This window comes from Cupressus sempervirens, chromosome 11, assembly GCF_028749045.1.
Source record: "Cupressus sempervirens isolate cs-2001-9-10 chromosome 11, ASM2874904v1, whole genome shotgun sequence".
Taxonomy (NCBI): domain Eukaryota; kingdom Viridiplantae; phylum Streptophyta; class Pinopsida; order Cupressales; family Cupressaceae; genus Cupressus; species Cupressus sempervirens.
The window spans coordinates 516,581,666-516,653,754 of NC_143128.1; the positions used below are offsets into that span (position 1 = coordinate 516,581,666).

The 72,089-nt window shown below is 34.0% G+C and overlaps 1 protein-coding gene across 1 annotated transcript; it reads right to left on the minus strand.

Moving 5' to 3' along the window:
- Positions 1 to 43,654: 43,654 nt before the first annotated feature.
- On the minus strand, positions 43,655 to 46,410 carry LOC149530623 (protein DETOXIFICATION 54-like). Its single transcript, XM_089810673.1, has 2 exons — positions 45,939 to 46,410; positions 43,655 to 45,564 (listed from the first exon to the last, which is right to left on the minus strand). Exons 1-2 carry the CDS (start codon positions 45,999 to 46,001, stop codon positions 44,158 to 44,160), a joined length of 1,470 nt encoding a protein of 489 aa, XP_089666799.1. The 5' UTR covers positions 46,002 to 46,410; the 3' UTR covers positions 43,655 to 44,157.
- Between the last annotated feature and the right edge of the window lie 25,679 nt (positions 46,411 to 72,089).

The following is a 72,089-nucleotide window of genomic DNA, read 5'->3' on the forward strand; positions in this document are numbered from 1 at the left end:
AAATAGATTACATCATCTCGTAAGATCCATGAAATCAAAAACAATAAAGTACAACCATCCATCAAAGTACATAAGAACATAATGAAATAAGATACATAATAGGGAACTCCAGGCACAACGTCGAATTGTCAGATCTCAATGGTAAAATTAAGAAGTTCTATAACCCAACCTTGTGGAACCCAAAAAGGTCCACTCCCACCACACTAAGGAGATAGCCTCAAGTCCCAAACAAGATATCAAACTCCAAAGTAAAAACCAACATCTAGGTCAAGGAAAACCTAAAAGAAATATAACTTAAAGGTACCAAGATATAAATGACATTTAAACCTAGAGGCAAACAAAGACACGTAGGAAATCTACTATGTAAGTGGGAAAGTGTCATTGCATGAGCTAACTCTAAGGTTACTATTGCACAAAATTTTGCAGCCTCATCCAAAGTTTTTACCTAAGGACAACCTTGTGAAACATGGAAACAACCTCCAAGCCATGGGACTTGAACTGTGAGGTTGAGTCTCCAGAGAAGGCCAAACTCCTTTACTATCAGGGTGTACCTAACTACACTTGGAGAGGAAAAGGGAGAAGGAATGCATGAAATAAAATCTACCTACTCTAACCTAAGGGGCAATCCACCAAAATAGAGTGTTTAAACCAATCTCTGTCGATACATGCACACTTGAACTAAGATGACATCAAAGATATATAGATCCAAACATTGTTTTCATCTAACAATCACATGCAAATCAAAAAACCCAAATAAATGACACAAGGAAGAAGAGAATTCACTTACATATCATTCGTAGGCCAAAAGGAGATACATTCAAGCAAGATTGCAGATATCCATAATACACTAATGAGAGAAAATAGGTCTTGCACAATACATCAATGGCTAAAGGAGATAAGGTAGAATGCCACATAGTTCAAGGCAAAGGGGATTTACAGTAGCATGCGAGAGCAATGCCAGAGAAACATAGAGGATTTGACCTTTACAAAAATTACAAAAAGTTTCTTTATATCTCAGGCATAACTGAGGTACTTCCAACTGAAGTTACTCCACATCTACTACCATTAAGAGTGCAGAGAAAAATAAAAGCGATCCAAAAAAAAGATCTGATTTGATACACTTGTAAAGGCATTAAAATCATGAAATCTTGACTGGAGAAAAACATGAAGTGATGGAAATGACACCAATTAATGATAAAACTCCTCAAAATGGACAATCAGGTGGTGGAAAGAGTGCCCCTGCAACATTTCTAGCACATTGATAACTCTAGAGTGATTGAGATAGATCATGGAGGTCGAATCATGCAAGAAAACCTTATCTTTCCTCATTTCTGGCTTGTGAATTAGCAAGGTCAATAGGTCAACCTAGTCATGTAACCAAAAACCTCTACGTGGACCGACCATATTATTTTTTTGCCAACTAACAGAGTCTTCACGTGTTTGATCATATCATATTTAACTAATTGCACCACCTTCAAACTTAATCATGATAGTTATAATATTGTTATCCTTAATTGTGATGTCAACTTAATTATGTCTACCAAAATGGGCCCACCAAGACGCATGGAAAATCCTCACTATGTCACTATAGCTAAAGTTCAAGCAACTTCCTATAGTGACAAAGCAAGAGATGTCAATCCTCCACCATTTGAAGGTCCTAAAAAATCATCAATCCTGCCAGTGCACCAACCAATAGAAACATGGTCCTTTGCAAACTTGTCTGACACTGATCCACCACATCATGGCCCACAAAAGGAAAGGACCCACCTACCACACATCAAGTCATTTCTTTGTCACTATGAATAAAGAACGTGCAACTCGTCAAAGTGATCACCCTTGATCTATTTGCATTAGACGGAAAAAAAACATAAACTAGCCCACCTCCTTACAGAGTTAACATCTTGGCCAATGAGAAATCAACAAAATTCCAACTCATTTTGAACGGAAGGGGGGGTCCACTGAGATCAAAGTCAAAATGTCACTATGTCACATTAAATAACTCCCTCACATCTCTGCATAGTGACATAACGACAACTGTAGATCATCTTCGATCGAAGAGGATTTGACGATGGATGAAACATGCAGTCCACCTTTTAAAACTATCAGTACTTTGACCAACCAAAATCCTTCTATATGCCAACTGAGCTGACATGTTAGCATAGTCAAAAGACAACCCACCAAAGAAACTTGGACCTACACATACATGTGGTGTGATGTCACTTTTTTTTGCATGAAATAAAGAATGAGTACTTCTACAAAGTGACAAAGTGATGGTCATAGATCACGAAAAGATCCGACAGTAGGTGAAAGTTGCTGGGTTGGGAAATAAACTTAGGAATATATGGAAATATAAAAAGGTTTTTATTTCATATATTTTCATATTTATATTGGTATTATTTAATAAATAGTGGGATGTGACCATTGGGTGGACCTATCATTTGAATTCAAATATTTGACAGGGAGCCAAATATGGTTAACAGTTACCTTGGCAGTCTTTTAATACTTCAGACCCCCTAGTGTCTCTATGTAGCATCAGTATCCTTTTGTACAGACAAGGCATACTAATGAAGCAAGGTCACAACCAAACATCCTCTCTACTCCCATCCTAGCCTGTACTAGCACTTGAGGCATGGACGAGGAAAAACAATGAATCTTATTAATTCATTTTACTCTCATTTAATGAAATGTTATCACTTATTAAAATAACCTAAACCTCTTTAGGGCCTTAGCCTCCATTGTAAGCCACTCCCCAACATAACATACATATTACCTACCCTAGGCTCAACAAAAGAAGGTGGTCTCATACAACCATAAATACTCATCAGTCCTTAAGAAAGCAATTGGAAAGTACTAAAATATCATTGATCAAAACCACAAGTTTCATCAATACATTCTTCTTAATAGGACTGATCCAAAACTCAAGTACACATAAACCAAATACATGACATCACACGACATGACCAAAACAATAACTCTTGGCCTCTGGTAGACATCCTAAAATTGGTCAACACTCTAGGTCAACCCCAACCCAACACACAAGAAACCATACAATTGACAGTGTAGTTTCATACTTTTGTTTGGTTTAGAAAAATACAGTTTTGAGTCAGTAGTAAGGTTTCAAAATCACATTTCATACTAAGTTTTTTCTGATTTAACAAAGTTATAAAATATCCATTTCACTTTTAGAATCGAATGCCTATCTACTTATAGCTCACCAAACCGATGTCTCTATAAGGATCATAAATTTAATTAATAATTAATAAATAATTAACTAGTAATTATTTAAAAATATTAAATAATTAAATTAATTTTATTAATTAACTTCCTTCTAACGTCCTATTAATAAATAAATAAATTTGATCGCTACTAACATTTTTTTTTTTTGATCAGTAAGAGGCCGACGCCAAGGTTAATTATTATTATTTATCATAGTTAATTATTTATTTATTTTTTATTATTAGTTAAGCTTGAGTAGATTTGAACCCAAGACCTCCCAATTTACCATTATGTTGTAGGATCTTGCCTAGCCATCATATTGATCACTACTAACATATCCTTTTAAAGAAAATGCTTAATAAATTATAATACTTTAATAATTAAAAGAAAAGTATTAATAAAATGTTAATAATTTTAAATGAATTAAAAATTTAAATAAATTTAAATAATTTAAATTTTTAAAAAAACATTAACAAACTTCAGTGTGTTTTAAGGCTCGTGGACCTGTCATAAATGGTGGTTGCCACAACAGTAGTACTTCATACTACTGCTTGTTGCAGCAACACATGATGCGTGCAATAGTGGCTAGCACTGCCACCATAAAATATAATGGAAGGGAGGTGGGGTGTGGGACTCACCTCCCTCCTTAATAATTTTTTTATTTTAAAAAAAATTTGTTTATTAACAATATTTAAACAAACTTCTACAAACCAAATTCCCCTTTCAATTATTTTCTAAAAATATATATTTTTAATAAAAACAACAAAAAATAAATTGATAGGGAAACCCCAATTAAACAATCAAATTTTATATTCTATAATTTGATTTCTTCCCAAATCCCTACATGATTAAAATACCCTACTATTAAATTCATAGAGTGAGGGTTCCAAAACTAAATTACTCAAATACGAATATTATCAATATGGAGATCAATAATAATTTGCAACGAAGGTTTCATCCTAAATAAAACTTTGAGAATAGATTTATCAGACACAAAGAAGACAAGAATTTGAAGAACATAAACTAATATTCCACAAGATTATACCTGAATATGATGCTAATACACATATGCACGAAGCATGCGAGAAATCCCCTTTCTTTTGAAACCCTTCTTCTCAAAAAATTGCTCCTTCAAAACCTAGTAATTGAAAAATGAACCTTCTATCTCTAATAAAGACTTTTCCCCCTTAATTTAGGGCTTCAATTGTGCAATCTCGTGAATATAACTCCTTGTCCCTTTTATTACTTTATTATACTTCCATCTCCATGCACACCCTTTTTTTCCATTAAAAAATATATTTATGAAATTAATTCATTTCTTGCTTTAATTAATTCTTGAGACATTTTTGATAAAATATTTATTAAGTAATAATTATATTTAGCATTTATTTAAAAGTGAACTCCTAAATATATTATTATTAAACTAAATAAATGTTTAAACGTCCAAAATTAGACTTTAACTAAAAATTTAAATTTAATTCTTTTATTTAATTAATTTCCCAATTAATTAAATATAATTAAATACTGACTTCACCTTTTGAAATTCTCATTAATTAAATCATTAGATATTCTTTTAATTTGATTTAGTTATAATAGAAAATACACCAAAGACCCACAAGACTAATAATGAAAACCCATAATAAAGTAGAGACAACTAGATCAAACTCAAGGGTTATAATCATGAATTTACATCACTTGACGAATTTGGAGAGGTAAACAACTCAGATACTTGTCCTACTTTTTAGGACAATTGGCTTAGGGATAGGATTCAAACTCGAGAGTTATCTCCCCTCTCTTACCATTGAGATATTATGATAGGGTATGCTCATCCTAGCAATTTAGGGAAGTCAATACCTATTACCTGCAATCTGCATAAATTCCACACATGTACATACACAAATATTCTAAACTAAATAGGCAATGACAAAAAGTGGTGCATCATGTAGATCTCGACTAACAGGTGACTACGACTCCCTCCCTCAACCATATCAGAAACATCATACATAAAGTAAAACATACATGAACATCATACACATGTAGGTACGAGGTAAGTATCCATAGAAAACTCATATATATAATCCATCTAATTACCATCATGAAATAATTGAAATCATTGTGTACTATCATCATCGAAGAATAATCATGCATACATGAAATATGTAGTACCAAAGTATCTCATCATAAAATCTTTTGAGATTGAAATAATATCCAACAATCTAGAAATACATGTTGTTAATCATCAAACATGAACATAAAGCTGGCCATAAGAGTTCGACAATAATAACTGAAAAATAAACTAGGGGTAGGCACTACATAAGGTAAAAGTTATTGCTGATGCACTGAGAACATTAATAGAAATTTTTTGGCATGACAACTCAAGGGCTTCACCAAACCAAAAAGATGTTGTCAAAAGATGAATTGAAAAAACAAACCGTGAGCCACATGCAAAACATTTTTTGGATATGAATCAGACACAATTTTATGAAATGTTTCTTCAAAGATTTCCTCAAATTAAAATCAGCCAAAGTTTTTTTGAGATAACAAAACCATTTTATGTTAAGATAAATCATACATGCACTACATGTTGTTGTGGGGTTCATATTAATTTTTCTATGCATTATGATGCTTATCGTTATATATGTTGTACTTTGCATACTAACAAAATATTGTAGGAATGTAGTCTACAATTATCTCCTAAGTCACTGAGCTAATTTATTGCAAGTGTACTTTGTAAATGAGATGATGGGTGCATTTATTATGAAACCATGTGTTTGAAAGCTTTTTGTCTTCAATGTGGTGGTTTGTAAAAGTTGCATAGATGCCTACATATAGATAGCACACATGAAATTGGTAAGACACTAGTTTCTCTTGGAAAGTACAAGTCAGTTATATATGGTGTTAAAGATGGAAAAGAATTAAAGATGTGTGAATTAGTGAAAGTGATGTATGTGTAGCTATTTTATGAAATTGTTCGAAGAGAAAATAGTTTATGACTACATAAGTCATACACATAGAGCTAGATGGTTAGATGAGCAATTCAAGTTGTGTAAGGACACTTTTCCCCTGGGTACGATTCTGTCATTTTTTTACTTCGCTGAAAACTATACACTAAAACTCAAAATGAAGTGTAGCCAATGTATTACAACTCTATATAAGTGTCAATTTTTTTACACATAACATTTATTCATGCACATGATAACATAGAGAGTATCACTTCTATATCAATGATGATCAAAATCATTCATTAGAGTTTGTGCAAGGATGTTTTAGAGTTTTCTTTGACAATTTGAGAGAAAGAGATGAAAGATATAATCAACACATTATATGTTTAGACAATTACACCGCACAATTCAAGAATGCAAGGATGTTCTATTGGTTGAGTAGGATGCATGTGACAAGTGGAGTGCAACATTTTTGGAAATTCATTGAGGTAGGAAATGGAAAGGGAGAGAATGATGGTGTTGGATTATGTGTGAAAAGAGCCCTTAGTTGAGAGGAATTAAAGTATGAAGGTGGCACAATATTACAAAATGCTGAAATAATTGTCCAATGGTGCAATTCTACGATGGAACTTGGTAATACATGTAATTATATGGTTGCTAGATATTTTTGGTTGATACGTGAACCTAATATTGAAAATTTTCAAGATTGTTGTACACTTACAAGATCAAGTGAGATGCATTCATTTCAAAGTTCAAATGCAGCATCACTAGCTATTCATACTAGAAAGCTTGCATGTTTTTTCTATTCGTGTATGTATCATTTATGGGATGAATGTGAATAAAAAGAGTGGGTTGACCAATGGTCTTGTAGACCTTTGCATCCAATTGATTCATATCAACTTCCTACAACACTACAACTCAACCAGGTTGAAGCATCAACAAATTTTTAGCATGTATCTTACCTAGTTGAACTAGGTACCAAGTTATCAATTTAATGCTTGGTTAAAATAGATTACTTTCAATTTTTCCATTAACATATCCCTCTATATAATGCAAGTCATGTATATGCAGTTATCACATATGAGAATAATGATGAAGGAACATATTACTTTCTATGTCAGTGCATATAGCCCAAAAAGAAACTGATAGCTACAATCATTGATGGTGATGATATTGAGTACCTAATAGGACCTGTTGTTGTGATAGGCACATGGCTTAGAAGGTAGTATATTTTTGTCCCCTACCATGAAGATCTCTTTCAGTCAATTTGTCATGTATAATGTATCAATTTTGACTTAAAATTATCTTTACAATTAAATGTAGGTACCCTAGCAAGAATTCTACCACGTGGTTATTTGAGGATTTTGAGACACACAAACATATTCTTCATTACTCTAACCTTATTGTTGCAACAAATATTCAATTGATATCATATCGTGGTAGGCCTCTTAACAAGAAGTTGTAGAAAGTATGTGAATTTGATCTCAAGGCAATACTTGATACAATAAGTGTTAGAGTTGATCCAAAAGGTTCCCTTGATTGATTGTGTGCTATATAGTTGAACCATTCTACAAATGGTAGAATAATTTTGACAATTTTGTATATATGTTATGCAAAATGTTGCAACTTCACAATGATGTGCATATGTAGATACCAAATTTTGTATATAAATCTGATAAGAGATGTTACATGTGCATATTTAGATGCCAAATTTTGTATATAAAACTGATAAGACATGTAACATATGCACATTTATATGCCATATTTTGTATAAAAATCTGATAAGAGATGTCACATGTGCATATTTAGATGTCAAATTTTATATATAAAAAAGAGAAGACATGTAACATGTGCATATTTAGATGCCATATTTTGTATTAAAAAATCTATAAGAGATGTCAAACATGTGCATATTTAGATGCAAGATTTTGTATATAAAACCGATAAGAGATGTAACCATTGTGCATTATTGTTATAAATTTTTTACAATTTTTTCTTTTGAACTCTTTTTTGTGGGTTTGATGATATCCTTAAACAAAATTAAATTATCTTCAACTTATATGGATTTAGATGGCTTCCCTCTTGCATTTTTCTTCCAAATTTACCAAAACATTGAGAAATAAATTAGATATTTGGATACCCATTTGGCTTCTCTAGAACATATGCAAAGCTTGGATCAGGTTGTTTTGGATCGTATCCTTGCTGGCACACTATGTCACCCCTTTTATGCTTAAAAATAACCCTTTTATTAGCACAAGGCATGATGATGATGTCATCATGAGGTCAATAGGGTCTACGAAGAGTTAGGGTTAGGTTTTTACCATAGGTAAGGTTTGTGGTTAAGTTTGAGATGATAGGAAGGTCATTTGACCAAATTGGTGAAAAGTTGCAAAAAAATGTAAAAGTTGCATTATGCATCTTTGCAACTTTCAAAAGTTGCTTGAGCAACTTTTGGAAAGAATGTTGCAAAGCACTAAAGAGGAGCCCTAAAGGGTGACTAACCACCCAACCACCCTATACAAATCATGAGAAGAGCAAAATTGCATTACAGTGAAAAAAGTTGTTAAAAAGTTGCAAAGTGCATTTTTTGCAATTTCTTGCAAAAGTTGTCAAGAATGCACAAGCAAGTGCAAAATTTGGTTGCACAATGACAAAATGACCTGGAGGAGTTTATATATGTTGGAGATCATGATGCAAATTCTAATGGAGGATTTTCAAAATCTTCTTAGGAGAATGCTAATGTTTTCTTTTGTTTTGTAACAACACTTTATTGTTCCTTCCAAAAGAATAAACTCTAGGCCCTCAACCCACACTATAGACCTATAAATGGTCAATTTCATCATTTCATACCACAAATAGACTCCACAACCTTAATCCTCTTCCTCATCTCCATATCCATGCATTCAACCATTCCCCATGCTCTATGGTTGCCTTTAGACCAACCAACCCAACACCGCTCAATCTCTCTAGTAGGTGTGGAATTTGACTGGAAACCTTCTAACCTTTCAAAATATGTTCCCCATGCTCATAACCTGAGCATGGGTAGTTACAACTTCCCAAACCTCCTTTTGCAACTTTTTGTAAAAATTACAAAAGTTGCTCAAGCAACTTTGCAACTGTTGAGCAATTTTTGCTCTTGACATCTTTTGGTCAAATGGGTCCATCTAGGACTATTCTAGGACCCTGTTTAAGATTCTTAGGACCTATTAAGTAACCTAATACCTTAGTTACTCATCCCTAACAACTTTTAACTTGTTGAGAAACTTTTGGCTCATTGAGCAACTTTTGACCAACATAGGACCTAATGAACAATTTTGACTTTTCCTAACAATTCACGGCTGCTTCGTTAGGCCGGGTTGGTCAAATTTAGGCTAGGAACAACCTCATTTCAGCCACAACATCCCTTTGATGATATCAAACACACTAAATAGAAGCATCTCTAAGCGTCTCTAAGCACCATTGGGTTGTGATGTTTGATCGAGGATTTCTCTGGGTGCGTGCGAGCTATTGATGAAGTATCTGTAAGGAAACTTGCAAGAAAGAATATAACCATTTCAACATAAGCCATAATAGATCTAAAATAAATATGCAATTGAAATCCACATGCAAGAGAATAAACAACATACCCACAAAAATGTGACACAAGATATATCGTGGGAAACCCTCATTGAGGAAAAAAAACCCAACCTCCAAAAACATCCATCACCATGTATTATTAAAAAAAAACACCATTGCAATAAAACCGTGGAAGCCTTCAAATCCATAACCACTGCCAAGCAATCCATGTGAACAAGCATGAATCCACACATCCCATGCCATGCTTCCAACCTTCAGATAAAATGCTCCCTTGATTAACTTGTCAAGCCTTGTCCTGCTCAACTCTTTCCCTTTTTGTCTTATTCTCTCTCATACAACAACTACCCTTGTGGTTTCTTATATAGTAGCAAGTCCCATAAAACCACCAAGTGGTATTACATAAACCATGTGCTACCTAACCCATTAACCCCATATTTAATATTAGAAATTTAATTCTTTTTCCCAATATTAAACAATTACATGAAATATTATCATAATGTTACATTACAACTCATCAAGTATATCCCATGGGAATCTTTATATGTTGCACATCCATCTAGGTGCAACATTACATAATAAAATAAAATAATACAATATAAAAATACTATGCAATGTGTGCAATACCCATTATCTCAACACTATCATGTGCTATAGGATCGTGTTATCTAAGCCTACAATAACCTATCTCAGGTTTTAGAGATTCAACTTTGTCTGGTATTACATAAACCATGTGCCATCTAAACCATTGACCCCACATTTAATATTAGAAATTTAATTCTTTTCCCCAATATTAAATAATTACATGAAATATTATCACAATGTTATAATGCAACTCATCAAGTATATCCCATGGGAATCTTTATATATTGCACATCTATCTAGGTGCAACATTACATAATAAAATAAAATAAAATAATATAAAAATACTATGCAATGTGTGTAATAATCATTATCTCAACACTACCATGTGCTATAGAATCATGTTATCTAGGCCTACAACAACCTATCTCAGGTTTTAGAGATTCAACTTTCTTTGGATTGGGCATCTGTATCTTACCTATTGTCAAAAGTTGCAATGTTGCTTAGTTAAAATGAGAAAGGTCGTGTATATTTCAAATCATTGGTCCTAAGATTGACTCTTCTACTCTTTTAGTTCTAGCTGGTTGGGTTTAGGCTAGGACCAACCTTATTTTAGCCACAACATCCCTTTGACAGTATCAAACACATTGAACAGAAGCGTCCCTAAGAGTCTCTAAGTAGCATCAGGTTGTGATCTTTGATCAGACATTTCTCTGAGCTCATGCGATGTATTAATGAATTGTTAGGTGCTATAGGATCATGTTATCTAGGCCTACAACAACCTATCTCAGGTTTTTAGAGATTCAAATTTGTTTGGATTTGGCATCTGTATCTCACCCATTGCCAAAAGTTGCAATGTTGCTTAGTTAAAATGAGCAAGGTTGTGTATATTTCAAACCATTGGTCCTAGGATCGAATTGTCTGCTTTTTTAGCTCTAGTTGGTCAGGTTTAGGCTAGGACCAACCTCATTTTAGACACAACTCCCCCCCAACAGTATCAACCACATTGAATGGAAGCATCCCTAAGGGTCTCTAAGCACCATCAGGCTACGATCTTTGATTGAACATTTCTCTGAGCTCGTACGAGGTATTGACAGATTGTTAGGTGCTATAGGATCACATAATCTAGGCCTATAACAAGTTATCTCAATTTTTAGAGATTCAACTTTTTTTGAATTTGGCATCCGTATCTTGCTTATTACTAGAAGTTGCAATCTTGCTTAGTTAAAATGAGCAAGGTTGTATATATTTCAAACTGTTGGTCCTAGGATTGAATTGTTTGCTCCATTAGCTCTAATTGGTTAGGTTTAGCCTAGGACCAACCTCATTTCAACCAAAACCTCCCTCCAACGGTATTGACCACACTAAATGGAAGTGTCACTAAGGGTCTCTAAGCACTATTGGGCTGCGATCTTTGACACAAATACAAAATCATGACATATTTTTACTTTCCATGTCTTATTACATCAAAATAAGTGACATATGATTACATGTTGTAATGAATTTGATAAACATGTTATATTTTCTATATAAAATAATGAATGTTCATGTGTTTGATTAATTGCAAGAAAGTAAGCTACAATACAAGTTTGTATGCACACATTGAATAAGTTGGATGGAAATCCAAGTTCAATCTATATCAAAATGAACAATATATTATGTCATATCAATCATATAGTTACAAAAAGATGTTATGTCTCATCGGTACAGTACAAAAGTTGAATACCCGACAAATGTTGAATGTGTACAATAGAAATGTCAAATGTGCACAATACAAATCTTGAATATATACAATACAAAAATTGAATACTCGACAAATGTTGAATGTGTACAATAGAAATGTCAAATGTGCACAATAAAAATCTCAAATATATACAATACAAAAGTCAAATATATGTCAATGTCATGTGATGACCACAACTACATATGTATATAACTATCAATATATATGATTGTGTGGGATCATCAAAATTGAGCCTCTTTAATGTAGTTGATGGCTCGCTAGGTGTCTACAAAAGAAAAATTAAAATACACTATCAAATATCTTATCTATAAGTAATATGAAAATAACTAGAAATTGCGTTCTAAATTGTTGATAGTTGAGTTTTTCGTTATCTCGTCCCTTTCTCCCATAGTTGGACTAAATGATAATGGTAATGGACACCTTCATTGATGGGTAGGACTCCTAACAACATGATGAGGTAGAGTGATGATGGGAGACACAACTATCAATGAATCAATGCTCGTGCGAGGCACAACCACCAATGAATCAATGTTGGTATGAGGCACAACCTGTATGGTAAGCGATAAAATGTTAGCATTATATAGTGGCATTAGGGATTCCAAATAGAGTCAAAAAACTAAAAAATGTACTGCAACCTGACCTAGATCTCCCGTGCTAGTAGGAGGTACAACAACTGATGAATCAATGTTGGTATGAGGCACAACCTATATGGCAAGCGATAAAATGTTAGCATTATAGAGTGGTATTAGGAATTCCAAATAGAGTAAAAAACAAAAAATGTACTCTAGCTTGAGCTAGATCTCCTGTGCTAGTAGGAGGTACAACCAATAATGAATCAATGCTAGTATGAGGCACAACCTATATGGTAAGTGATAAATGTTAGAATTGTAGAGTGTGCATTAGGGATTCCAGATAGATTAAAAAACAAAAAATGCACTACAGCCAGAGCTAGATCTCTCATGCTAGTAGGAGGTACAATCACCGATGAATTAGTGCTAGTATGAGGCACAACCTGTATGGTAAGCAAAAAATGTTATCATTATAGAGTGGCATTAGGGATTCCAAATAGAGTAAAAGAATAAAAAACATACTGCAATCTAAGCTAGATCTCCTGTGCTAGTAGGAGGCACAACCACTGATGAATCAATGCTAGTATGAGGCACAACCTATATGGTAAGTGATAAAATGTTAGAATTATAGAGTAGGTGTTAGAGATTTCTATCACACACACAAGCAATCCAAATTGAGATCACAAGAGGGCTTCAACTAAGACTCTACATACATACCTCTAGCCTCTATTGTGTTTGACCTCATATTTGATGGTTGAGACTTCTAACAAAATGAAATGGGAAAGGATTTGCATGAAGTCTCAAAGAGTGTTGTAATAGGTAAAAGATAAATAACACATGTTAATAAGACAAATTGTTGATAAATACTATAAAACTGAAAAAATAACATGTACTCATTTGAAAATACAATTGTTTAATATGTATATAGAACAAATGCATACTATTTAACCTAAAATTTATGAGAAGGAAAATATGAAGTTTTACCTCTTCCATTACCTCAACATTGGTAGTCTCGGGTGCATTCATCAACTCTACAAAACTAAATTGTTTCTACATATATAAAAAAAAAAAGTCAACATGTAATCATCAATATTGAGTACATGTATATACATTCATTCATAATAAATTTTAAAATATAAACTTGACTTGTATTCAATACCTTTTCTTGTTTCAGTGTTCTTGCTGATTTCCTTCCCTTTCCTCCAAACCTCGAGCTATGTGGAGTACCCTAAATAAGAAACAAATATAATATAAGAGGAATAAATAAGACACATCATGATATCAACTCAAATTACAAACTTGATAGGTGTGCAAGCTATGATGCCGCATAGCTCTCAAGGCCCAAGTTAATGGCAGAAAGCATGGCATCATCAATTTGAGAAATTTCAGCCCCCGATAAGCCCTATAAAATAGTAAAGAGTATTGCTATAAATATGAGATAATGTTGCAAATGGAAAGAAGGCACAATAACAACAAGAAGATCATATGAGGGAGAGAAGACACAAGAAGGACATGAAGGATGATATTGGAAGGATAGTTGAAAGATAGGAAAAATTGGGGCTCAAAAAGGCTACAAGGCCTACATTGAAAATAAAGAGACCAAGAAGGAAACGAGAGATACAAATGAATTTTTGGCACCTTGTCAAGAAATAAAAGTGGAGATTCATGATCTCCACACTCCTACAAGACACCCTATGTGATATGGAGGTTCTTCAATGTAGATGGTTATATGGAGGATGAACTCATGAGGTTCATTAGATGGAGTCCTGGTATGCTAGGAGCAAGATATGTGGATGGGAATTGGATGGATTTGAATAATTTGGGAGGGTTTCAATGATGGTAGGAGATGGAAAGGTATTATTGTACTTCTAAGAATACATATTAAGAAACAATATTTTAAAGACAATGTATTATTGCACTTTTAAGAATATTTAAAAAAACTTTACCTTGGATGTTCTTGCTCCTAGCCTCACACCTCTAGTAGAATGAGTACTATGTGGTGTTCTCGTACCACTTGCAACACCTTGCATTACATATTGTTTGAACATGTCAATCTAAAGTGCTCTATAAAATATAAAAATATATTTATTTTTACGATTTAGGTGATTAAATAATATCATGTCAAAACTCATGAGGTTCATTAGATGAGGTTTGGGTAATGCTAGGAGCAAAAGAGACGTGGATGGGAATTAGATGGATTTGATGAATGGGAGGGTTTCAATGATGGTAGGAGATGGAAGAGGATCTATAAACGGGTTGTTAGTGTCATACCAATTAAGAAACAATATTTTAAAGCTAATGTATTATTGTACTTTTAAGAATGTTTAAAAGACTTTACCTCGGGTGTTCTTGCTCCTAGCCTCGCACCTCTAGCAAAACGAGTACTCTATGGTGTTCTCATACTACTTGTTGCACCCTACATTACATATTATTCACCTATTAATCTAGAGTGATCTATAATTTTTTTAAATTACTTTTACAATATTTAGGTGATTAAATAATATTATGTAAAAACTCAAACAAACAAACTTGTGTATCCTATCCACCAAAGACCATCACCATCAAATCATTTGTGAGTGTGAAATCCCCACCTCCATATGAATAACAAGTATGCATACAATGTATGCATGGATGAGATGACACTCCATCCTTAGACACCCCTATATCTATCCCATCACACTTGTGCTGATAGCTAAAACAAAAATGTTGATTGGGCCCCGAAGACTGTAATGATGCATGTGATGATGATGAAAGTGGCACAAGTGAGGATGATAGTAGTAGTGTAGGTGACATAAGTAGAGATGACACTATTGTTGTAGGTGACACAAGTAGAGATGACACTGGTCGTGCAGGTGATGTTGATGGAGCTATCGTAGGTTATGATGATCGAGGTGCCATGGGTGATGATGATGGAACTGTTGCATGTTGTGATGACCCTAGTGCCATAAGTGATGGTGATGGAGTTGTTGCATGTTGTGATGACCCTAAAAGTGCATTTGATGATGGTTGAGGTACCATAGGTGAAGGAAAATCACCTAACTGTGAGCCATGCTCAATGATAACTATTGTCTATGATGTAGCCACATGAAGAGTCTGTTAATCAATAGACTCCTTTACAATTGATGGGAGCACAACATGAGACATGGTTTTTCATGATGTACATCTCCTCTCATGTTGTGGTACCACCCTACAAGCCCCAAGTCTATCATGAAAAGAGCCTCTCCCTCTACCTTGGAACTAACGGATGTCAAAGTAATTTGGCTTCTTGCCAAGGATGAACTCACAATATAGCTTTCTAAAAAATTATAGAAGCACCTCATAATTATAACATGGTGGCAGGTCAAATACTATATACCACCTATCCCAAAAACATGATTTCATCCTAGTATGAGTGCACCAATGAATAGGAAAATTTTTGGTTGTGTGTAATAGGGAGTTGCTAGATATAGAATTGATGAAAAGAGAACATACAATACCTTTCTTTATGTCTTTATCTTTCACTTTCTGATATGATAACCCATCGGGATAATATGCATGATGCCTATCCCTCCATGTACCCCATTTCGTAACCTCCCTAGACACTTCATTTGCATTTTGGGTCATTTGTTCAAGTCTATTCATTAGGTTTGAGTGGTGAAAAAGTGTAGATGAACACAACCTATTGACCATTTAGGTAATGTTAGCACTATTTTTTGAGAGGCAGTTTATGAGGTCCTCTTGTGTAGTAGTTAAATGATGTAATTGTACATGCATGGAGGGTTTATAGGAGGTAGTGGTTGTTGAACAAGAACATTAAGTGGAAGTTTTGTGGTTGTATCATGATGGATGGAGGGTTTGATTGTGTAGGAGGCGATCTTTCATCTCTCCCTCATTTTTGTGCATTCCTTGATGCATCTATATCTAAAAATTAAAAAAACAATTACAAAACTTATAAATTACAAAACCACATTACAAAATTTGATTAAAAAATACATAAATAATGAATAGAATGAAGACCTACCTCATTTTTCAGGCATCATGGATGAAAATACAACAAAAAATCATTTTTTATGCTAAACATAATCGGGTTTTTATGTTCTCCTCAACACTCCACATTGTTGCTGCTATTTGAGGGTATAAAAATTCCCTCAAGTGCGAACAATAGAGAAAATATATACTTCACAAAACTTGATTGGATTTGTTAAATATAATGGCCAGGCTTGGATACCAAGCTTGGTCGATATTTCTTTTTCAAATAACCCGATCAGGTTATTGAAAATTTTGCTTTATTTTTTTGGGTTGTGCACTTTTTTGTACACCAACTTGGTGCACACACTCATTTCTACAATTTAATTCCCAATGCAAAACAATTAGTAACATCACAGATTGATTAAATACCTTCACAAATTAGGAATTTTATGGAAAATCTCTTCAAATCACATCCAAATGCTCTAAATATCCTTTGAATATTCTTGCTAAGTCTCTATTCTTGTCTATCAATCAAATGGTGATCAAATGACTTAATTTCAACCCTTAAATCCTCACAAAATTATATCTTCTTTAATGTGTACACCAATTTGGTGCACACAACCATTTCTATAATTTAATTCCCAATGCAAAGCAATTAATAACCTTAGAGATTGATTAAATACCTTTACTTCACAAATTAGGGGTTTTATGGAAAATCTCTTCAAATCACATCCAAATGCTCCAAATATGCTTTGAATATTCTTGCTAAGTATTTGTTGTTCTCTATCAATCAAATGGTGATCAAATGACTTGATTTCAACCCTTAAATCCTTGCAAAATCATATCTTCATTAATGTGTAAGAGTGTACATTCAAAAAGATGTTCTTCAATCTAGTAAGTTTTAATTATTTTACGGCCTCTCATATGTGAATATCTTGTTTTTGATCTTAACCATAGTCTAAGAATATCCATTCCAAGCTACCACTAATTGCATAGAACTTAATTTTACCATCCAGTGGCTTGATGAACATTTGATGCAATATCCCTCATTTAGGCTTGTAAAATAGATTTTTCATGTTGATGTAGGGAGTTTAATACTTGATATTGTTCCCATCTTGTTCTCAAATGTATCCTTAGTCTTTTCAATCCATACATTAGTATTTGAAGGTGTTCCTTCTTTTGCAAATGTCTTATCATTGGTTAATATTTTCGTTCCCTTTACATTATCATTCCTTCTTGCATTGGTGTTCATGTTTCTTCTAAGATTAGGTGTCCTCATATTTTGTGATCTCACATTATTTCTAAAACCATCGAATGTACAAAATCTTGATTCATATCCTAAGTTATTGAAAATTTGACATGCCATAACTTTGTTTCGGTATCCAGGTCCAAGTTGAATCAGCGTTCCACAATTTTTTTCCCAATTATGGATATCATTGGTAATATTTAAACTTGCATAGATCATTAAAGTGAAAAGTAAACATAAACATAACACAATGAAACTCATAACACCATTGTTTGTTAATTAGGGAAACCCTAGCCAAGGGAAAACCCTAACAAGGGGTGACACCCACAAATTGATCCACTAATCAAAAGTATCTTGTAAAATATATTGACCATTTTAGGAGTATATTATATCCATATAGTGTATATGTGAGAACTATGTCTTGTTATAAGCCTCAACCCTGTTAGGAGTTGTGAGCCCACTATCCAAACATGCATATAAAATTATTTTGCAAATTTTTGCCCAACTATGGATATCATTAACAATCTTTAAACTTACATATATAATCAAACTAAAAAGTGAATATAAGCATAACATAATGAAACTCATGACACCACTATTTTTTAACTAAGGAAACCTTGGCCAAGGGAAAACCCTGGTGTAGATGGTACCCACAAAATGATCTGCTAATCAAAAGTACCTTGTGAAAGATATTAACCTTGTTAGGAGCCCATTACACATGTATGGTGTACCTCTCCTTGTTAGAGGACTAGGCCTTTTTAGAAGCCTCAAACCTATTGAGAGTTTTTATTTCAATATAGAGTACAAGGTGAGCCCACTTTCCAAACATGCATATACAACTGCTTAAGTTATCTATTAAGATAGACACAAAAGCCCTTTGACTACTGCTAATGTCTTCAATATCTAATTAGTGAACATAGTTCCTCTTCTTACAATAATCACACAACTTCTATGCTCTAATTTTTACACCAATTTTTCATCTATACAAATCATACAAAGTGCACATGTAGACATTATATCATTACAATACAATGTCATACTTCACTAACCAAAAAGATAAATCCTTTGTCAAAATATTTGGTCTTGTCGGCCTTGTGTTGCCTTGCACAGTACCAAATCTTAAAATTGGATTCTTCCACGTTCAGGTTAACATTGAGGATGTCATACCAACCTCATCCCAACCAAAATGTCAATATTTTTTTTTTTACCGTGTTTCGTCCTGTCAAACCTATCTCTGGTAAAGTGCCCAAAACTCAACCAAAACTTAACAAAATTTGCAGTGATCTAGCACACATACTCTAAGGTGTTTGTACTACCTTCCTCTAAGTCTACATAACTTCATGTATTTCTAGTGAATCTTTTTGAATGAGACTCTATGTCAATTCTCTATTCCTTTGTATTATACTTATTCAACTTTCTACTATATAAACTCCAAACTTATCCTCAAGTTCTTCTATCTCAAAATGATTAATATATTGCCATAAATGAAAACCCTATCAACTACCCTTAGCCAAATTTCCAACAACACCTTGTTTTCTTCAAATATCATTATGTATTTGACACATTTATGATCCTTTCCTTTGATCATAATAGGATCCCATTATGCAATTCTCGAGGTAAGTCAAAATGTGTTTGACCAGTTGAGATTCCTTCTCAAGCTCTCTATACCCCTCCATCTTCCATTTTTTTGTGTCTTTGTTCCACTTTCTATAAACTTCATTATTACTTTGTCTTCTACTACATCAAATTTTCTAGTCACTTGATTATTTTACATGTCACTTTTCCTTATATTATCGATTGTGACTAAGTGCCACTGATCATGTTAGTTTATTCTACACTTATATCTCCATGTTTCCATCAATGAAAACTTTATGACAGCCTATTATTTATTTGGCTAACCGAAGCCAACAATCTCCAAGCTTCTTTTCCAAATGCCAATAATGCCTCCCTTTGGTATTGATGGAAAAACCTTTTAAAACCTTTTCCAAACTTCCTTGATGATAATTCCCCTTTCATTTTATTGTATGGGTATTCACTATTAGTTTTTTCTCTTATTTTCCCTTTTCACTTTCTTGTCTCCTTTTATCATTTCTGATTCATTATTTTTTATTTTCCTTTACTTACTCCTCCATCTCTTTTGTTTACTTGCTTGTCCCCCTTTTTCATCAATAACAAAGATGTTTCATAGTTTGTCAAAAAATTCTTTGAAATCTATCTTATCTCTTTACATTCATGCCTCTAAGGATTTCTTCAAGTATGATAGAGTAATTAGTTGTTCATGTAAATCTCATGTTAATTCTTCCATGGAATCCATTATTCTCATATCATGTAAATTGATTAATCTTTCTCTTCTAAAACTTTATTGAATCTTCTTCAATGTAGGGGACATATATGATTGTATCTCTAATATTATAGTCATTCTTTTCATTTTCTTTTTATGTATCTATTTCAACTTTTGAGTAATTATTTTTACCTTTGAGCAATATTCCATTGTTGAACTTGATACTATATCAAATTGTTCAGTTAACAAATACATTTCCTTTTGAGTTGTTTGTTTGCATTTCTCCAATTCAATTATGAATTTTGATAGTTTTGATACTTTAATCATAAGTTGTCTAACTTCCTTGAGTATTTTCTTTGCTTCACTAATTCAGTAAATAGTCTAAATCTATCCTTATCTAGTTCGTCCACCAACATCTCTATTTTTTTCCTTTCATCATTGTCTTCTACTACCTTTAGTGTAGTTATTTCAAATTCAAGTACTTGGTATGCAATTACTTTGATCAATGTGTCTAATTGATCAATGATTATGGCATTCAAATCACATGCAACATCTTGTACTAATTATCCAAGAATATCTCTTATAGCTTACATTATTCAAGCTTCTACTTGGCTTTCAACCTATCCCTACTTACTTTTCTTTCCAATTTCACAGAAAAGTATCTTTGTTATTTTTATTTTATCTTTGATATGTCCACATTCTCAAGTTATTCATCTTGTTCATTTCCTTCTTCTATAGAAAGATTCATAATGGGTTTGATTCTCTTTCTTTCACTTGAAGTGCTAAAATTTAGTTTCCTCTTCCTTATTACCAATTCTTCTCTATTCTTCACACTTTGTTGTGTAACTAATTGTATAAGTTGAGCTTTTAGTGTATGATCAAATTTATTTTAGGGTATATCTTTTATAATTATTGCGTTATCACTTATTTTTACCTAGCTCTTGTCTGGCCCATTCTTGTTCATATTTGATCTCTTTGACTTTATCTTTTACCTTTATTATGTATAATTGAGATAAGATGGTTTATCCATCTTTCTCTCATCAATTTTGTCTTGTTTCTCTCTATTCATTTTTTCCTGTACAACTTTCATGTCCTTCCATTTTTCCATATTTTTATCATGAATTCTTTGTGTATCTCCTACCATGATTTGTAGTATTCTATTTTTGACATTGAAATCTCGTTTTCTTTCTTCACTGAATATGTCAATATCTTCTTTAGTGAATTAAGAGGATATCTCCATGAGCGCTCTCTATGCATAAAGTTCACTTATTATCATGTATCTAAAAATTGCTTCTTCAACTTTCTTTTTATCCTTTTCATCATAAAGTTCATAGTTTCCTTCTACATCATCTAGTGTCCCATTTTATTCTATGTCCTTTAGAATAGATTCTACATAAATAAGTAAATACTTTTCACTTTTCTTGATTTCTTTAGTTTTATTCTCCTTGACACTCTTTACACTTGTCTTCTCTTTCTTTTCTTTACTGGCCTTTTGCTCCCCTGTCTTTTCCTTACATTTGTTTCGATAAGTTCTTTCAATTGAGGGTGTATTATCCTCTATTTCTCAATTTATCAACTCAATAGGAGCTTCTTGTTCACATTCTTCAATGACAACTACTAGTGTTCCAGGTTCACCACTTGTAAATTTTGCTAACAACATGCTCATAATTTCTTGACTTTCTTTGACTTACCAAATTATTCAGTTCTATTTTGATTTTTTTAAATGATTCTTTGTATGTTCCAAATCTCCAATATGTTACATTTATAGGTCTTAATGACAATTATTTATCATGTTTTCTATTGGTGTCCTCGTCAACTTCTTAACCTATTTTCGGTAACCAAAATGCTCTAGGTTGAACTAATTGAATTATGCAAGTATTTATGTTAACTAGAAAACATATATCTTCCTTGTATTCTTAAACTATATGGGTAGTTATTATTTCCCTTGTATACCAATTTAATTGAAATTCTTTGAAATAACCCCACATGACATTGTTGAAATGATCACCCAAGTCTTTGATGAATTCATTTATTTTTACTATCACATGTTTGTCCTTAGACATTGAACTATTCCCTTTCTTGGAAAGAAAATTTGTAGATAAAAAAATATACATTCTAGGATGACTCCAAAGTTCAATGGTTTTCTTTTATCTTGTTGGATCTTGTCTTTATTAGCAATAATTTGGCTCCTTGGCATTTCACTTAGATCATAGACAACATCTTCTTTGACCATTTTGTACACTATGTGAATTGCTCCATCAGGCATGCTATTTTGTTATTTTTATTGATAAATATTATCACCAATTACTATAGATTCAAACCTTACTTCCACATCTTCAACACTACTGACTCTCATAGCTCTTGAATTGGATTTAGCCTCTATAGGTCATGTTACCAAGATTCATGCCTTTGTTCTAATTGATGGTAGTTCACCGATTGTGTACAAACCTATATGTTCATGGATGTTTTCCTTTGTTATCATATGTGGTTTGTCTAACTATAACATTTCTTTGTATAGTCTTTTGAATACATATATGATTCATTCATGTTGAATTTGTGTTGGAATTCTCACTAAATGTGTGAAATATTTTATTTCTAGAGGTTTGTGTACACTCTTCAATTTTTATTAGCACATAGTTCCTTGTACACATTGTTGATATATTCAACTCCAAGTTCTTCAAATTTTTAATGAATATAGGATTAAACATATTTTATCAAACATACACCTGGTGGTATCAAAGATAGATCACCTGTCATGTCAATCTCACTCACCTTCATATTAAACATATTTGAGCAACTTGAACTTTGGTTGTCGATTTTCAATCACATCAATCAAAACAAGATTATCAATTCTATGTTTCATTGTTCATCTTGATCTCAAACTTCTAACCCTTTCACTATTCACATGAATACTTCTTCTTTTCTAATTCACATTTTCTACAGTCAGATCCTTCACACACCTTTCAATTCTTACCAGATACTGTAGCAATCACAATATTAGCAATAAGACAATTTCTCAATAGCATTTCATGATAGTAGTGTGACAAATGATCACAATTTTCCTTTATATATGCATTAAAGTAATCATTTTATCTCTTCTAATGGTTGACACTACTTTTCATTATTTAAAGCTAGTATCTATTACAACCTTCTTTTACACTATTTAAATTGTATATCTTTTAATGCTACCACTTTATAATTGCTTGTTAACTTTTCATTGTAACTTTCCAAGCCCCAATCATCAAATTACATCTCCCTATGCAAATTTTAAATGACTATCCATACCTTTTGGAGATCGGTTAATGATGTTCCTTTAAGTACTCCCCCTATGTCCATGCTTCACTTAGTAATTTGATGAAAAGATCACCACCCATGTTGTTGATGGATCCTGATCTCATGTCTTGATAAATTCCTCTCTATATTTTTTTATTTTTCCACATCTCATTTTTCATTGTTTCCACATCAAAAACCTTCTTTCCTTTGTTGTTTTCCCACCAGCTGTTCATCCTACAATCTTTTTCCAAATTACCAATCCTGTGACAGACAAAACATGTCATACTGGTTGACCTCCAAGGTCATGCATTACCTCTCATTATTCTCATTCTATAGTTAATATCCGTGTATCTGTAATGTACACACAATGTATATAAGACATTGAATTTCTTTTCATTAACCATGGTAATCAATTGTTTGTTTGATAGGGGACCATGGGACTTGTATTCTTCACTAGCAATATTCGACTTTATGACCTACATGCATAACAATAACCATTAATTTTACTTCAACTTAACTTGTTGCTTAAACTAGATCTACATTCATAATCCATATGACCTTACTTTCCACAATTATAGCAATGAGGATTATATACTAGTGGTTTAGCAGTCACCAGTCTACTTCTACAAACACTAGCAATATGACCAATCTTTCCACAATTAAAACAAGTAGATTTAGAGGGTTTCTCACTACTTTAACCAATTTTTACCTTTAGATTTTGTGGAGTCTCATTTGGCTTTGATGATTGTCCAACTTTAAATATTTCTTGAGCAGTATAGCCCAAATGGGTTGTACCCTTGTGTTTTCTTTGACTGTTTAACTGTTCATCACAATTTCATGAACTTTCATTGTACCTTTTCAGTCTTTCATTATTGTCCTTCTCATTTTTCAAACCAGTCTTTAGCTTTTCAACTTCATTCCTCAATTTTTCATTTTCACTCACAACTTGATGAATCTCATCATCAATGTCCCTTTTTTTTTCCCCCTCTAAACTAATGTTAATTCTTGCTTGATATGGAAAGTTCTTTTTTATTTTGGCTTCAATGAATCTTCAACTAGCTTGTGTTCATCTTCCACATGCTTTATTGCATTGTATGCAATTCTCTTAGCTTCAAGTTTTTACAGGTACTGATATCTTTTCCTTCAAGTTCCTTTTTTAGGTTCTCTATTTTCTCTTTTAGCTTTTCATTTTTCTCCTGTAACGGCCCGCCAAGGGATCCAAAAGAATTAACCTAAAGTTTCACTAAGTTTGCTAAACATTTTTATTTTATTTTAAAGTAAGAAAATATAACATACACATCAAACACATAGTAGCAGAAGCAATAACATGTAATCATCGACAAAAATACATTGCAAGTTACATTTCTTAAAGATCCCAAGACGTTGAGTCACGTTTAAATTTAATTAAATTCTAAGTCTAACAACTATCACATACATATGAAAGAATAATCAGAAGTTCCATGTCCATATTATACATTTGTTCCAAATGCCTCTTGGCAAATTAATTCGGAATGCTCAATCATCCACTGTACAAGTCACAGGGTATGAAAGGCTTAAAAGAATATACATATGTAAAAATAGAAATACATCAACCTCCACGAATCCATGATACAAAGTACAGTAAAGATATATACAAAACTATTCACCATACTTGATACATCCATACATCCATAATGATAAAACATCTATCATAAAATCTAACCATCCATCATAATAATCCAAGAACATAGTGAAGGTAAATGCCAATCATGAAAACTCCAGCCACGATGACCACGGAATGGATCTCAATGGTAAGAGTAAAAAGCACTACCACCCGACCGCGTGGAAGCTAAATGGTCCACTCCCACCGCGCTGAGGAGATAGTCTCAAGTCCCAAATAGGATAACAAAACCTATAATCATAAATACTCTCTAAGTCCAGGAAATCCTATAAGTATGCTAACTCAAGGGTTCCTAAAAAGATCGACATCTAAATCCCAGAGGTACCACAAGACACGTAGGAAACCTAATATGCAAGCGGGAAAGTGTCATCGCAAAAGTCACGTAGAAGTTACCCGAGCAATCCCTTAGGAATCCTGGGTCCCTACTGATTCTGTAGCCACTAGTATCCTCTTGTACTGACGAGGCCTACTATAGAATGCAAGGTCATAACCAAGTGTTCTCTCTACCCCATCCTAGTCTGTACTAGCACTCAAGGCATGGGAGAGAACATACAATTATCTTGTTAGGTTCATTTTCTCTCATTTAGTGTAAATATTTTCACTTATTAAAAAATGACTTACAATGGGTTTCTCAAGGTAGCCTCTTAGGGCTCTGACCCCCATTGCAAGCCACTTCCTGACTCTACACATAGATAACCTACCCTAGGCTCATGAAAACATAAATCAAAAAATCATAATAAAACCACCTCAGTCCTATACAAGCAACTGAAAAACATCATAAAATATAAGCCACAAAATTACATCAGTTCTTCATGAGAAACAGATAAGCATCAAATAATAATCATATGATCACGACAATTCTCTATCAGCAACTGAAGGCATCAATGATAGGTCACAAAATCCAATGGTTCTCCAATAAGCAACCAGAAAGTATCACAATAGTAAATTACAATACTGATCGAAGACTCCAAAATGGTCAAGTCAACACATGACATCATCAAGAACATAACAAACACTTCAGTCCTTTCAAGCGACCGAAAAGCAATCAAAGTATAACTGATCGAGACTCAAAAATGGTTATCAAATATAACTGATCGAGACTCGAAAATGGTTAAGTCAAGTATCTCAAATACATACATCTCAGCTTCACACAAAGAAACTGGAAAGTAATAACAAACAGTAAACACAATCATGTCATAGAGCACTTCATCACATTACCATGGTCGGGTTAAGAAAGATCGAGACCAAATCATCATGACATCACATTCACAACCCCAAGCCTCTGGTAACAACCTAAATTGGTCAACGCTAAACCAACCCCATAACATTCAAAGCACAAAGACAACATCAAAGTCTTAGAGATTGGATTTGAAAGTATATTATTGAGTTAAGGTAAGGTTTATGTTTCAGTTTAACGTCGAATTCAAGTAACTAGGTTTTCACAACTACCCTTTACGATTAACCCATTTCTATAATAACTTGCATTAGATCAACAATCCAAATCTATAATTTAGTCAGTTAATATTCATTATTAATTAACTTAATTAAACTAATTTTAATTAAGTTAATCAATAATTGCTTGTTCTACTACTTATCTTAATCTATTCATTAATTGTTAATTTAATAATATTAAACCAAAATTATTAATAAATTAATATTTAAAAAACTATGTTAAATGCATTTAATATTTATTTATTAAATATTTAAAAAAAAGATAAAACTATTATTAATTAAAATATATTATAATTTTATTAATTAAAAATTTTAAATAATAATAAAATTGTTTTGCAATAATACAAATTTCAAAAAGTGAATTAATATATATATTTTAAAAAGCATGCAAATATAATACCGTCGGCTATTCCAAGCCGACGGCCTGCCAAAGTCCTGTGAACGTAGGGCCTGTGGCAGCAAGTACACTGTACCTATTGTCGTAGTACTTGCGATGCAGGTACTGTCGGCTATGCCGACAGTGGGGGTGAGCACGGGGTAAATCCCTCCCCCCCACTAAAATATTAAATTATATTATTATATTTTTTTTTTGAAGAGTACGAATTCATGTTTCATCAAAATTTTCTTTATAATTTAAATTTGTTTGGATAAAAATATATATATAAATTTATAAATATGCTAAATCAATTTCTCTTTAATATATATAAAGAAATTGCCTCTCCTTTTTTTTTTATATTGGTATAGAAATATAGTCAATTCGAACTTCTATTTTAAAATTTCAGTCTAAAATTCAACCCTTCCCATTTAAATCTTATGTATACAGAAGTTTATTGCCAAGCATCTCATAATTCCAATATTGTAATGTTTAAACATTCATAACAGAGAATTCAGATTTACAAACCCCAGACACGAAGAAGACAGGAAAGGATAATTGCGTAATAAATCGATAATCAAAACACAAGACCCTACCTGATCCTGATGCTATTATGCAATCTCCAGGAACTGTAAGAGAATTCACTTCCCTCAATAACCTTCCTCTGGAAAACTTTCTTGGTCTCAGCCTTCTGAAATTTGCTTCCAAAAGTAGTCTCCCCAAAAATTCCCGTCCAAATACGTGTCTCCCAAAAATGAACCCCCCAAAGTTGTGATAAGCAAATTCTCCTCAAATCGGGGCACTAATTGTGCATTCATCCGAGAAGACTCATTGCATAACTCAGTTAACTCCCCAATTAACCTTTATTATCTTTTATTTTATTTTGCATTCATCTTTCATGCACATTAAGTTGAATTATAAAATAACTTTATTTAATAATCCACTTGACTTCTATTTTAAATTAATTTATTACTTTAATCTTATGTGCACTTTTAAGAAATTAAAATAACATTATTAATTTATATAATTTAATCTTTTAATTTATTACTCAAATTTAAACTCCTGCTTAGATCATGCGATCTAAAATCCTTTAATAATTTAATGTCTTTCAACTTTTTAAATTAATTTTAGAAGCTTAATTGATAATATATTTAATTAATTTAATTAACAATAATAATTAGCATTTATTTAAAAATGAACTCCAATTATATTATTATTAAATTAAATAAATATTATCCTGTTCTAAATTTATCTTTGAACTTTAATCTCCAAATTTAGTTCTTTTATTTAATTAATTTCTCAATTAATTAAATATTAAAGATATCATAATAATTCTCTATTAAATTAAATCATTAATTAATCTTTTTAATTAGACTTAATTAATAGAAAACACATCAAGGACTCATATAACAACATACGAAAACCCTACATAGAAAAGCATATACTAAATCAAAACAAAAAGGGTTATAATCACGAAATTACATCATTTGATGCATTCGGAGGGTACTTAACTCAGATACTTGTCTTAATTATCAATTAGGACAATTGGCTAAAGGGTTTAGGAATTGGACTTAAGAGTTTATCTCCCCTCTCTTACCATTGGGACAATGTGATAGGGTACGCTCATCCTGACAATTCAGGGAAGTCGATACCCGATACTTGCAACCTGCATAAAATTCACGCATGTACAAACACAATATTCTAAGCTAAACAGACAATGGCAGGAAGTGGTGCATCGTGTAGATCCCGACTAGCAGGTGACTACGACTCCCTTCCTTAACCACATTAGAAACACCATACATAAATAAAATAAACACGCACACCATACACATGCAGTATGGGGTAAGTATCCATAAGAAACACATGGAATAATAAACCATCTAACTAATCATCATCGATAACTAAAAACATTTGAATAATCATCATACATGCATGAAATATAGAGTACCAAGTAATCTCATCATATAATAAACTGAGTGTAAAACAACGTCTAATAATCTCTAGAATAATAATACTAATCATCAAACATAAATTGGCCTAAAAGAGTTTGGCAATGATATCAGAAATGTAACTCGAAAATGTAGACTAGGGGCAGGCACTACATCCACCCCCCCTAGACTTAGGCTTACTCCTGGAAGCCTATAAACAAATAGGGATATAAATCCCGTAATCTAGATGCATCCTCCCATGTAGCTGAAGAGTCATCAGTAGGGTCCCATTGGACCCTTACCTGCTCTATGGTTCGACCCTTGAGGGTCAACTCCCGCTACTCCAGAATACGAATTGGCTCCAAAGCCAGCTACCCGTCCTCTACCTGCAATGCATTCCAATCAAGAATATGTACAACATCAGGGATATACTGTCTAAGTACTGAAACATGGAAAACATCGTGAATGCGAGCAAGGTTGGGCGGTAAAGCAAGACAATAGGCAACTGGACCAATCCTCTCAAGAATATCGAATGGTCCCACAAAGCGAGGTGCTAGCTTTGAGCCCTTTCCATAACGGATCAGAGTCTTCCGCATACGCACTCTCAAGAATACCTTCTCTCCCACAACAAACTGCTTATCTGACCTATGTGCATCCGCATACTTTTTCTGCCTATCCTGTGCCGTTGTCAAGTGCTCTCGAATATGCACCACCTGTTGCTCCATGTCACGAAGCATCTTTGGACCCAACAGGATGCGATCCTCAAGACTATCCCAACTCAAAGGTGTACGACAAGGGTGTCCATATAAGGCTTGGAAAGGTGCCATGCCAATAGAACTGCGATACCCGTTTTTGTAAGCAAACTCCACTAGATAGAGATAGTCCTCCCAATGAGTCTGCATATCCATCGTGTACATCCTCAACATATCTTCGAGAACCTGATTCACTCTCTCTGTCTACCCATCTGTCTCTGGGTGATATGCTGAACTGAAATTCAACTGCACTCCAAGATCATGCTGTAGTGATGTCCAAAATGCGGAAGTGAAAACATGATCCCTATCTGAAATGATCTTTCAGGGAATACCATGTAGTCTCACAATGTCACACATGAAGACATTAGCTACTGAAGCTACAGTGTAGGAAGACCTGATTGGTGCAAAATGTGCCACCTTAGTCAACCGGTCAACGGTGACCATGATAGCATCATGACAACGAGGAGTCATAGGTAATCCTACTATGAAATCCATAGAGATGATGTCCCACTTCCATGATGTTGGTGTTTTTCCTTGACTCTCTGACACTCAAGACATCTAGCCACAAAATCAACAATGTCGCGTTTCATCCCGGACCAATAGAATAAACGTCGCAAATCTGCATGCATCTTCTTGACACCTGGATGTGCCGAGTAAGGTGCACGATGGGCCTCTGATAGGATCAATATGTGAAGCTCATCCAGTAGCGGCACATAGATCCTTCCTGAATGTCTCAAAAGGCCATCTGACTCTAGGACATAGCCTGAAAACTTACCCTCCAAGGGTCTCCTTGAATTGATCTCACTGCACACCTCCAGATACCATGAATCAGTGGGGAGTGCCTGAAGTATCTGACACCTCAAATCGACACTAAGAGTCATAGATGATATCACATGTTTCCTGCGACTCAAAGCATCAGCTACAACATTCTCCTTCCCCTGGATATACTTTACCTCAAAGTCATACTCGCACAAAAACTCCATCCAACACCTTTGCCTAGCATTCAGATTAGGTTGCGTGAGTATGTACTGAAGACTATGATGATCGCTATGTAGTTCAAATCTATGTCCCAACAAGAAATGTCTCCATCTCACTAAGGCATGAACTACTGCGGCTAACTCAAGGTCATGTGTAGGATAATTCAACTCATGATCCTTGAGTTTGCGTGATTCATAAGCAATCACTCGACCATTCTGCATTAGAACTGCTCCAATACCCTCAAGGGAAGCATCTGTACACACCATGAAATCACCTTCTGGATCAGGTACTGCTAAGATCGGTGCACTAGTCAGAAGCTCCTTGAGTTTCTGAAATGCTTCTACACATTTTTCTGTCCAAAGAAACTTCTTTCCTTTCCTCTGAAGGGAGGTAATAGGGTGTGCTATTCTGGAGAAGTTTTGAACAAATCTGCGATAATAACCAGCTAGACCCATGAAACTACGAATCTCCGACACAGTAGTGGGTGCAGGCCAATCTACTATTGCTTGGATCTTTGCAGGGTCTACAGATATACCTTCGCCTGAAATAACGTGTCCCAAATACTATATCTCTGATTGAAAGAAATCACACTTTGCTGCATTGGCATAAAGTTGATTATCTCTCAAGCACTGCAAAACTAAACTCAAATGTTCCTCATGTTCCTTTTGGGACCTAGAATATATCAGAATATCATCGAGGAACACAAGAAAAAATCTATCAAGATAGGAATGGAACACCCCATTCATTAAGCACATGAAAATTGATGGAGCGTTCGTCAGCCCAAAGGGTACCACTGTGAACTCATAATGCCCGTAGCGAGTTCGAAAGGTGGTCTTATGAATATTAGCCTCCTTGATGCGAAGTTGATGGTATCCTAACTTAAGATAAATCTTAGAGAACACTGTAGCCCCCTTGATCTAATCAAATAAATCGTCAATCCTTGGTAAAGGATACTTGTTCTTTATTGTCACCTTGTTCAGCTGTCTGTAATCAATGCAAAGGCGTAAAGAACCATCCTTCTTCTTCACGAAGAGCACTGGAGCTCCCCATGGTGATACACTAGGTTGAATACTACCCTTGGCCAAAAGTTCCTGTAACTGCAAACGCAACTCACTTAACTCCTGAGTGGTCATACAGTAAGGAGCTCTAGAGATAGGTTCCGCTCCTGGAGTGAGCTCAATGCTAAAATCAATGTCTCTCTTCGAAGGCATGCTTGGAATCTCACTCGGAAAGACATCAGCATACTCCTGTAAAATAGGGTGATCTAGGGTCTTCCTCGTAGAGTCTTCTTCATCTAGCTCATTTACTGTAACGACAAATACCTGACATGCCTTACGAAAGCTTCGCTTTAATTGCATAGCAGAGATCATCCGTAGGGATATAGGCCTCGGTATCCCGACAATCTCAACATCCTTCCCTTGGTCATCCTGACACATAATGGTCTTCTTTCTGCAGTCTATACTAGCCCTATGAGAGCCGAGCCAATCCATACCTAAGACCACATTGTAGGAGCCAAGAGGAATAACTCGAAAATCGACTGAAGTCTCAAAACCTCCTATGCTAAGTCCACACTTATGAACTACAGAATTTGTGGAAACTTTAGTGCCTAAGGCTAGTTCCACTTGCCAACCATGATCTTGCTTAACCGACTCCAGCTTACACTTATCAACTAGAGATGGAGAAATGAAAGAATATGTAGCACCTGAATCAAATAATACAAAGAGAGGTGTACCTCAGATAGCTCCTGTAGTCTCAACTACTATCCCCTGAAGGTCTGCCTGATGGTGATCCACCGCTGCAAATACTCTATGAGATCCACCTGCATTTCCAACTGTAGGCTCAGATGCTGCTGGCCTAGGTCATGAATACTGAGATGCTTGCTGTGGGCAGTATGCTGCAATATGACCAATCTCTCCACATGAATAACATCCCGTGCTTCTACCAGATCCTCTCCCTATAGGTGGTGCATTCGACCGCTGGTGGCTACCCCTGCTAGCAAAAGACTGGCTACTCTGTGCAGGCTGAGATTGCTGATTCTGTTTATTACGTTGAGCATTGCGATTGATCCTAGAGTTGGATCCACCGCCACCACTCTGTGCCTGAGGGTAAAATCCCTTATGCTGCTAAGGCTGTTGCTGAGAATGTTGATTCCTCCTAGGGAAGGGAGGCTTCCTGATTCCACTGGAGTTGTGGTTGCCCTTAGATCTTGCTATAGTAGGCGCTCCCACAAATCCCCCTTGCCCAAAGTTGACACTCTGCTCTACCAGGATAGCTCGATGTACCGCATCCTTGAGGGTCTTAGGCTCAAATACCTTAACACCCCCAATAAAATGGTTGTTCAAGCCTCGAATGAAATGTTGTGCCAACTGCGCTGGGTTGTCACTGAATCCCGAAAAAGGCATAAGCTCATAGAACTTGCGCTCATACTCTACAATGGTCATAGTGAACTGTCTCAGGTTATGGAACTCATCTGCTCTATGCTGCTTCCATTCGTCTGGTAGGAATCGCTCATGAAAACTCTCCAAGAAAATCTCCCAAGTGACACTACCCATGTTAATGCCCAACTTCTTCTCCTCAATAGTCCACCAGGTGGCCCCAAATAACTCTAGATTGGTAATGGCAAACCTCGCTTTGACATTACTGTCAAAGTCCTGCATAGCAAAAATCCTATCAAGGGCAATAAGCCACTGCTCAGCTACATACCCAAAACCTTGCCCATTAAAGGGCTTGATCTTGGACCTCTGAATATCCTTCATCTGAGAAGATACTATGGATCTATGTCGATCCCTCTAAGGACTCCTAGATCTGTGTCTATGCTCATGTCCTGCTTGGTGTGCTCTATCCTGCTCAAGAACAGGAGGTAAGAGATCAATAAGGGTTCGCATCATTTGCCTCAGATCAACCTACTCAGAGTCGGCATGTCCCTCTCCATGGTTCTCTTCCTGATGTTCACTGACATGCTCTTCCCTATTCTCTTCCTGAATGGGGCTCTCGTGGATAGACTCATGAACACTAATATCTCTGCCTCGTCCACGGTCTCTGCCACGGCCAAGGCTACGGCCTCTAACGGAAGATCTCATCCCAGATACCATCCTACAATAATATCCAAGACACAAGATGCTAAAATAACCATGAAACATACTACTGAAACACATAGATAAAAGACACATGTTTTGCAAACAAGATATTTTCAATTTCCAGTTTACCTATAATTTTAGTTTAAGTATAATTTCAATTTTGAAGTCTAAGTGTTGAAGTATGAAAAATAGGTAACTAATAGTTTACATAATGTTTCAGTTCAACTAGTTTCAAGTTTCAGTTTAAGGTTTGCATTTTTGTTCAATTAGTTAACACTAGTGGCGTTCCAATATACCCAGAGCTCCCAATGTAGAAACTCGAGCTCTGATACCAGATGTAATGCCCTGCCAAGGGATCCAAAAGAATTAACCTAAAGTTTCACTAAGTTTGCTAAACATTTTTTTTTTTTTTAAGTAAGAAAATATAACATACACATCAAACACATAGTAGCGGAAGCAATAACATGTAATCATCGACAAAAATACATTGCAAGTTACATTTCTTAAAGATCCCAAGACATTGAGTCACGTTTAAATTTAATTAAATTCTAAGTCTAACAACTATCACATACATATGAATGAATAATCAGAAGTCCCATGTCCATATTATACATTTGTTCCGAATGCCTCTTGGCAAATTAATTCGGAATGCTCAATCATCCACTGTACAAGTCACAGGGTATGAAAGGCTTAAAAGAATATACATATGTAAAAATAGAAATACATCAACCTCCATGAATCCATGATACAAAGTACAGTAAATATATATACAAAACTATTCACCATACTTGATACATCCATACATCCATAATGATAAAACATCTATCATAAAATCTAACCATCCATCATAATAATCCAAGAACATAGTGAAGGTAAATGCCAATCATGAAAACTCCAGCCACGATGACCACGGAATGGATCTCAATGGTAAGAGTAAAAAGCATTACCACCCGACTGCGTGGAAGCTAAATGGTCAACTCCCACCGCGCTGAGGAGATAGTCTCAAGTCCCAAATAGGATAACAAAACCTATAATCATAAATACTCTCTAAGTCCAGGAAATCCTATAAGTATGCTAACTCAAGGGTTCCTAAAAAGATCGACATCTAAATCCCAGAGGTACCACAAGACACGTAGGAAACCTAATATGCAAGCGGGAAAGTGTCATCGCAAAAGTCAAGTAGAAGTTACCCGAGCAATCCCTTAGGAATCCCGGGTCCCTACTGATCCTGCGGCCACTAGTATCCTCTCGTACTGACGAGGCCTACTATGGAATGCAAGGTCATAACCAAGCGTTCTCTCTACCCCATCCTAGTCTGTACTAGCACTCAAGGCATGGGAGAGAACATACAATTATCTTGTTAGGTTCATTTTCTCTCATTTAGTGTAAATGTTTTCACTTATTAAAAAATGACTTACAATGGGTTTCTCAAGGCAGCCTCTTAGGGCTCCGACCCCCATTGCAAGCCACTTCTCGACTCTACACATAGATAACCTACCCTAGGCTCATGAAAACATAAATCAAAGAATCATAATAAAACCACCTCAGTCCTATACAAGCAACTAAAAAACATCATAAAAGATAAGCCACAAAATTACATCAGTTCTTCATGAGCAACAGATAAGCATCAAATAATAATCATATGATCATGACAATTCTCTATCAGCAACTGAAGGCATCAATGATAGATCACAAAATCCAATGGTTCTCCAATAAGCAACCAGAAAGTATCACAATAGTAAATTACAATACTGATCGAAGACTCCAAAATGGTCAAGTCAACACATGACATCATCAAGAACATAACAAACACTTCAGTCCTTTCAAGCGACCGAAAAGCAATCCAAGTATAACTGATCGAGACTCAAAAATGGTTATCAAATATAACTGATCGAGACTCGAAAATGGTTAAGTCAAGTATCTCAAATACATAAATCTCAGCTTCACACAAGGAAACTGGAAAGTAATAACAAACAGTAAACACAATCATGTCATAGAGCACTTCATCACATTACCATGGTCGGGTTAAGAAAGATCGAGACCAAATCATCATGACATCACATTCACAACCCCGAGCCTCTGGTAACAACCTAAACTGGTCAACACTAAACCAACCCCATAACATTCAAAGCACAAAGACAACATCAAAGTCTTAGAGATTGGATTTGAAAGTATATTATTGAGTTAAGGTAAGGTTTATGTTTCAGTTTAACGTCGAATTCAAGTAACTAGGTTTTCACAACTACCCTTTACGATTAACCCATTTCTATAATAACTTTCATTAGATCAACAATCCAAATCTATAATTTAGTCAGTTAATATTCATTATTAATTAACTTAATTAAACTAATTTTAATTAAGTTAATCAATAATTGCTTGTTCTACTACTTATCTTAATCTATTCATTAATTGTTTATTTAATAATATTAAACCAACATTATTAATAAATTAATATTTAAAAAACTATGTTAAATGCATTTAATATTTATTTATTAAATATTAAAAAAAAAAGATAAAACTATTATTAATTAAAATATATTATAATTTTATTAATTAAATTTTTTTAATAATAATAAAATTGTTTTGCAATAATACAAATTTCAAAAAGTGAATTAATATATATATATATATATATATATATATAAATATATATATATATATATATATATATAAATATATATATATATATATATATATATAAATATATATATATATATATATATATATATAAATATATATATATATATATATATATATTTTTTTTTTAAAAAGCATGCAAATATAATACCGTCGGCTATTCCAAGCCGACGGCCTGCCGCAGTCCTGCGAACGTAGGGCCTGTGGCAGCAAGTACACTGTACCTATTGTCGTAGTACCTGCGACGCAGGTACTGTCGGCTATGCTGACAGTGGGGGTGAGCACGGGGTAAATCCCTCCCCCCCACTAAAATATTAAATTATATTATTATATTTTTTTTTTGAAGAGTACGAATTCGTGTTTCATCAAAATTTTCTTTATAATTTAAATTTGTTTGGATAAAAATATATATATAAATTTATAAATATGCTAAATCAATTTCTCTTATATATATATATATATATATATATATATATATATATATATATATATATATATATATATATATATATATATATATATATATATATATATATATATATATATATATATATATATATATATATATATATATATATATCTAAAGAAATTGCCTCTCCCTTTTTTTTTATATTGGTATAGAAATATAGTCAATTCGAACTTCTATTTTAAAATTTTAGTCTAAAATTCAACCCTTCCCATTTAGATCTTATGTATACAGAAGTTTATTGCCAAGCATCTCATAATTCCAATATTGTAATGTTTAAACATTCATCACAGAGAATTCAGATTTACAAACCCCAGACACGAAGAAGACAGGAAAGGATAATTGCGTAATAAATCGATAATCAAAACACAAGACCCTACCTGATCCTGATGCTATTATGCAATCTCCACGAACTGTAAGAGAATTCGCTTCCCTCAATAACCTTCCTCTGGAAAACTTTCTTGGTCTCAGCCTTCTGAAATTTGCTTCCAAAAGTAGTCTCCCCAAAAATTCCCGTCCAAATACGTGTCTCCCAAAAATGAACCCCCCAAAGTTGTAATAAGAAAATTCTCCTCAAATCGGGGCACTAATTGTGTGTTCACCCGAGAAGACTCATTGCATAACTCAGTTAACTCCCCAATTAACCTTTATTATCTTTTCTTTTATTTTGCATTCATCTTTCATGCACATTAAGTTGAATTATAAAATAACTTTATTTAATAATCCACTTGACTTCTATTTTAAATTAATTTATTACTTTAATCTTATGTGCACTTTTAAGAAATTAAAATAACATTATTAATTTATATAATTTAATCTTTTAATTTATTACTCAAATTTAAACTCCTGCTTAGATCATCGATCTAAAATCCTTTAATAATTTAATGTCTTTCAACTTTTTAAATTAATTTTAGAAGCTTAATTGATAATATATTTAATTAATTTAATTAACAATAATAATTAGCATTTATTTAAAAATGAACTCCAATTATATTATTATTAAATTAAATAAATATTATCCTGTTCTAAATTTATCTTTGAACTTTAATCTCCAAATTTAGTTCTTTTATTTAATTAATTTCTCAATTAATTAAATATTAAAGATATCATAATAATTCTCTATTAAATTAAATCATTAATTAATCTTTTTAATTAGACTTAATTAATAGAAAACACATCAAGGACTCATATAACAACATACGAAAACCCTACATAGAAAAGCATATACTAAATCAAAACAAAAAGGGTTATAATCACGAAATTACATCATTTGATGCATTCGGAGGGTACTTAACTCAGATACTTGTCTTAATTATCAATTAGGACAATTGGCTAAAGGGTTTAGGAATTGGACTTAAGAGTTTATCTCCCCTCTCTTACCATTGGGACAATGCGATAGGGTACGCTCATCCTGACAATTCAGGGAAGTCGATACCCGGTACCTGCAACCTGCATAAAATTCACGCATGTACAAACACAATATTCTAAGCTAAACAGACAATGGCAGGAAGTGGTGCATCGTGTAGATCCCGACTAGCAGGTGACTACGACTCCCTTCCTTAACCACATCAGAAACACCATACATAAATAAAATAAACACGCACACCATACACATGCAGTATGGGGTAAGTATCCATAAGAAACACATGGAATAATAAACCATCTAACTAATCATCATCGATAACTGAAAACATTTGAATAATCATCATACATGCATGAAATATAGAGTACCAAGTAATCTCATCATATAATAAACTGAGTGTAAAACAACATCTGATAATCTCTAGAATAATAATACTAATCATCAAACATAAATTGGCCTAAAAGAGTTTGGCAATGATATTAGAAATGTAACTCGAAAATGTAGACTAGGGGCAGGCACTACATCTCCATCAGATCTTTTAGGGCACTCTTAGATTCTTCAAACATTGAACCACCAAATAGTTCCTCCATTTTCTCAATGTAGACTTGACTTTTACTAAACCTTGTAGTCAGTTCCTTTCATATAGCTAGGGATTTTTTCAGCTTATCTATCAATTCAAGAATCATAATCTCTTATTCCTCAAGCTCTTTTTGATACCTATATCTTCCCATCTTCAAAAATATTTTCCTCTTGTTGTTAGGCTATTCTTCTTTAAGAACCTATACTCTAATATCAATAGTTACTATGGAATGGTACCGAGGTGTGGGGTTGGGGGGTGTGGAGGTGGTGAATCAATACAATAAGTAATTTACTAATTCAAAGCACTAGCTCACATATTCAACCAAATAATTTTTGTAATGAAATAGTATAATCTTGCCTATCATTCACCACATATAACATTTAGCACCAATATTTTAGTTTTATGAAAAACCTCAGTTAGAAGGTGAAAATCATGATGGGGATCATACCCACAAATTATTTTACTACAGTTAAAAGGTTTCCCTATTAGGAGCTTACAAGTAATATTTCTAAGAGTTCACCCTCTTAGGAGTACTTTGCACACCCGTTAGAAGTAAGATAAGATTTTTTAGGATCTACCTCCGTTAGAGGATTTATAACTCCTTCTAAGAGTCCAGCCTATTAAAAAATTTCACAATAACAAGATCGATTAAAGTCTACCCAGATAAGGGATTTCCCTCATTGTATCTATTAGAAGACAATAAGTTGGTTAACCTATCTTTGGCATTGTTTTCCTATCTAGTCCGTTTTGTTATGCTCTCACTTCAAGATCCCTTTGCTTGATCTCTATTTCTACAATCACCTCTACGTGTCTTTCTTAACCTACAACTTTGTATTCACCTATCTCTTGTTATTTGTTGTCTTGGTATTGTTTGGTTCATCTTTTTGTGTGTTTTATTCACTCTTTCTCTATTACTTTCATCACTCGTCCTTCCTTTTACCTATATTCCTTTTTTTGCTTAACTTCTCTTTTCTCTTAATCTTGTACCTTCATTTGGATTACTTTCTTTCTGCACTTGCACCTTGTTTTCTTCACATATCTCTATGGTCTTTGGTAAATTCCAATCCTTACCTTTGATCATCATAGTCTCCTCTTCAAGGATTGTCAAAATGTGCTTGACCTATTGAAATTCCTCCTCAAATTCTCCATACATGTCTAGCTTCCATCTTCCAATCTCCAATATAAACACTCAATAGTTATACCCTATTAGGATTTGACTATATAAAAATAGAGATACCAACAAGTAAATAACCCAACTTGTTTCTATCAAGGTAAATATTTTTTAGTCAAAACTATGAACTAATGAGATCATGAATGGGAGACCTCATCCCCAATAATACCACTTAATAATAATACCCTAGAAGAATTTTACTATGTAAAGATATAGATGTCAACATGTATATAATCTAACTTATTTTCATGATCTTTTTAAAGGAGCAATATGGGCAAATGGGCAAATGCTTGTGAGTTGAAGTGAACTGTTGAAATTATAAATAGGGACCTCATGCACAATTGAAACACTTAACACAAATAAGAGGGGTTTGACTTAACACAAATAAGAGGGGTTTGACTATGTAAAGATGGAGATACCAAAGAAAACACATTTTGACTTGTTTCCATTATTATTTTTAAAGAATCATAAGGAATAACTTCTTTGAAACAAACTATAAACATAAGATCACAAACAAGCAACTTCACTCTAATATAAATGTCATAATATTTTTTTAACTTAACAACAAAAATAACACCACCATAACTCAACTATCACTCTTTGCTCATACCTACCCATTAAAAAATAATAATTATCCTAAAATAAAAAGTAAAAATTGAATTGAATGTTTTAAAATAATTCTTTCCTCATTCCGAGATGAATTCAAACAAATAAACCTAAAAGTTTGAAGTCCTAAAATTTACTTGTAAGGGTCAACAAAGTCAATCGATTTAGGTGAAGGAAAACCAAGTTTGTGGTGGCATGACAAAAGGTGCAAAGTACAATGAAAATCTATTCGATTATCTCTCTTTTTCTTACTTTTCTCGAATAATTCATATTTTTCACTCTCCGCCTTGGTTCTCCGCACTCATTATTAATTAATAATTAATAATTAATAATAATACTAAGATAGTTACATGCAACAGTCATGAAATGTAGACATATATATAATATAATATAATAATAAAAATAATATATATATAATATAATATAATATACTATTGAGGGATTGTGTCATTACCTAAGAAATGCGTGTATTGTTGATTGATACATGTCTTGCATTATCACATAAAATGGACCAAGATCTAAAACGGTTTTGGATAAAACATCTTCTTTAATGGAAACCATGGGAAAATCAAAGAATGTCAAATTAAATTGACAAGGACCTAATTATCGACTAAAGTAATATAAAAATATTATTGGTCTACCCCAAATTCAATGCACCGGATCACTTTCTATTGTTGTAGTTTATTGAATCTCTGTCATAGTTTGGATGCTTATTTCAAGATTAATTAATGTGGAATTATGTCTAATCTTTACGAAAAGGTGGTGGTTTGAATTTGATTGTACTTATTTTAAAGATTTATATTTGATTTATTTGATTTTTCATATTCAAGTCTAATCAACTTAATTTTTATTATTATTATTTTTAATTTTGATTTTATAATATCTTATTACAAGATTTGAAATAGACTTACACTAATTTTCTTATCATTCATCATTACTTCATGAAAATGAAATGTATGATATGCAAAGTAGGATGTTGTTCAAAAGAGCAAATATTTGTTTATCACAATCTGTCAAATATATTTAGTTCAACTAACATATTGTTACCTACTGTATATTACGTCATTGCATGCCCAACTACAATCAACGTCTCAATAATCAATAATAAACTAGACAAATTATTGATTTTCTGAGGACCACTTTGATTATGTGTAAAATTATTACATCAATTGACAAATTTTGATTAAGAAGAATATTGCTTCGAGATCATATCTCTCCATGCTACCAAATTGTAAACATAAATACTTTAAGGTGGGCTAGGTTGATGCAATCAAGTATGTAGGTTTATATTGTCCATATTATAAATAGTTGTTGAGTTGTTTCTTTCAAGGTTGCAGATTTGGAAATGTTCCTTCAATCTTTCATAAACTATAAATGTTGTTTTCAATATTTTCTTTCTACTACTATTACCAATTCACTTTTCAATAGTAACTTATGTAAATTCAATTATAATTCACCATTCAAGGATAAATTGGGTTTGTTTGACTTAATTTTCATTTATAGTTATATTGTTGATTCATGAATTTAAAATAAAATAAAATAAAATAATTTTCATTAGTAGTTAAATTTTGATTGCATAACTTCTTGAAACAAAAATTGAAATAGGCTTTAACCCCTTTCCTACTCATTGTTACTTTGTAAGATGTCTAAAGGGACAAAAACTTAATTTGTTTTAGTGTCCATGGTCTCAAAAATCTTCTATTCAAACATCATCAACTAATATCAACATCTAAATAATAAACTAGGCATAGTACGTAACTGTTTGACATTCGTTCTTGTTCAAGCACAAGAATTTGAATAAAAAGAGATATCTCTTACCTGGTAAACTCCAACCACACCTTTGTATGCTACCAAATTGAAGACACAAGTTCAAATAGTTGAGGTGGACAAGTTTGATGCAATCAAGTGTGTAGGCTTATCTTGTCCACTGTCAAAGAGTGGTTCTTTCAAATTATTTTTTGATGGCTACATACAGATGTCCCAATAATATTGTACTACAATAACTTAATTTTTTTAGAAAACTAATTACTTACATATAAATGCCCTATTAATAATATATTACTACAAATATAACTAAAACAACACAACTGCAATTAAAATAAACAAATTTGAACTCCTATAAATAAGAATACCACTTTAAATATATATAAAATTTATTAGCTTTAAATTATTATTATTTCTTTGAAATTAAAAGTTAAGTGATCAAAGAATCAATGGTCAGAACATCTATCTTAAAATAGAGTGAGGTTAGTGGGAGTAATAGATTTGTATGATCACCACAAAAACGTATTCATTAGTTTCAACATAGCCCATGTTACAAGTTTTAAATTGAAACTCTGATCCCACAACAAACTTATCAGCTATACCACAAAAAACAAACTTGAAAAAGTACTACAATCTTATACTCCAACCCAAAATTTCTTCTTTCTTTGGTTTTCCTTGTCTGATACGTAGAATCTTATGGCATCAACAATGTCAGTGAGCACAACAGAATTTGACCGTATACCAGGGATATCCAATGGCTGATCACCTTGAGAGAACCAAAGACAAAATAGTATCAAGCCTCTTGTGATTAATATCTCAGCACTCAAAGACTTATGGGACATACAATTTGAGAGAAACAAAAATCTCTAGGCCTATTATGTTTCTTGTGGCCAAGATGAAGATAACAAGGCATTCACTTTAGAAGCAACAGAGAAAATGTACAAAAACAAAATGAGTCAGCAAGGTTAGGATTCTGAAATATAAAACAAATGATTGGTGTTATGAGATTAAGAATGGAAGAGAAATCAATTTTGAAAAATTTCTGTTGTTTAATACAAACATTGTATGTTAAGGTTCTATAATTTATATAAGTATGTTTAATTCATTTTTTATATGAATATTTAAAATTTTCTTATAAGAAATAGAAGTTCGATCAGAAAAAATTAAACATCATTTAATCAATATTTTCATTTGTTCTGTAACAGTAAAATCATGCTCAAGTCTTTGTTGATAAGTGTTTTTTGCTTCTTTGAAAATTTTCCAAGGTGTAGGATTTAATATTAGCAGAGGACTCCCCTGCTAATGTAGCTCTCACAATTGACATGGCATTCCAAACTTAGAAATCTTATAAAAACAAAATATGATCACACGCCGAATCTCCATCTTCTCATGATTGAAAATTTTCCAAGGTGTAGGATTTTAATATTAGCAGAGGACTCCCCTGCTTATGTAGCTCTTGCAATTGACATGGTATTCCAAACTTAGAAATCTTATAAAAACAAAATATGATCATACACTGAGTCTTCATCTTCTCATGATTGAAAAAAGAGGATTTTGAAGCTCTTCATCATAATCATAGACTTGAAGTTCCCTAGTTTACAAGAGTGTGATGCCCTGAGATTCCACAAGTTGAAGATATCATTAAGTGATGTTCTGATCATCCAAAATTTGAAGTTTTATAATGATAATCAAGTGTGCTGTCATCTTCTCATGTCAGAAAATCGACAAGGCTGAGCAAAAGAAGATTTGGAAGGAAGTAAGTGCCTTTCCTTTGAGGGTACCAAAAACACAATTTCATGCAAACAGCAACAAATTATTAGCAGGCGAATTAGGCATGCATAATCTCAAAAATTATTACAAGTGCCTTCATTTTGACAAAACTTGAAGAGCTTGACAAAGCTTTACATTGAGAAAAATATGTAACTCTTTAGTATATTTTTAGTATATTCAAGTTTACTATATTGTATATGATCTGTTCAGAAGAGACCCTTTTCTTCATCAAATTTGCTATTTGACATCTGTAAAATTTCAGTTTCTACCGAGCCTCCGGTGAGCTGCTGTGCCCTAGCAGCTTCAAACTCCCAATCCGTCTTTAGAACAACAAACATGATTGAAAGAGCACAAGCAATTTGGGCAACAAGTAGGCCATACCATAAGCCGCCAAAACCAACCTTGAGCCAGAAAGCCAAAGCCACAGCTACAGGAGTCCCAAGGAAGTAAAATGAGCCAAGATTGATCCTAACACCAATGGAAGGCCTTGCACTGCCTCTCAAAACCCCACACCCCGTTGTTTGAGGGCAATTCCCAAGCTCACAAAGCCCCATGATGGGCATAACAGCTGCTGTAAGGGCCAAAACACCTTCATCCTCAGTAAACACATTAGCCCATTTGTCCTTAAACAAGGCAGTCCATGTGACATTGATGAAACCTATTACGAGTGCACATCCAAGGGCTACTAGGGTTGCAAGCCTTGCCCTTTGAGGCCTACATGCACCAAGCTCATTCCCCACTCTTGTGGAAACAGATGAGCTCAGTGCCATTGGAACGGTGTACATTAGGCTTGTGGTTTGTATGAGGATTGATGTTGTGGCCACCGCTACTTGTGGATCAGGCAAATACCCTGCCAAGAGTGTCATTATCTCATACCACCACCATTCAAGACATATGGCAAAACAACTGGGCAGAGCCAAAGACAGAAGTGGCCACCATTCTCTACATGAGGCACTTGACCATCCAGTCCATGTTATCTTGTGAACCCCTGTGAAGTAGAGATACCCGAGCAAGAAAACAGCCATGTTGAGGTTTGTGAGTACTGCAGCAATGGCAACCCCGGGGACCCCCAAATCAAGCACAAAGACTAGAATCACATTTAAGGGCACATGAAGAAGTACCGCCATTGCTGAACACCACATCATGGGGGTTGTAATGCCTTGAGAACGAAGGTAAACCCTCAATGGCTGCAATAGGCTGTTTGTGAGTAGGTCAGGGAGAGAGTACAGGCAATAAGTAGAGGCCACCGCTGTTATACTTGGGTCTTGCCCTAATCCCAGCATGATGCTTTGTAAGTTCATCCATAACAAGCTAATTGGCCCACAAGCGGTGAGAAGGATGAGTATGGTCCTTTGTAGGGATAGTCCTATGAGAGGCCAGTTCTTAGACCCGAATGCTTGACTACAAACGGGCTCCATTCCTGATGCTAGCCCGAATAGAATGGAGTACCCTGTTATGTTGGTGAACCCGATTGAAAGAGCTCCTCCGGCCAATTCAAGGCTTCCGAGCCTCCCCAAACATAGAACAGATACCATTGCTCTCACATACACAACGCAGTTCATGGCCGCTACAGGGAATGTGATACTGCCGAGCATTTTCAATTCATCCACCACCTAAAAATAAAAGTTCAAAACATTCTCGTATCAAAACCTCTGACATTCATTAATCACTCAAATTACAGGTAACCGATTCAAGATTCTATGGCACTCTTCACATTAATGGGCTGTCAGAGTTATCTTAATCACCCTCTGACCGTTGAAAATTCTAAAAACAAACCAAAACCAATGAACTTGTGCATCATTTCTCATAAAAAACAATGGCCTCGTCAAAATGAATGATCCATCAAGGACTACAGAAATGAATGATCGATCAAAACATTAATCACTTCCGATTCCCAATTTGAAAAACTGCCAAATCATTTCCAACAACTGAAAGGAATCGAAAAGCTCAAACATAGCCAAAAAGGAGAATAAAACACAATACTCACCTCTATAGCCGATGGTATCTTGCCGGGATTATCCAGCGGCTCGTCATGAGAAGCGAAACCCATTTGTATGCAACAAATCAAAATCCAAATTGATCAAAACAAGCAATTCTGAAACTGATATCGCCTTAAAAAACAAAAGAAAACCCCTGAAACTGAGATACCCAAGCGTCACGGACTGAAAACTAGAATCAAAGATTCAAATCTAGGGCAAACCCAATTCCAAAAAGAGGTCTACGAATCATATAAACCACACAGAAACCGCTACTACTTCCCAAAACATAAGCTCATACTGAGAATGCCCAGTCCAGAAGCAGAGCATGGTATGCATTGCAGGCCTACAAAGGGAAGATTCAAACAAGACCAAACACGGGAATAGTAGGATTTTTATGCATTTGGAGGGAAGCAATTGAGATGAAGCAAAATTGTATGGATTTGAATCTTCTTCTTCTTTTCTTGCTTTGAACTTGAAATGCAGCAGAGGAGCACCTGGGTCCTGTTTTAAGTAGGGGGATGGCGAGGAGGGGAGTTTACGTGGAGTTAATGTTGACCGGGGTTAGGGAGGCGAGGTAACCGCGTGCCAGGTGGCGGAAAGCGACCGTAGCGCCGGGTGAGAAATGTTATTGCGGCTGAGTGCCGGCGGCCGCACGTGTGGAGGGGGTGATGTTATTATGATTGAGATCTTTATTTTTTGCTTTGTGCGATCTCTAATTATTTCCTGTGGAGCCTCCCTATTGGCTAGGGACTTTCGCTTTTGGGACCCACATCCATCTCCACACGTAACAGTTTTTTTTCCATTATTTTTCTCTCTTTATGACCCCACGCTCTACCTCGTCTCATTATCATTTCATTTCAGTTTATATTTTATTTTAATATTTTTATTAATTTGTGTAGACTTCCCATGCAATTTATTTATTTATTGGGGAACTATCTATTTTCGTGTCCTACAGATTTCTATTATGCTAGTTTGTATGCAACGATAACGACTTCTTACAGCTAAAAGCTGGCGATTCAAAAGCCCAAATTTCAAGTCTAAGATATTCCTTGGGAGATGCTATTCTAGGTATATATATATGATAAACTTGATTTTTCAAAGTTGTTCAAACGAGATGTCTTTATGACTATTTTAGGTAAAGGTTTTTTAAAGTATGTTTTTCTAAGAATGTTATCTATAATTTGATTTAGATTACTTTTCAAAACAATATAACTATTTTTTATGGATTGTAGAAGATTTGAAATTGACATTAGTTAGGTGTGCAGGTGAAGATGGATATCTTCTTACTTTGTGAAAAGAAAGATACTCTCAATTTTGTTAACAATGATGGTCAAAGTTTAAATTTGGAGTGTTCATTTGAGAAGAAGATTATTTTAGAGATATTATGGTATTTATTTATTAAAAAAAAGGAAATTAAAGAAATTAGTTTTGCTTTTAAAAGGCTAAAGATCATTCATATCAAAAAAATGAGTGCTCCAAATTGCAAACTATTGTTCTTCACAAAGTTGGCAATTTCAAATTTGCACTCTAAAGAGATATTCTCGTGGAGATGTTATTCTAGGTGCTTAGGACAAAGACTTGTGTTAAACCATGCATCCTTTCAACGAAAGAAGATTATTTTGGAGATGCTAGTGTATTTATATGAAAGAAAGAGATTATTTTAGCTTCTAAGAGGCAAAAGATAACCATTGTCATAAATTGAGTGCTCCAAATTGCAAGCTATTGTAATTTATAAAGTTGGCAATTTCAAATCATTACTCTATACGGAGGTTCTTTTAGAGATGTTATTCTAGGTGCTTAGGAAAAACAATTAGGTGTTTAACCACACATCCCTTCAACAAGGATAGTTATGCATGCGTGTTACAATTTTGTGTCCTTCAATAAGAAGGATAGCTATATACATATGTTACAAATGTTTGTCCTTCAAGAAGAAGTATAGCTCTACAAGTATGTTACAAATTTGCAAGATAGCTATTTAGACATCTATTGCAAATCTTTGTCCTTCAACAAGAAGTATAATTCTACATGTATGTTACAAATTTCCATCCTCTGATAAGAAGAATGGCTATATGTGTATGATAAATGTAATTTTATAAAGGTAATAAAAATATGCCTTTATGAATATTTTAGGGAGTAGGGTATACATTTTAAGAATGATATTTATTATAAATATTTTGATTTTTTTAATACATTATAAGTATTTGAAGAAAGGTAGATAATTTTTTAGGTATTGTAGAATATTTGAATTATATATTATTTAGATTCTTATGACTTTGACATTAAACCAAATATCATTCAACAATAAAGATGCTTGTACAAGTATGTTACACATTTGTTACCAAAAATAACATAAAGAACATCAAAACAAGTATCTCTCAACATTGTACAAAGTGATATGCAAAGCACAAATTCAAAGATTTTAATCTAAAAGAGATTGTTTTGGAGATCATATTATGTATATATGATAAACTAAATTTAAAAAAAGGTGTTAAAATGGATATAGAATATTTATAGGTAAGGTTTTGTATAAAGTATTTTCTTAATAATTATATATATATATATATATATATATATATATATATATATATATATATATATATATATATATATATATATATATATATATATATATATATATATATATATATATATATATATATGTATGTATGTATGTATATTCAAGAAGTATAGTTATTTTTATGTGTATAGTCCTAAAAAGTTAGCACCCATAATTGGATGCTTTAGCATCTAACAAGCCCCATTTTGGTAATTTTGAGGTTATAATGTTCAATATTTTTTATCCCAACAACTTACATGTTCTCTTTCCACTTCCTTTCTTCCTTCTTGTCATCTCCTAAAATTTTGGGCTCATATCCAAAGGTATAAACACTATCTATGGCCTTTTTTGAAATAGGTTGTCAATGACATCCTATTCTAGGATTTTTGGGTCCAAAATTTACTCAATGCTTAATATGAAGGTATTAATAGGATTTCTAGGTTTGTGGTCAGTCTTGACCAAATTTGAATCCTAAAGTGAGGGAGTTAGGTGTAAAAATAACCCTCCTCATCTCATTTGATAACTAGAAGATCCATAAATTAAGTGCAAGCATTTTGAAAATCAAGATATCAAGTTTTCAAGAACAATTAAGGATTTGGATTCAGGATTTGAAGGCAAACCTCGAATTTAAGATCTCCAAGTCTTCATTTCTTCAAGATTAATTGATTTGAAGGCAATATTCTCCAATTGATGTAACTTTATCTCCCATGATCTTCAACTAGAATAATTCTCAATCAAACAAGAATATTCATTATTCATTATGTTTATCTCCTTCTTTGCAAGTGGTTTTCAAGCATATCAACATTCAATATCTATGAGTGGCAATCATAGATCCATACATTTATGAGGACATCATTGATTCTACATTACATTTCAAGGTCAACGCTTTGATCCCAAGCACATTCAAGCATCTTCGTGAATATGAATGGTTTCTACATTTGTTCTTGAGGGTTTATGCTAGGTAAATGAACAAATTGCCTTCTAATATGCATTCATTTATGCAATTTTAAAAAAAAATTCAAGGTTGATTCTAAAATAGAGGTTCACCAAGGGAAGTCCCCTTTCCCAACCTTTTCCTCATTTTTTGTGTGTGTAGGAATAGGTTTTGGAGCCATAAATTTGGGATTGGATAATGTAGGTGCAAACAAAGGATCTCAAAAATATTCTATCTAATTTTCCTGGTATAGGATGCCATCGATGGCCTCTCCCTAGAATAGGTCTAGTTTCGACATCTTCCTACCATTTTCTACTTAGATTTGAACCATAGGTCAGTGCTTGGTTTTGTTTCCTAGATCTACAAATTTCTACCCAATCTCAATTGATTAATGTTTGTTCTCTACAATTTTTACACCTTCGTCAAATTGTTATGTACATCACTTTAATTACGTCCATTTTATCATTTTCATTTCTCTAATCAATTCTATTTAGTGAAATAACATTTCCCTTAATTAGCATTTGTGTCTCCTCTTGAGCCTACTTGGGGCATCTTCCTCTCCAATGCAATGATTGTAGAAAAAATAGGTTATAAATGTAATTGAAAAAGAAGGTAAAATTGATTAATTAGAGATGAATTATGAAAAATATTAGGAATCTAATTATAATTTGTTAGAAGATTAAATTATTAGATACCTTTTTTGAACTTAAAAATAAACTTTCTAAAACCTAAAAGAACTATACCCAATTAAACCTACGATAAACTTGATGTGAGAACATAGTTGACTATCAGGAGAATACTTTACATAATTTATGTATTTCACTAATAGTAAATGAAATTTAAAACATTTTGGACAAGATTAGAAGCAAGATAAGGACCAAGATGAGAATTACAAATATAATGGAAGGTCTATATGAGGAAATAGAAGAATTACTTAATGAAATTGATTACAAAGGTGTTCCTACACCTAAACCTAAAGGAATATCAATAAGAGAATAGTTAGTAAATCCACTACAGGAAGTAAAGGATGTTAATTAGTTCTTTAGTATGGTACAATAACTTGCTTTCTTTGTGTCAAGCATTATTACATTGGATCCCTTGTAGGAAGAAAAAGAGAAAGAGAGATAATAATTTTTGAGAAATTTCATCTTTAATGTTGAAATACATGAAATCATGCTTGAGGAAAGAGATGAAGCAGAGAAATTAACTAAAGAAGAAGGTCAAGGACAAGAGAAGTAGAAGAAATATGAAAGGAGGATATTATGAAAGAGGAAGAATTTAGAAGGGTGACCGATGAAGATAAACCTTCATTAATACAATTAGTCTAATTGAAGAGAGTATCACTTCACCAGAAATTCATTCCCCACAAGAAATTATCATCCATGTTGATCCTACTAATAAGGATAACGTTGCTATGAGATCAAAATTGATAATGAGAAAGGTAGAGAGTATTACTTAGACCCCTACTACATATGGGACAATGACATTGTTGGCAAGTCATTTAAGAAAAATGTTTGCTCGCATGGACAAAGATGAAGAATTAGAGTCCTATGATGAAGATGTAATAATGGAGATATCAATGATGGCCTTTGCTAAGTCAAAGAAAAATTCATAAAAGAAAATAGAGAAAAAGAAAAGAGTAGTTAGTCAAGCATTGGATAGAGTGAATTAACAATAACCTATTTAGATAAAACTGATAAAACTGATAAAAAGCTTAAGAAAATGAGAAGAAACTCTTTTACTCTAAGGGGTTTTAATACTGGGTATCGGGTTAGCACCAAGGGCAAGATGGTTGGGGAAAGGCACAGGAGGGAACCAAAGGATGAAGCCCAGAAATGGCATAGGAGGTCGAAGGTTTGGGGAATTTTGAAAAAAAGGGATCTCACAACTTTTATAGAAAAGCTACATGATTGGAAGTCCTCAGTCACCAAGGCTATGGTGAAAAGCTAGAATGAGGGAATCTTGAAAATTAATGGAGTTAAGTTTACTATGACTGAGGATGTTATTTCTACAATCACGTGTATTCCCATCATGGGGAAGAAATTTTATAAAGACTGAAAAATCTCAAGCCAAGTGGTGGTAGAATTTACTAAAGATCAAGAGGAGAAGAAAGCTCTTGTGAAGAGAGGTACTTGTTATCTCCCAAGTTCCATAAAGAGGCTATGGAGGTTTGTTTTAAGGGCTATTATCAAGTATATCACCCTTGATACCAGATTTGATCAACTATACACTGACCACTTCATGATTTAAAATCACTTCAGGTATGGGGCCAAAATTTATATCGCCTTTTATCTTTACTCTTCAATGAAGAGAATATAAATGAATATCAGGAGAAGCACACTAGGAATCTTGCACTCCATGACGGGCTTTTACTTTTAATTTATGAATTCTTCAAAGCTAGGATAATTGGAAAACAAATTAAACCTAAAAAGGATGGGAAGAAGGATAGAGAGGACTTGAAAGAGTCGAAAGATAACTATTTGCCATCAGACACTAAAGATAGCCAAGACTTGCACATTGAATTGGATAAAGATGATACTCCATAGAGAGGCTTTGGGAAACACAACACAAGATAGGAAAATAAAAGAGATACCACTCCTCAACCCAAGCATGACCTTGATTCCTCCTCTGATAGGGAGTACAATGAAGGTGCTGAAGGAATGGACATGGAGGAAGAGAATGATGAAGGTGCAGAGGAGAATAGAGAAGAGGAGGATTTGGAGAGGAAAAAGTGAAAGAAAATAATCACTATAAAAATGCCAAAAAATAGAGAGGATTCTAAGAATACTGTTAGGGGTAAAAAAAGAAAACATCCTAAAGCCAAGAAGGAGAAAAAAGGGGTCGAGGGGGATGTGTTAGAAAGCAATGAGAGGGATGACCAAAATTAAGACTTCGAGGATTTTAGCACCAGCCCATACAAGTGCTTGATTACTAGTAGAGATAGAAAGGTGGTATAGAGAAATTTTGAAACCACCTCGTACAAGATGGGGTTAAACAGAGAACTAATTAGAACTCAAGTAAAAGAGGATGATGAAGGAAAAATTCTAATGGAGCAAGTAATTGATCTAGCCTTGATTATTTTCAGTGATACTACTAAGGAGCACCCGGATATAGACATCATCAACAATGCCAAGAATAGTGTGGTCAACTATTTTTGTACTACTAAATGGATCTTCCACAAACTCCAAGACCTAAAGTACAAGGTGTGCACCCTTGAAAGAGAAAACTAGAGCTTGAATAATAGAATCGCTGAAGAAGAAAAGAAAAAGGATGCCAAGGTGTAGGAAGTCACAAAAAAGGTTGAAATTATGGAAAGTTCCATGAGAATCATTGTGGAACAAAGCTACAATATCCTTAAGGAAGCCAATGAAAACCTCAAGATCCTTAATAACAGTATGGAGGACCAGAGAACCATCAAGGATGAGGATCCAACCTCCCATAGTACCAAGGAAAAGACCCTGGAGGATTGCTCTAGGAAGCACACACGATCTAGCATGAGAAAGAAGGATACTTCAGATCTTGATAAAGAGAATTCAAAAATGAAGGAGGCGGTAGGCAGACTTTTAGAGCTTGAAATTAATGCAACTAAAATGTTAAGAGAGATTTCCTGAGTGCCCTGGCTTTTTTGGGTGGCCTGTCTTTTTGTCCTTTCTCTTGAGCTTTTCACTGGCTCCTATCTTTTTACAAGGAGATGTTTCTTTGGTTTGCTTTTAGTTACTGTTGCTACTTTAAGCGATCTTTTATGATTGTTCCTTTTATTGTATGGGTTTCAAGGCCCTATTAAATCCTATTCTCCTTAATCAAAAACATTCCAAGGTCATGATGATGTGGATAATTTGGATTTAGTGCTCAATGTATTTGGTTCATGTTTTCATCAGTTGAGAAAGTAACTAAAGATAAGGTAGAGAGATTACATAGCTGAAAAGCTTAGTAAGGTAATGCTTCAATTAAAACTAATGTAAAGTTGATAGATGAGAACATACATGATATAAATGCATGTAGAGATGAAGAAAAGGAGATGCATATCCTTTGTGTAAAATCAATCAAACGTATAAATGATGTAGATAAATTTATAAAAGAAGAGGAATAGAACGTAAAAAACATAGCAACCCTTTTTGATAAATTCAAATAGATTGTTGTCAATTTTGACAAGATTGTAAGTAAGGTCATTGATAAGATAAGTATCCCATTGAGAGAAAGGGTTAGGGTAATCCAAATATTTTCTATTTTGAGAAGTGTATTAAACCCTGAGTTGAAAGTTATGCAAAATGAACTAGATCTATTTGTTGGAAATATGAGGTAGGCTAGGTTATTGAGATAGGAAAGGTGAATCTGGAACCAATAAAACTTTATCTTACTTCACTAATTAATTCTTCCTATGTTATTTAGATCTAATTTCATGCATGAAAGAATGAAAGCAATAAAACATTCATAACACTTTGACATAAGATATGGTGACCTAGAAACCTTCCAATTAGAAAGTAAAAGTGGGTTGGGGATGATACCCATAAGATTTAGTACTACGGTATAAAGTTAACCTGTTAAGGCTTACAATTGACCACTTTTGGTGATCTTCCCTGTTAGGAGCAATAAGGACTATAAGATCCACCTTGTTGAAGGATTTACAAACATACAATGAAGTATGCACTCGGTTAAGAGATTTAGAAAAAGATTGTTAAGTCTATCCAGTTAAAGGATTTGACTGATGCACCTAATAGGATGAATCAATGGTTGATCTTTGATCTACAATTTTTATTTTCTGAATGAGATTCCTTGAATTGCAATGATCACCTGGTTGTGATACATAAATCTATGTTGTCCCTTATACTACATGTAGCTTTCTTAGATTTGCACTCATATACTTCATATACCTTCTTAATTACATACTTGGATATGATATAATGAATTACATATATATCAATCCAAATAACTACTTAATAGAGTTGGCTACAATACCAATTTCATCATAATTCACAAAGTCGACCCAACCACTATAACTTGGGCTCTGAAGACAAACTCGGTGATGTTCTGATACTCGACAAACACTATCAATGCTCAACAATCTTTGGAACTCAGTTAAAGTTGAAGCTCAGTCCATACTAATCACTTTTGAGTAGCTTGAACTTGGTCAACATTGTGTGACTTGGTGAACATTGAGAAACTCGATAGCAACTGAATCTCTTGGTTGACACTGCATGACTTAGTCAACACTAGATTCACTTTGTTAACCCTGTGAGCTCGGTAGACAATGTAGAGCTTGGTTAACACTAAAGTCTTCATCACTTCTATTGGATAGCTTGGTAGACACTACTATGCTCGGGCTATACTACAAACTGTCTCAACTGCTCGGTAAACACTGTGTAGCTTGAAATGAACTATAAGCTGATTGTTTAGCATGGTAGCAACTAAAACACTTGGTTAACATTGTTGGATGAATGATAAGCTCAGTAGCAACTATAGAGCTCGTTAGCAATATAACCAATTGACTAAGTGTTGAGTCACTAGTAGACAAATTGACCTTTATGTCAACAATTTCCCCCTTTGTCATAAGTGACAAAAAACACTTATCATACCAAAAATATAAATAAGTCAAAATTATCATCATTCTATTTTTTCAACTTGGTTTTGACTTCCTATTTTTGTAGCTCAACAAAAAAATATTTTTCTTCTGATTTTTCAAAATTGCTTTTGTAAAGTTATTTTCTACTTATATGTACATATTACTATACTACTTCCCCATACATATATCTCTCCTATACATATATTTGGAGTATAGTATTCTTCTCGCCCTTTATCAATAATAATCTATATAGATTATCTTCTTATCTTCTTCCCCTTTGCATATTTACTTCTTCGCCTTTTTGACATAAATGCCAAAGGTTTATAATATCTACAAGTTAATACCAAAATGTGGCAAGAAATCAAAATGCACCTTCAAGATTAGTATCATAGTCTTGTCCCAATATTCTAAAATAATACCTTACTTGCATGCAAGGATATCTGTACTTCTGCTGAAAATTCCATCATGTGGTCAGCTATGGAGAAGTTGTTATTATGGATGAGAGTCTTTGTATGTTCAATGTGCTTTTGCATTACATCCATGTTTAGAAGAATCGTGCCCTGACTTTTTGCAAGTGTGGCCCTAATTTTGGCTTCTTCCCTCAATAATTATGCCTAGAGATTTTTCAGATATCTAATACTTGTAAAGTGTGTAGAACTATAACTCAAATCAAGTGACAGCTAGTGTACACTTGCCTTCATATCCTTATCTATCTTGGATAATTTATCCTTGATCTACTTTGTGAAGATAGATCTGCCACTCAATTTGACAAATAAAGAAACAACATTACTTACATATGTTTCCAATATAGCAAGAATGTTATGATAGTTCTACTTGATCTATACCAATCTTTAGTGCTACTTGCTCCAAAACTTTATTTTCAAATTTCCTTTTAGCTCTTTGCAATAGTTTTTCTTATCCATTCAATTCTTCATTATACTTGTGGACAATATCAACTAATTGATCTAGAATAGGTTGTTTGCTATCAACCTCAATATAGAGCATCAAAAAATATGTTCTTTATGTCCTCAAGGACTTAGTAGGTTTGGTTATGATAACTTCCCCCTTCTTCTTGGGAGGCTTTTCTTCCTTAGATTGAGTTTCCTTTGCTTCATCTTTAAATGTTTCAAAGTAGTTGTCCATAATGCTATCAAAGTTTTCTACCACCTCTGCTATGAATTCATTGATTTGGTATAGCACTGGAGTATCTTTCTTCTATACTACAGATCCTTTAGAAGGGAAAAACTTTTGAACATAAAAGAATATACATGTCAAGAGAGAACCAAACTTACACAGATTGTTCTTTGACACTCGGATGCTCTCCATGTCCTTGTTGAATTGATTCAACAATAGCTTGACAAGGTCAAAAGACAAATTATTCTTCACAACCTTGTATGCTAGGTCAACTATTTCACACAACACACTATTCAATGGCTTGAGCTATAGATTTTGTGAGAAATTACATAGATGCCAAACTTTAATTCCATGTCAGTCACACCACTTAGCTTAATGCCTCTTCTGTCTTAGTCAAAAAAAGTTTGCTTTGTCAGTTCTGCCTAAACTAAGGTTTTAGTGGTCTTATCTTTATTCAACATGGGCAATCTAGTAATATTATGTATCATCTTCTTGGCTATTGGAATGAGATCATCTAACCATAACTATCCATTGTAAACATGACTCAAGATAAGTATGATCCATTTCACTTGAAAATTCTTTGGCATATGTAGAATATATGTTATACCCTTTGTCTCCAAATGTTTATGCTCTGGTTTGAGAATGCCATCAACACATAATTCATTGAATGCTTCATTCATTTCTAGGGTTCCAAATTCCTAAATAGAATAGTCATAGAATAAATGAATGTCACGAACAAGAAGTACCTTCGATGGAATTTGAGATTGTGCTCTTGTCGAGTCTACTATCTCTGCAATTGTTGGACTCCTCTTGAATGCAGGAGCCTTGGAATCCACTCCATGAACTAATATTTTGGAACTTTTCTTGAAACCTTTCTTGACCTTGCTTCTTGAAGATTCCATCGCTTGGTAGGGTTTCAAATATGAGAGAATTTTCAACAGCAACTTGCTTAAATTGCTCAGAGGCTCTAAATTTGTTCTTCACTCTGTACTCTGCAAATTCATAGTGAAACAATACAATCAATTTTATTCTTTTAATGAATTTCATCTTTATGATTAATATTAATCTGTAGTACACATACTCACTTGGTGACATGTTTTCCTCCACTCGGTTTGGTCTTTAATGCTTGGAAGACACCTTCAACTCGATAAGGTCTCCCAACTCGGTAGGAACTACCAACTTAATGAACTCAATAAGATTACCATCATTTAATTTGAGTTTGGTACTTGGTGGAGTCACCAACTTGGTGTTTGCATCTTGGAAAGATATGCAACCTGACCTTACTCGGTAAGATCTTGAGTTACCATCATCACTTGGTGATCCTTTTGCATCTTGAATGTTGACATGGATCTTTTTGTTTGCTATCTGGAATTGATGTTAGATGAATTCTTCTGAATCATAGTTCCAGTGATCTCCATAGGGAACTAAGTTAAAATGGTTGGGCCACCCAACTCATTCATTTGGGTTTCAATAATTTTAGGACTTTGGCTTTCATTCTCTAGAGATTTTTGCACCCATTGTTGCCTCATTTTTTTTATGATGTTGTCATCTTTGGCTTTCTTTTCATCTTCAATTCTTTCTATGCTCATATAGTTTTTAGAAAGATGACCAAGTTCTATACAAATAAAATATCTTTTTTTAGTATCTCTTTTCCTCATGTGATATTTTACACATTTTTCTTGAATGTGCCCAATCACCACAGTAGTGACATCTACACCATGTGTTGTAATCCCATCCAAACATTGCTTTCATAATTTGTTCTGTTGGGTTCCACTTTTTAGTCTTGCACTCTAAAGATTTGTGTCCTTGTTTATTGCAATTGTGACACTTTCCTTCAAACTTAGGCTTCTCTATGCATTCACTTGTTCTATGTCCATGCTTGTTGCAACTGTAACACTTTTCATTGAATTTTTCTTTACCATTGGTCCAACATTTGTTAGATGTATGACATATATACCACAATGATTGCAAGTAGGTCTTTTGTTCTTTTGAGGCCCTTGCTGAGATGATTCACCTTCTTCTATATATCCTAATCTAGCTTTGCCTTTGTGTCTATACTGATTTTGCTCATTCAATTGATTCATGCTTTCTTGAGATTTCATCATTTTCTCACTGGTTTTCTTTTTCAATGATGAGATCATTCTGCAATCTCTCATTCTTTGTCCTTAGATTGATAAAATCTTGATTTGCATCATTGAGTTGATCAATGAAGTATGCTTGCTAAAGGGGTCATTTTTTACTTTCATTGTCCTTTTCTTCTATCACGTCTTTGGCTTTGTCTTTTTCTTCCATAACTTCACATAATTTGACTGATTGGATTTATTTTTCTCTTTTCATCTTTCTGACTTCTTCTTGAAGATTGGAATTCTCCTCTAAGAGGTCTTTGATTGATGCATCAGATTCATCTAAATTTCTTTTTGGACATAAGTCTTTAATTATTTCTTCAATGTAGAGATTGTCATCCATTTGTGTTGCAAGATCTTTCCTTCTTTTCAATGATTTGGAGAGTCACTCCTTTTCTTTCATGAGTTGTCCAATGGCCAATTCCAGATCCAACTTTTTATTCTTAATAGCCTTATCTATCCTATATACCTCCATTGCCTCTAATCTTATCTCAAGTTGTAAAACTTCTTCTGTGAGAATCAAACACTCTGATACCATTTTTTAAAAAAAAATTTAAAGAGGGGTAAATGATCTAACCTAGAGCTATGAACTAATGAGGCCACAAACAGGGGACCTCATCCCCATTAGATTTGAACCTTGATGAAATGAATAATAACTCAACAACTTAACCATCACAACATGCCACTATTGGCAACTTTGATACCAATTGTTGGAAATATAAGGTAGGCTAGGTTACTAATAGAGGAGGGGTGAATTAGGAACCAATAAAACTTTATCTTACTTCACCAATTAATCCTTCATATATTATTATGATCTAATTGCATGCATGAAAGTATGAAAGCAATAAAACATTCATAACACTTTGACACAAGATATGGTGACCTAGAAACCTTCTAATTAGAAAGTAAAACTGGGGTGGGGATGATACCCACAAGCTTTAGTACTACAATATAAAGTTAACTTGTTAAGGATTACAATTGACTACTTCTAGTGATTTTTCTTATTAGGAGCAATAAGGACTGTAAGGTCCACGTTGTCAAAGGATTTACAAACATACAATGAAGTATGCACTTGGCTAAGAGATTTATAAAAAGATTGTTAAGTCCACTCGGTTAAAGGATTTGAATGATGCACCTATTAGGATGAATCAGTGGTTGATCTATGATTTTCTGAATGAGATTTGAATTGCAATGATCACCTAGTTGTGATAGATGAATCTCTATTGTCCCTTATACGGCTTGTAGCCTTCTTTAATTCACACTCATATACTTCATATTCATTCTTAATCACACACCTGGATATGATACAATGAGTTACATGTATATCAATCCAAATAACTACTTATTGGAGTCAACTACAATACTAATTTTCATCATAATTCATAAAGTAGGCCCAACTATTGTAACTCAAGTTCTAAAGACAAACTCGGTGATGTTATGATACTCGAAAAACACTATCAATGCTCAAAAAAATCTGGCACTTGGTTGAAGTTGAAGCTCGATCCATACTAACCACTTTTGAGTAGCTTGATCTTGGTCAACACTATATGACTTAGTGAACACTGAGAAACTCGGTAGCAATTGAATCACTTGGTTGACACTGCATGACTTGGTCAACCCTGGATTCACTTCGTTAACCCTATGAGCTTGGTAGACACTGTAGAGCTTGGTTAACACTAGAGTATTCATCACTTCTATTGGATAGCTCAGTAGACACCTCTACGCTCAGACTATACTACAAACTATCTCAACTGCTCTATAAACACTATGTAGCTCGACATAAACTGTAACCTAACTATTTAGTTTGGTAGCAGCAAAAACACTTGCTTAACACTGCTAGATGAGTGATAAGCTTGGTAGAAACTATAGAGATTTTTAGCAATGTAACCAGTTGACTGAGTGTTGAGTCACTAATAGACAAATTGACCTTTATATCAACACTATTGGAGTTATCTAAATAGTCATATGAATTATTTAGACATATAGATTTGTAGGCAACTGAGATAGTAGCATATTCTCTGTGTGGAGACATTCAAGTAGTAGAGAACCTAAAGAAATCATGGGACACAAACTTTGGAGCCCTAAAGGTAAAATTTTCATATGTACTATGATTTGTATACAATACAATATAATTTGGTGATGCTTTTGAGTTGTACATATCATATGTGGTCTCGCCTTTTCCATTGATGTCAAAGGGGTAGTAGAGTAACATAGTGAATTATGAAGAGTTATACAATATAATATTAAGATGGAGTATTGATTAGAGAAAGTATAGTTAGATCTTTTTTAACATGTCTATATTTGGCATTGATACTTAGTCATTTTTTACTAAGTATTGCCATTAACATCAAAACGGGAGATTATTAGAAAGTGATCAATATTGAAGTCACATATATTGTCATCGATGGAAACATAGTTAATTGGTAAGAAATCTTGACTTAATGATCAATTTCAATAGTATGTATTCAAGAAAAATACCTAAGTATAATGTAGGAAGATGTTATATAGTTAGACAATTTTGATCAGTGAACATAATATATTAATCAAATATGGCCATAAATTTGAGATATGTTAGTATAAGTTTTATATATTCTTCAAATTTGGTTTCCTACATTTAGATGTTTTTTGGAACATGTTTTAATTGGAAAAGGCTAAACTAACAAAATATGCAAGTATCCAAGAATTGTTTTGAAGATTTGGAAAACTGGCCTAAGGAATTGAATTGTTTTTCTAATTCAATTACTTGAGATTCTAGGGATGACATCTAATATGTTAACCCTTAGATATAATTTCTTAATATTTATTCTTGGAGATTGTGATTTGTGAAGATATTTTGCTTGTCAATTGGGAAAATAGTTTAAAAGGGCATAAAAGAAAGTTTGATTTTATATGAAAACATAGACTTATGATGTGTATTGATACTATATTGATGTTTTGATGGTTATATATGAGCATTGATGCTAGAACATATCAAATGTGAGCTACAGTGTAGACTAATAAGGCATTGTGATGTTAGTAAAGTTATTTTTGGTATTGTAATTACTATCTTTGTAATTAGACAATGAGTGCTTATCGAGTAATAAGATTTTCTATTGGTAGACAACTTCTAATAGGGTTGAGACCTCTAAAAATGTCAAGTCCTCTAATAACGAATAAAGTACTAAATGTATGTAATGACTCGTAGTAGGGTCAAAACTTCTAATAGAAATTTTTTTGCATATTAGTACATACTTGTGGGTACCATCCCCACTGGGTTTTCCCTTGGTCAAGGTTTCCTAAAAATAAAAATCATGGTGTTATGAGTTAGTACTGTGGTTTAATTTCCTATATTGTTATATGTGGATGTTTATGATCAAGTTTCAAATTTATTGATTGGTGTAAAGTACTACAATATCAATTCACCCCCCTCATAGCATTGTTTGATCCTAAGAGGGATGTTGTCTTGGAGGGTTTTATGATGTGGAATGTTCTAGTTGATTTATTGAGGGCATGTTAAATATGGTTGTGGTCAAAAGAGGTTGGAAATTTTCCTAGTATAGGATGCCATTAGTGACCTCTTCCTAGAATAGGTATAGTTTCAACCTCTTCCTACCATTTTCTACTTAGATTTGACCCATAGGTCAGTGCTTGGTTCTATTTCCTAGATCTACAAATTTCTACCCAATCTTAATTGATTTTTAGTCATTTCTCTACAATTTTTGCACCTTTTTCAAATCAGTATCTATATCACTTTAATTATGTCCATTTTATCATTTTTATTTCTCTAATCAATTCTATTTAGTGAATGAACATTTCCTCTAATTAGAATTTGTGTTTCCTCTTGAGCCTATTTAGGGCATCTTTCTTTCCAATGTAATGATTGTAGAAAAAAAGATTATAAGAATAGTTGAAAAAGAAGGTAAAATTGATCAATTAGAGATGAATTATAACAAATACGAGGAATCTAATTAATTTTTTTAATAAGATTCAATTAGTAGATACCTTTTGAACTTAAAAATAAACTTTCTAAAGCTCAAAAGAGGTATACCCAATGAAATATATGGTAAACTTGATGTGAGAACATAATTGACATTGGAGGAAGATCTGTGGATAAAAGAGAATACTTTACATAACCTATGTATTTTAATAATAGTAAATGAAATTAAAAACATTTTGGAAAAGTTCAAAAGAAAGATAAAGACCAAGATGACAATCACAAATATAATGGAAGTTCTATGTGAGGAAATAGAAGAATTACTTAATAAAATTGATTAAAAAGGTGTTCCTACACCTAAACCTAAAGGAATATCAATAAGAGAATAGTTAGTAAATCCAAAATGGAAGCAGGGGATGTTAATAAGTTCTTCAATATAGTACAACAAATTGATTTCTTTGTGTGAATCATTATTATATTAGATCCCTCATAGGAAGAAAAAGAGAAAGAGAAATAATATTTTTTGGGAAATTTCATCTTTAATGATGAAATACATGAAAACATGCTTGAGGCAATAGATGAAGTAGAGAAAATCATTGAAGAAGAAGATCAAAGACAAGAGAAGGAGAAGAAATATTAAAGGAGCATATTTTGACAAAGGAAGAAATTAGAAGGGTGACCAATGAAGATAAACTTCCATTAGTCCAATTGAAGAGAGTATCACTCTGCTAGAAATTCATTCCACATAAGAAATTGTTATCAATGTTGATCCTACTAATAAAGATAACATTTCTATGAGATCAAAAGTGATAGTGAGATGTTAGGATTAAACTCAAATAGAAGTAATAGTTACACACAAATATAACCATTATCAAAAAATAATAAATCACATAGAAGAGAACACAAGACAAAAAGATTTAATGTGGTTCACCCAAGCCATGGGCTACATTCACCAACAATAAGTTTAATATTATTATTATCTAGTGATTACAATCTGTAATCCCTTAAAACTCAATACTGTTGCAAGAAGCTACAATATCACCATACATTATGAAAATCCCTAAACCTAAGCCATTTTATAGAAGCTTTTTCCACTTACAAAATTAGGGCTAGAATAAGTCATCCAATAGAAAAATAGTAGCTAAGACCTTTTACAAAAGTAGGGTTATTTTTGGCTTTGAGGGCGCTTCCCCCCAAAACCATGACAAGGGTGTTGCCACTCAACCCCACCCTATCCCACTTCATACTACAATAGGGAGCACACTTGGGGCACTACCCATGACCTCGCAAGGGGTGCTACCCCTTGATCCCATCTTGGGGGCAAACCCCCATAGAAAATAATCTATGGAGAAACCACAACAAATAAGCGTTCGAGTCTAATTAGGCTCCACATCACAACAATCTCCCACTTGGAGACTGATCATAGCACTACTAAACATGTAGCTCCCACTGGAATATTAAGCCAACCTAGACAATGTTTTTCTTTTATACTATTTAGTCTAGAAGGCCAACCAAAGCTAAAGAGGAGTTCAACTTCTCCCTTGTTATTGCCTTGGTAAACATGTATGTTGTATTATCATCTATATGTATCTTCTCCAACTTTAACTTTCCATCATCCAAAATTGACTGAATAAAATGGTACTACACTTATATGTATTTTTTCTTTGAATGTAGAGCATAATTCTTTGCAAGATGAATGACACTCTGACTATCTGTAAAAAAAACTATCCCTCCATGGGTGTTTGAATTCTTACATGAAGAAATGAAGCCATATCATCTCCTTGGTTTCCTCTATAGTGGAAACATACTCTACCTTTATAGTGGATAAAGCGTTAATCTTCTCCTACTGAGAAACCCAACTCACTATTGCCTAGTACAGGAGCAACGGGGTAAGGCTACTTGGTAACTAAGATTCCTAATCTACTTTTGGCTTGTAGTAGCCTTAGCCAAGCCACTAGTGTAATAAAGGGGATAATGATTCCTAGAGTGTGTCTTAGCTATTAAGAGGTCTAATTAGGTCCTTAATACTAGTTTGTCCAAAGTTGCTAGGTGATGTGCAACTTGATGTCATCATTTTAAAAGGCAACACATGTGAATTTAAAGGGATAGATTGGAAAAATCTAGAATAGAATGATGATTTCATGTAATATGTGACATATCCAATCACCTAGTAGAGTTTCATAGGGTCTTGACCAAGTTTGGTCTAATTAGGCAAAAAGTTGTCAAGTTGCATGACAACTTTGCAAAATTGCAAAAGTTGTCATGACAACTTTGCAAAAATTGCAAAAGTTGTCATGACAACTTTTATTGCAAAAAGTGCATTTTCAAGCACTAAGTGGAATAAAGACTTCTAAGTAGTTGGAAAAGGTGTAGTAGACCTATATAAGGCCTCCCTTGACTTGTGACATAGGTTGGATGACATTCTGATGAAAATTTGGTTAACGAACAAGCATTTTGTTGAGCAATTTCACAACAGTTTGAGCAATTTTACTTCATTGGATTACTTAATGGATTGAACTTTGTACTATGGCTTGTGTATGAAAAATTAGATTTGATTACTAAATTCTCTATATGGTTAGATAGGACTTTTTCTTTCATTCCTTTTCCTTTTGTAAATATTTTGGTTTTTGCATAATCATTGGTTTGAACTAGGCAATTTTAGAAGATGGAATCTTAGTTCACCTTTCCACTATGACATCTATACAATCTCTTAGAATGTTTGAGAATACTCCTTATACTATATACATGCAAGATCTTCAGCCCTGGAAAGCATGTTTGACATTTTTACAGTGATGCCCTAGGAAAGCCAAGTAAGCATGGTTAGGGATCACAGTGTATGAAACATCATTTAATGGGATTGAGTGCATTGATTGCTTCAATCCAAGTGGATGGAGAGAAGGATATGAGAGTGATGAAGTCATTTTCCCAAGGAGAAGTCTTGGTGACATGTTTTCATGGGGATTTGAGAAAACTCTTGTGATTTCTGTTAGTAAATTGGTAAACCCTAAAATTTTAGGCTTAAAATCAGCATCCCATTATATGAATAGGTTGGGGAAGTTTGACCAAGTGAATCTCAAAGATCTTCCAAAAGGGTATCAAGATATGAAGTTTTTTTCCACCTTGTTAATCCCTTTTCCAAGTTATATTTCATTTGGTGAGTTTAGAGGCCTAATTCCTTGTAGCCCTATTAGGCCTAGTTTGGAGCAATTTCTTGAAATCAATAGAGATTTATATGAATTTTTGGTTGATGTGAATTGGAATGTCCTGAATATAATAGGAACAGTCCTATCACTCCATTTTGGGTAGGCCGTGATCAAGTGTGGTCATTTGATGTGGGTGGGCCAACGGGACAATTAGGGAGTATTGATTGGATGGAGTTGAGTTCTACATTAGTGTGGATAAGTTGAAAGAAGGAAGGATTGGTGCTATAATCCTTCTAAGTTAAGGTTAGTGAAAGAATCTTAATAGGTTAGAGAAGTGGCCTAGAAGAGATCCTGTGAGAAGGTAGGATTAAGGAGTAAGACTTATTCTTACATCAGAGTGGTATCAAATCCCCAAAATATTTGGGATTGTGGATAGATGTTTTAGACTGTAGAAGAGTCAGTAGGTGAAACTATAATGCTGACTAATGTAGAGTTAGCTTAAGAAATGGATGAGAAAAAGGAGAGAAATAAATTCCTTGAAGAAGCCCTAGAAGAAATGAAGACCAAACTAGAAGAAGTTGTTGAAGCATCCAAGAATAAAGACAAAGAAGGTGAAAATAGTGATAGAGGTAAGGAAAATATTGATGAGGAAGAAACCATACATGAACTAGAGCCTCCAATGAATGAAGAACCATTCTTGAAGGCCATCAAGGCACTGGGAGGAAAATCCCTAAAATGAATTCCATTGTTTAGTGGAAATATGGACACTGATATAGTGATAACATGGATGGAGTGAATAGAGAATCATTTTGAGTGTGAAGGTGTCACAGAGGCACAAAAGGTAAAGGTTTCTGAATCAAGACTTAGAGGTTCAACATTGACATGGTGGAAATACATGCAGGATGAGAGAGTCAATATGGGAAAAAATTCTATAGCTAACTAGAATGCAATGGTGACTAAAGTGAAGGAGAATTATCTGTCATAACACTATGAAGTAAAGTTGTATAGAAAGAGGCAAGGTCTAAAGTAGAAAGACTTAGATGTGGCCTCTTATATAGGGGAGTTTCAAAAACTATTCCTAAGGTCCAACATTCAAGAAGAGGAACTTGTTAAAGTGGCAAGGTATTTGGGTGGACTAAAGTGGAACATCCAAGAAGAACTAAGCTTATTGACCCCTACCACTATTTTAGAAGTGTCATCAATCAGCACTTAAGGTGGCAAAAAATATTAGGAAGAAAGGAGCCTCAAAAAATAGAGGTAGAGGTAGAGGAAGAGACCAAAGAGGGCATAGAGGTGGATACCAAGGCAAAGGTAATGATCAAAGAAACCAAGGTGAGTCTAAACTTACTGAGAAAGCTAATGAAACTACTTCAAGAGGAGGTTACACAAGAGGAAGAGGCACTCAAAGAGGATCCAATAGAGGAAGAGGTGCTGGTAGGAGTAATTCATACTTTGAAAGTATGAAGTGTTACACTTGTGGACAGTTGGGGCACCCTACCTATAGATATCTTGACAAGCCTACTTCTTCAAATATAATAAGAGGGTTGCCTATGCTCAGGAGGACACTATTAGTTCTAAAGTATTTGAGGTGGATCGTATTGAGTCAGAAAGAGGAGAGAACTTGATGTTCAAGAGGGTTTTGATTAGGCAACCAGCTAAGGATGAACCCAAACACAGAAGGACCATGTTCATAATAAGGTGTAAGATTTTAGGCATGGCATGTAAATTTATTATGCATTTAATTTCCACAGATAACATCATATTGGAGGAAGCAATGGATAGGCTCAAATTGGTAAAAGTATTTCAAGTTAACCCTTACAAGGTGACATGGTTGAACAAAGGGTAGAGTCTGTTGGTGAATGAGAAAACTTGGGTTGAGTTCTTAATTGTAGGCTATAAAGACAAATTGGTTCATGATATATTGCCTATGGATGCATGTCATCTACTTTTGAGAATACATTGGCAATATGACAGAGGTTTTTTCTATGATGGGAAGGAAAATTTGATTTCTTTCAAGAAAGGTGGGAGAAGTTTTAAGATTCAGTCCGTATCAAAGGAAGACAAATCACCTTCCAAGTCTCCTGGTGTATTGTTGAGTAGTGAGAAGGAGTTCATTAATGCCCTTAAGCATGAAGACAATGAGGGGTATTCTATTCTTCTTAAACCTAATGAAGAAGAGAAACCTAAGAAAGAACCCTTACCCACTAAAATCCAATAGATGCTTGTGAAGTATATGGATATTGTCAGTTGTGGGACACCTACAAATTTACCTCCTAGGAGAGTGGTAAGTCATCAGATTGACTTTGTATTTGGTGCATCATTGCTAAATAAAGTAGCCTATAAGCTTACCCAAGAGAAGAATAGGGAGTTATCTAGACAAGTGCAAGAGCTTCTTGATCATGGTCTGATAAAGAAAAGCATGAGTCCTTGTGTAGTGCTAGTAGTTTTGGCATCCAAAAAAGGAGGAAAATGGAGGCTTTGTACACATTCAAGGGCCATAAACAGGATCACTATAAGGTATAGGTTTTCCATACCTAGAATTGAATACTTGATGGATTATCTTGGAGGAACTCAATACTTCACAAAGTTAGACCTCAAAAGTGGCTACCATCAGATAAGGATAAAGGAAGGTGATGAGTGGAAGACAACTTTTAAGACCACAGATGTACTGTATGAGTGGCTTGTGATGCCATTTGGGATCTCAAATGCTCCCAGCACATTCATGGGTTTTGCAGTTATATCTTGATGATATTTTCTTTTTTAGTAAGACAAGAGAAGAACATCTTGAACATTTGGAGACGGTGCTAAGGAATTTGCATGAAGAGGAGTTGGTAATCAATTTGGAGAAATGTGAATTCATGAAGCAAGAGCTTGTATACTTGGGATTTTTATTATCAAAGGGGTCTTTGAAGATGGACCAAGACAAAGTTGCAACCATCTTAAACTAGCCACCACCTACTACAACAATAGAGGTAAGAAGCTTCCATGGGTTGGCTCAGTTTTATAGGAAATTCATTAGGAATTTCAGTGGTATTTGTGCATCATTACTAGACACCATTAGGGGTGGGATAAAGACCAAGTTTAGGTGGACTTTTGAAGAAGAAATTGTATTTGAAAAGTTGAAAGAACAAGCAGCCACACAACCTATTCTCAAACTGCCTAGTTTTGACAAATTGTTTACCCTAGAGTGTGATGCAAGTGGGATAATAGTAGGGGGTGTGTTAAGCCAAGAAGGTAGGCCAATCACCTTCTTTAGTGACAAGCTAAATGAAGAAAAGAAGAAGTATTATTGTTATGACTTGGAATTGTATGCTTTGGTTCAGTCTCTTAGGAAGTGGAGGCATTACCTTCTACCCAAGGAGTTTGTGGTATTTACTAACAACCAAGACCTTAGCTACATCAATACCCAAGAAAATTTAAGCAATATACATTTGAAGTGGATGAAGTATCTTCAAGTATTCACGTTCACCATAAAGAACAAGAAGGGGAAGTTGACTAAGGTTGCAGATGCACTAAGGAGGAGGATGTTGACCATTCAATAAGTCCAACTCAATAGCATTGGCATAAAGAGTTTCAAGAACCTCTATAAGGATGATGAAGACTTTGCTAAAGCCTACAAGGTATGCTCTGAATTTTAGAATCACTTTGATAGTTCTTTTGCTGATTATACTTTGCAAAGTGTCTTATTATTCAAGGGGAACCGATTATGCGTTCCTAAGGGTTCCATGAGAGAGAACTTTATGCAAGAAAAAGATAATGGAAGCCTAAGTGATCATTTTGGCATCAACAAGACTCGAATACTAGTTCAAAGGCTCTACCATTGGCCGAAATTATCAAGGGATGTAACAAGATATGTGAAGCAATGTGTAGTATGCATCAAGGAAAAATGAGGAACTAGAAATGTAGGTTTGTACCAAACTTTACGAGTCCCTAATAGTCTATGGGAGTGTGTTAACATGGACTTCATTTGTAGGGTTACCTAAAACAAAATAGGAATATGATAGCATCTATTTTGTGGTGGAAAGATTTAGTAAAATGGGTTATTTTATACCTTGCAAAACTACCCATGATGCTAGCCATATTGCACATCTATTCTTTATAGTGATTGTGAGGATCCATGGACTACCCCTAAGAATTGTGTCAGATAGGGATGTCAAATTTATGAGCCATTTCTGGAAAACCTTGTGGAGCAGGTTGAAAACTAACCTATCTTTTTTATCATCTTACCATCCTCAAACTAATGGCCAAAGTGAGGTGGTTAACAGGGTGTTGGGTAACTTTTTAAGGTGCCTAACTAAAGAGTATGGTCAAACATAGGATGTGATTATTCCTCAAGTAGAGTATGCATATAATGATAGTGTGAATAGGATAATAGGTAGAAGCCAATTTGAGATTGTTTATGGGATGCATCCAAGGAGTATTTGTGAATTTAGAGACCTTGGAGCTATTGAGTATAGGAGTGGTTAGGCTGAATACTTCACTCAAACCACAAAGGAGATTCAAGAACATGTGAAGAAAACTATCCAAGAGACTACACAAAGGTTGAAGGCTAATATGGATGAGAAGAGGAAGGATGTTCATTTTGTAGTAGGTGGCTATGTCATTGTACACTTGAACAAGTCAAGGTTGCGGAAAGGAGTACCTACCAAACTGTAGATGAAGAGAGTGAGACCCTGTAAGAACCAAGCTAAATATGGGGCTAATGCATATAAGGTGGATCTGCCTAGTGTTATGATCATCTCACCTATTTTCAATATTGAAAACTTAGCCAAGTTTAAGGGACCTCTAACTGAAGTATAAATGAACAACCAAGACATTGGCAAGGATATGGCATCAAACTAGAGGCAAAGAAAGTACTAGATTCAAGGGTAAATAGGACTACTAGACACAAAGTATACATAGAACACCTCATAAAATGGAAAGCTAAGCCAGAGTCACATGGGTTGTAGCTATAGACTTCAAGAAGTTGGGAATTTTTTATGACATCTTGTCTATAGGAGTGATATGATTTCCTTTTGTGGGGAACATGGTGCAGGAGCACCTAGGTAAGGCTACTTGGTAACCTAGAATTCCTAATCTAGTTTTGGCTTGTAGTGGCCCTAGTCAAGCCACTAGTGTAATGAAGGGGATAATGAGTCCTGGAGTGTGTCTTATCCATTAGGCAGTCTAATTAGGTCCTTAATACTATTTGCTTGTCCAAAGTTTCCAAGTGATGTGCAACTTGGTGTCATTATTGTAAAAGGTGGCAATTGTATTTAGAGGGTTGGATTGGACAAATGTAGGATGGAATGAATATTTTATGTCATAAGTGACATATCCAAGAACTTGGTAGAGTTTCATAGGGTTTTGACCAATTTCGGTATAACTAGGCAAAAAGTTGTCAAGTTGCATGGCAACTTTTATTGCAAAAAGTGCATTTTCAAGCAATAAGTGGAATAACCAATTCTAAGTGGTTGGAATAGGTGTATTAGACCTATATAAGGCCTCCATCAACCTATGAAATGGGTTGGATGGCATTTTGATGAAATTTTGGTTAACAAACAAGTATTTTGTTGAGCAATTTTACTACAGTCTAAGCATTTTTACTTCATTGGATTACTTAATGGATTGAAATTTCTACTATGGCCTATGTATGAGCAATTAGTTGTGATTACTAATATTTGTGTGTGGTTAGATAGGTCTTTTTCTGTCATTCCAATTCCTTTTGCAAATAGTTTGGCTTTAGCATAATCATTGGTTTGAACCAGGTAGTTTTGGAAGATGGAGTCTTAACTCACCTTTTACCATGACATCTATACAGTCTCTTGGCATGTGTGAGACGAATCCTTGTACTATATGAATGCAAGCTATTGGGCCCTTGAAATTATGTTTGGAATTTTTACAATGATACCCTAGGCAAGCCAAGTGAGCATGGTTAGGGATCATAGTGTATGAAACATCATATAATGGGATTGAGTGCATTGGTTGCTTCAATCCAAGTGGTTGGAGAGAAGAATATGAGGGTGAAAAAGTCCCATACTAAAGGATAAGTCTTGGTGACATTTTTTCATGGGGATTTGGGCAAACCCTTGTGATTTCTGTCAGTAAATTGGTAAACCCTTGATTTTAGGCTTAAAATCAGCATCCCACTATACAAATAGGTTGGGGAAGTGAGACTAGGTGAACCTCAAAGGTCTTCCAAATGGATATTAGAATATGAAGTTTTTTTTCCACCTTGTTAAGCCTTTTTCCAAGTTATATGTCATTTGGTGAGTTTGGAGGCCTAATTCCTTGTAGCCCTATTAGGCTTGGTTTGGAGAAATTTCTTGAAATCGATAGAGATTTCTATGAATTCTTGGTTGTTGTGCATTAGAATGGCCCCAATGTCCTAGGAATAATCCTCTCTCTCCATTTTGGGTAGGTTGTGATCATGTGTAGATGTGGGTGAGCTAGCAGGACAATTCGGGAGTGTTGATTGGATGAAGTTGAGTTCTACATTGGTGTGGAAAAGTTGAAAGAAGGGAGGATTAGGACTATAATCCTTCTAAGTTAGGTTTAGCGAAAGAACCCTAATAGGCTAGAGAAGCGAAAACTTTCCAAAAATAGAAACCTGCTAAAAAGATAAACTTTCTCGAAACAAAATACCCATATCTAAAATTTACAAAATGAGGGTTTTCTAAATCTCCATTCATCTACAAATGATTTTTGAAACAAAGAAAAATGAAAACAAAAACAACATTTTTCAATAATTAAATCGTTCACAAACATTTTCAAGAACAAAAAATAGTAGATTTCAACATAAGGGTTTTAACCCAA

What these genes read in the sequence shown, in the direction of transcription:
- LOC149530623 (XM_089810673.1), bottom strand. Translation starts at nt 46,001, where the DNA reads ATGGGTTTCGCTTCTCATGACGAGCCGCTGGATAATCCCGGCAAGATA. An exon ending in AGATACCATCGGCTATAGAG is followed by an intron (nt 45,565 to 45,938) that starts GTGAGTATTGTG and finishes TTTTATTTTTAG; the next exon opens with GTGGTGGATGAATTGAAAAT.